This window comes from Tinamus guttatus, unplaced genomic scaffold (assembly GCF_059628265.1).
Source record: "Tinamus guttatus ecotype Peru unplaced genomic scaffold, ASM5962826v1 Tinamus_guttatus_pri_ptg000213l, whole genome shotgun sequence".
NCBI classification, from domain to species: Eukaryota; Metazoa; Chordata; class Aves; order Tinamiformes; family Tinamidae; genus Tinamus; species Tinamus guttatus.
In genome coordinates this window covers 10,290,658-10,362,746 of record NW_028288747.1, presented here as the reverse complement: position 1 = coordinate 10,362,746, position 72,089 = coordinate 10,290,658, and the positions used below count along the sequence as shown (strand labels likewise).

Below are 72,089 nucleotides of genomic sequence, written 5' to 3'. Positions count from 1 at the left end.
CCGCGAGGGTTTATGCCTATACCCAACCCTGGCCCTTGACGACTGCATTGTGGACACGTCTGCACAATCCCCTTGGCCTCTGAGGCCGTGATTGAGAAGGAGCGGGCTAACCTTTCGGCGTTCGTGTGGAACTGGTCACATGGCTATCAGGATTCCCAGGCAGCGGATGCATGCGCGTTGCTCCAGGGTGAGGACAACGGGCTTGGCGGCGTCGGTGCCCTTCAGCAGCGCACACAATTGTGCTATATCCTCATTGGTAATGCCCAACAGACAACGAACCCACTGCAGATCCCCCATCAGGGTCTGGACATCTGTAAGGTTTCTAAGTTCCGTATGCAGGGTGAGCTTTTGTGGAGAGATTAAGGTTTCCGTTATCGTCCAGCCTAGGTATTTCCAGGGAGAAGTCCTTTGCACCTTTTCCGGGACGATAACCAGGCTGCACTGGCTCAGAGTGTCAGCTAATATCTTTTCATCCTCCAAAGTGAACCCAGATTCGCGCGCTAGGAGGATGTCGTCCATGTAATGATAAATGATCGTATTAGGCCACAGGCGGCGCAGGGGTTGTAGGGCCGCAGCCACAAATATCTGGCACATGGTGGGACTATTCCGCATTTCCTGGGGTAGCACAACACACTCGAAGCGTTGGGCTGGCTCCTCATGGTTAATAGAAGGTAGCGGGAAGGCAAACCGACACATGTCCTCGGGATGTAGCAGAATAGTGTAAAAACAATCCTTCAAGTCGATAATCCACAGAGGCCATACTGTGGCAGCATGACAGGCGTCGTTATCCCTGGCTGCAATGCCCCCATGGGCTCCATTTGTTCATTTACCTTCCTTAAGTCATGCAACAAGCGGAACTTCCCGGACTTCTTGGGGATGACAAAAACAGGTGTGTTCCAGGGGCTAGTTGATGGCTTCAGGTGTCCAGCTTGCAGTTGTTCTTTTATCAGTTCATGAGCTTTCTGCAGCCGTTCAGCACTTAGCGACCACTGTTTGACCCAAATGGGCTCGATTGCTTTCCAAGTGATTCTTATTGGCTGCATAACAGAGGCCGCTGTGAAAAAACTGTGTCCGGGGTGGTTAAGATAATTCCCAGTTGGGTCAGGCATTCCCAACCGATGAGGGCATTCACATCGGGTGGCAGCTCAACTACCGTCACACTCGATGCGCTCTTGCCGTCAATCAGCAGAGTAACGTGATGGGTGCTTACTCGTGCGATCTTGACACCTCCTATTCCTCCAACTCCTCCAGTGCCTTGCTGCAGCGGCCAGTGCCGGGGCCAAATACGCTGAGACACCAGGGTGACATCTGCGCCCGTGTCGAGGAGGGCCTCTGTTGTCACCCGCTCGCCTTGATGTATTAAGGTCACCGTCAAGGTCGGCCTTTTCTGCATGTGCAAGGTCAGACAGGCCACTGGTCCCTTAGAGCCAAACCCCGCGTCGCCCCTGACCGGCGTCGAGGGTGTCAGTGGACATACCCAGGCAGCCAAATTTTCTAATGGCACTAACTGCGCAATCCTACTTCCTTTTGGAATGATTAGGGGTGGAAACAAGGTATAGAAGACCATCTCTATGGTTCCCGTGTAGTCTGAGTCAATAACAGCAGGGAGGATTATAATGCCTCTCAGTCCCGAGGAAGATCGGCCAAGCAACAAGGCTCCCATCCTCTGCCTGGAGGCGTGTAAAGGCCCGCGTGTCGTTGTGGGAATCCATACAGGATTCTGATCTATCAATGTCACATTTATTGCGGTTGCCAGGTTGATGCCCAGGCTGCCTCGGGTGGTGGGGCTTGGCCCGAGCCCAGGTTCACAGCTGGGGCAGGAGCTACTATTTTCCCCGCGCGGCTCCCCATCGCGCTCCGCTGGTCGTTTCCCGACCTCCGGCACGCTTTGCTAGAGTGCGACCCATTTTGACAAGTGTCGCACCACACCGGTCCCTGCTTGCACTGTCGTTTCGTATGCCCTGGCTTCCCACATCGGAAACATGCCATATTCTTAGACCTTGCGCCCTTCCCTAGTTGCCCTGACAGAAGGTGCAGGGCCACCGCTAGCACTTGCATTTGAGACTGAATAGAACGCTCGAGAGCGACCACTTGGGCTCGAGTAGCCTCCTGGACAGCCTCAGCCACAAGTGCAGATTGACTGCTTCTTTCCCAGTGCGTGACCTGTTCCAGCATGGTCTCAATGCTGGCATCCCGGGGAAGAGTAAGAATTATACCTTTACACCTAGTATTGGCATTTTCAAAGGCCAATATCTGCAACATTTGCTTTTGGAAGCCATCGGTCATATCTGCAGCTTGCTCTAGGGCCTGAATTAACCGATCAACAAATGACGTGAAGGGCTCATTGGGGCCCTGACGGACCGATGTGAAGGAAGGGGCCCTCTTCTCCGAAGGCAGCGACAGCAGGGCAGCCTTGGCCGTTTCCGCAGCTGCGCTGAGCAGCTGCACGTTGTAGGTGAGCTGGACTATCTGGTTAGAAAATGGGCCCTTGCCACAGATCATTTCCATACATGCTCCGTCCATGGGGTCCCCCTGGGCTCTAGGGATTTCACACACCCTCTGCGCTTGTCTTTCCCACTCCTTTTCCCACAGGATATACTGGGCAGGTGTTAATAACAATTTTGCGACTTGCATACAATCGGCAGGGGTTAAGAGATCTGAACTAAACACGAATTGCAATATCTGTCTTGCTGGCTCAGAATTTATCCCATACTGAGACACCGTATTGCGGAGCTGACGCATCATTTTCCAATCAAAGGGTTTCCAGCAAGCCTCGCTAGTACCATCCAGTTGAGGATGTACTGGGCAGGCAATTGCAGACACTGCTTCCCACTGTCCCTCCAATATAGCATCTCTGATAACTCCCCACCACCGGCTCCGTTTCCCTGTTGGCCTAACTACGATCCCTTCGCTGGAGGTGACAGTGACATTCCCTACTTCCTCACCCCCCAAGCCGAGCTCCTGCAGCTCGCGCATAGCCTTTTGCGACCTTCTGTCGGAGGGCCTTTTCGGCCTTGGCTCACTTCGGGCCGCGCGCACGGGTTCCCCGTCGGACCCCTCCGACCCGCTGTCACTCTCCTGGGCTTCCGGACGTGGGCCGCGCTGTGATGAGGGCGCTCTGCCTGGAGGAGGTCGGGAGGCTTCCTCCGGTGGGGCCGATGCCCCTTGAGAAAGGTCCTCCTCATTACCCACATCAAACCCCACTTCATTGGCTATATCTGCAGCTGTTTTCTTTATCTTTGCAGTGACCCCTTTTGGAGTCAGGCCAGAACCACTTGAGAAGACACGAGTGCCTTCATCCGGCGGCTCCGAACCCAGCCTTTCCATGGCCGCCAAGGTCATCTTCCTTTCCGCTTTCTTTTGCCACAAATTGTTCATGACCTCCCGGCAGGTGGCACCCAGCTCCTTAGCTGTTTTGCTACCACTTAATGTGGAGTCCCATAAGGAATCCCCGATCTTTCTCCACTCCGTTACGCTAAAGAAGGAGGCAGGATCTGTTAGATGGCCCTTCTCCTGAGCCCACTTTACCAACTCATGGAGTTCCTTAGGGCTGACGCTTCCTTCTGGCTTAGTGAGCATCTGTGCCAGCAGCTGCATTGCCAGCTCCCAATCCATGGTTAAGGCGGTCTTCGCGGGGGGGTAGTCCTTTCTAGTTGCTAGCCCCGGATAATGTGCTGATGCACCCCCTTATCCCAATGTGCCAATGCACTCACCGCCGGATGTCGATCCCCTGGTCTCCACTCACCACTCGGCGTGATGTTCTGAGATGGATCGTTCCCGCACTGTTGTGCCAGGTCCGACGAATACCCACACTGTTGTGCCAGGTCCGACGAGCACCCGCACCGTTGTGCCAGGTCCCTGTTCGGGCGACAGATGAAGGAGGTCGACCCAGATTACAATACAACGCTCAATGCGAGTTAAGAATCTTGCTCCGTTTATTAGCCGAAGTGCGCGTACATTTATACCTACAAGGACCTGAGGGATTTTCAGGTTCGTTATGATTGGTTGCTAGGAGGGTTGCTAGGTCCCGACCGCAGAGGCTCTTCTCAGCTCTGCAAAGTTGTTTACCCGAAGCGGTTAGCTCCTCATTCCCAACCGGCCAAGGACAACTCGCTAACACTCCCCTGTACATTATCAGCAAGGCGCGGGTGGTGCAGACTCTCAGCACAGCATTTCCCTACAGAGTAACTAAAAAACAAGAATCATGAGATTAAATGACTTTCTCAAAGACAATAGATCCGTTAAAATAGAGCAGTGACAGTAAAGATTTTAGGCAGCTACAAATAAATACAGAAAAGTGAACCAGTCACTCCTCTCACATGGCAAAGTCTGCATCATCAGGGTTCAGTTGTGCCCAGCAATTCCCATCACTGCCATACATCAGGCAGCCTTTTACATTTAAAACTTGTATAACTTACTGGTTTTTGTGTTTTTTTTTTTAATTATGCCAGGAGTAGTAACTTAGAGTTTATCAGTATTTTATTGTTCTTGAGGTTATTGCCACCTGTGTGCTCTGCGATATCTTGTTTCTGTTATGTCAATACATTGCAAACCAAACTGAGCAGGTTTTCAAGCTGTACTATAGCTTCTCATGCCCTTTATTTTTGGCTTTTGCCTACAGCAAAAGGTTGTGCTCAATATTATAAAGCTGAGGCAGGATTAGTTAAGAAGTTGCTGTAAAACAAGGATAGTTTGATACCTCTGCTCTTTCAACAACTCTTTAAAGCTTTTTTTTTTTTTTCCTTCATTGGTCTTTTTTTTTTCCAGATATATTCTTTTACTTTCATCAGAATTTAATATCAGTAAAAGCTCTTTCCAATAAGTGCAAACATGCTTATCTTTTATATGAAAGTCTACTGCCTCTCCAAACAGTCTTTTAAAATCAATTAATGAGTTTAAAGAGTCCCTTTACTTAAATAGTAATTAAAGAAGTCATTTTCCTTTGCATTAGCAGTCTTTGGAGGGACAGTTCTTGTAAGGAAATTGCTTAGTCTCTGCCAGATGATCAGTCTAAGTGAATACAGGTTTCCTCACCTCACATCATTTCTTATGCTGGACAACAGCTAGAGCAACCTATTGAGACTGTTAGATTATAGGTTTGCCACCTCACTCTTCAAAAACAGGTTGAAAGTGAAGTTTCTGGTGGTTTATCCTAACACAAATAGAATTTGCATCTAGGTATCTCAGAGAGACTTGACTCTAAAGGGTTTAGAGATGAGTTTCAATGCCTTAGGAGGAAAATGTCTTAGATGGAAATTCTGCCACCTTCCAATTGTGAGTCTTTCTTAAAATTTGTCTCAGGCAAATTAAATTACTTTCAAAAAGAAAGTCATTATCTCCTCAACTGAAGGATTTAAACTAATTGCCTAGACTATGGCAGAGTATAGAATCTATTAGGTAGCAGGAGATGTAAGAGGTTGGGTAGCATCTCAGTATGAGACACTGGTCAGACTTCACAAGCTCATTTTGGTAACCTACACTGAAAAAAAAAAAGAAAGAAAGAAAGAAAAGAGAAAAAGAAAAAGAAAGAAAAAAGACTTGCATTTGAGGCACAACTGATGTTGGGTAAATTTACTGAGGTGCTACCCAACCTTTTCTTAAGTCTCATGTTACCTAATGCATCTAATAATCTAATAGAAGCAGGAGAGGCAAACACTTGTTCTAATCTGCTTACTAAAGCTATAAAAAGTTATTCAGTTAGCTGAATCATCCAAACTGTATCTCTTTATCCCATTAATTCAACTATAGAAAAAGAAATTTTATATTCGCATAACCTGGCACAATGCAGAAACAGGACCCTCGGATCCTGGGCATTGATGCATTAATCCAGCACTGGAATAAACAAGAAGCATCAACAGATAAACTGACAATCAGAAAATTATGTCAACAGTTGCATAAATCCAGAGCTTTGAGTCTATATAACTACCCTGGATGAGATGCAGCCTCATGTAGAACATGTATGTACAGCAGTAAATACGATTTTTAAAGACACATGGTCACATGATGACATTTCAGCTGCACACAGAGGAAGTCCATAGTGAGTTTAATGTGAATTTACATATTCTTAGTGTTCCTTAAATAAATAAAAATAATTTTAAAGTTCTGAAGTTCAAAAGCTGAAATCTCTTCTTGGTTATTAGTGGATTATGCTGGCTCAGCATGAAGTAGTGTGCCATAGCAATACATACACTGTCATGAGCTTTTTTTCTTCATGGATACTCAAGCAATCACTTAGTAGGACTGAAGATCAGATTAAACAAACTAAATTAGTTAAATATTCATATATTTAGCTTCCATTCACCAGGAATAATTGCCAGTAAATTCAAATCTGTTCACATTCTGGATGATAAAGTAAAAATGTCCTTACTGGAAGTGTTTGACTACTCATCAACTCAAAAGGAAAATTAAGCTATTTGTGGAATGTTAATGCTTAGACTATTTGCAAAGAAAAGCACATATTAATCTTTTACATATTAAAATTTTTGCTGTTTTACAAAAAAGCGTAATTCTTAAAGAAAAAAAAAAGTGCCCAGTGAATGTGTAACAGCTTTGTGTGCAATACTGATTACAAAAGAGAAACAAGGTGATGCACTATATGACCACCCGCTAAGTGAAGAGAATAGGATGTTGAGTTTGAGTCAGCATTAGCTTTGTTTTTAAGAGTCAGCATTAGATAATGATCAAAAATCTTCTTACTTCCTCCTGCAGTCAAAGTACAGCATGTGAGGTGGCCTGGAGATATGTAATGAAATTACAAGGTTATAAATACTTCAGGTCCTGCCGTGAACAGGAAAAGGGCAGCCCAAATTGCTAAGTGCATCAGCGTGACTTTGATCACCCTATGGTCAATTCAAACTCAGTTAGAGGAATAAGAACAGATTGAAACCCAGAAAAAGCCCTCTTGCTGGGACCCCAACGCCTTCTCTTGAGACCTCCAAGCAGAAGACCCTTATTCTGATATTACAGGGTGCCAGGCTTCTCTACGAGCTGCCCCAGTGCTGCCTGGCTGCATCAGGGTGGCACTGAGCCCAGTCTAATATTTCCTACCATTCAGCATACTTATTAGCTTGTGGTTAGCTGTGCACTATCTGAAGCTACATAGCTTTGAGTTCGAGCTGGCTCATGTTCAGACAGAGCAAGTTCATTTCTACTTGTAAAACAAAGTATCAAAAGTCAATCTATTTCCTTCTTTCTACTCTGGCATCCATATACCTTTAATTTGTGCCTGCACGACAGCACAGTTTCTGTAAGACAACACTGGAGGGCACTGGCCCAGGAGAGGGAAGGTTTGAACCTCTTCAGACTGCTGAAAATACCTTATTTAGATGTCGTCCATCTTAATGGAGTAGTTGAACATAGATATGAAGAGTAACCTCTATGATATGGAAAGCAATCTCTTTTCCCAGAAACAGGCTGGTATCATTTCCTGACACATTCCCCAATCCTATCCTCTAGGGGTCCTTTAAAAAGTCCATATTCTAATTATTGTATGCAAACTCATGCCTACATGGGACTGTGTAGGTCGATGTGAGAGAAAGAGAATAAATGGGACTTTCGATGCTTTCTGCTGGGTGGAGCTGGAGCCCATTTGTCACATTTTGCTGACTATCATTCCACCCAGGATTTCAGGTACATATCAGCTCAGCTAATCAAGCAAAGAGGGATTTGGGGGCTGTACTGAAGGACAAAATGCTGCGGTGAGACTCAGGGTGTTCCTGACTCACTGTAAGGGTGTTCACAGTGCAGTACTAGGCCATATCTCCTCAAAAGCCACTCAGACAGCCAAAAGCACCACAACCACTGCCTCCAAGCCATCATCCTGCTCTGCTGATGCCCCCACAGTGTCCCCTCCTGCTCCAGTACCTCTGCCGGGTGCTGGAGCATCCTGCACCAATTTGCTGTTTTGGGTTCTGTGTGGGGAATTCAACCCCAGACGGTACAGATTGCCTCGAGAGGGGTTGGATTTTTTAGAAGCCTTAGCAAGCATCAAATTTATACCTGAAACCAAAGGAGTGACACAAGCAAAGTATTTTTGTGTTCTGTTTTTTTTCAGGGATGGTGAATTCCATCGCCAATTTCCATGATAGAGCAGCTTTACTTTGGGAAAACTGAAAGCAGAGCATCCAGGTTCTCCCAGTTTAACTTTTTAAGTTAAAGCAATAGGCCATGACAAGCGGTGAATTTCTTGAGTAGTTATTGCACACTGCAGGGGGCATTAAAAGTACAAGACAGAAAGCCAAATGGCTTTTTAAGCACTCAAGCATAGTGAAGCTCAACTGGAAATGAATTACCTGAAGTGCGTTATTGCTACTGTAACATGCAGTTCAAGCTTCTAAATAGAAAAGGACGAGCTATGTTCTAAATAACAAATAACCTTAAAGAAACATAAACTAGGAGGAAATCATAAAGACGGGTATTCTACAGAAGCCTTGTATATTTCAGACAATTCATCCATAATTCTAAGGATTTGAAACTTTGAAACAGAAAACTTTTGCTAGATAGACAGTGCTACACTGTCTGTATGTGCACTATGACTGTGATTTTACTGAGTACTGAAGAATGAGAAATGTTTCTACATGAGGTAGAAATATTCAAGAGCATTTAATTCTAGATAAATAAAATTGAAAACTATTTTGATGAAATTCTACTCATCATTGTACTTATGAAATTTTTAGTATTATTAATTATACTCTTTTTTTATACAAGATTTTGCAGTTTCATACATCCAAACCTGTCTGCCATTAAAATAAATAAAATTATAAGATAGCAAGAGAGTGAAGTTTCTAAAGTCTGCTGCAATACTCAAGGCTATTCTTTATCCAAGTGAGTTCTTAAAGAGGTCTTCCTGGGTTATGGGGTCAAACTAGGTGCTACAAAGCCTGATTTCTAGGCAAGTCAGTCCCTCTTGCATCTGGACCCAAGCAGGTACTGGGGTCCCTGTTGTGAAATTATCCAGCCTTCACCATGGTATGTTGCATCACTCACAGCTGCCCTGCTAGCGTTCCCAAACTCTTTTAATGTAGCTTAGAAACCCATGCCAGAAATACTTAAAGCCACTCATGTGAATTTCCTAAGCTGAGAGTTGAGGTTGAAACTGGCTCAACCACATCTGTGACACCAATGCACCAAATGGCTCGGTGACACGAGGTCTGTGGCAATTTCCCATGGAAAAGGACAACCAGCTTCTAAGAGAAATACTGCATGCACCAACGGCAGTCTCCTGCCCAGCTTATCAGTGCTTTGCAGGTAACTGGGCTGTTTTTTTAACTGAGCATTTCATGTGCAGAGCAGCTGATTTAACTGTGCAAAAACACACACTTGAAAGAGTCTTAGCATCTGCAGAGCAAGCTGATCCAAGAGAACCAGACACCATTCCTAAGAAGAGAATGTTTAAAACTGAAATTGAAACAATGTTTCAAGGTTTGACAGAAATATCAGATTTTTCCAAGGGCAGTCAAAATAAAGAGATCTTAAAACACAAAAGTCTCCACTCCTGCTTTTTAAATTCCTGTGTATAAAGTATGAGAGAAGATATTTTTTCTTTTAACAGCATAAAAGCTGTATTAAGGACAACAGATATTATTTGTTTGTTTTTCTCTTTTTTCCCCTTCCTGTTTTTCTACGGTTTCTTCAAAAGAAAAATAACCCACCATTTTCAAGCATGGATTTCGATGGAAAAAAAAAAAAAACTGCTTATGGTAACAGTCTTTATTGTCCCTTTTACTAGTTTAATTGTGCACTTGAAAATGTGACCCTTTTGCTGTCACGACACTTGAATGATGCCCCATTGCCATACTTTCAAAGTTGCACTCTTCTAGAATTGGGAAAAAAAAAGAAAAACACATATGCATATACATATCCACTGACTAACAAGATGTTTTAAAATCCAGGATAAAATGCTATCCAGCTTAAAAATTTAGTGATGACAGGGCTTTAGATGAGGTGTACTTCATCTTACTTCAATGTATGCACTGTGTGAGCTTTACTGTAGACCTCTGCCTCCCTGGTACCCAAAGAAGGTGAAAGCAGGAGGCTGCCTTAGATCGGTTCCCTTGCTCTGTCCTGTGCCAGAAGGACAAGGCAGGTCTAGTGCCATGATGCTGATTGTATCTGTATCTGTTTTTCGCCGCCCAGTTGCCCAGTCTGTCCAGGTCCCTCTGGATGGCAGCGCAGCCCTCTGGGGTATCGGCTACTCCTCCCAGTTTGGTATCATCAGCAAACTTGCTGAGGGAGCGTAACATCCATACACAAGCCTCATGTTGCCCCTTCCCTTCCAATTTACAATGGACAGAGGTAAAATCTAAGCCTTCAATAGTAAGAAATATTGGAGGTGTATTCTTACCAAGTGAGGAGCACGCTGCAACATCTTGATTAATCTCTTTATTCTATGTACCTGTCTGGAAATGCACATTGTGAAAGGTATGGTTAAGATTTTTGTCAAATCCCTTCAACTGCTAGGGATCTAATGAGGGATTTGAGTGAGCAGGAGCTATTCTGCTGCTAATATCCTTTTATAACTCAGTAATTGCACTGATTCCTCCCTGGCCAGAAAGTCTGGGAGCTCTCTTGTTCCTTTTGTTGAAAATTAATACAAAATGTATACAAAATGAATACAAAAACCTTTTATGAAGGTCTCTGTTTGGACAAAATAAAAGTAATGCCCAAGATACTAAGAAACAGAGGCTGTTACCTGCAAGGCCACCTAGGACCATCTAGGAATTTACTGATTGCAGAGTTTAAACAAATACATCTGAATAAATCCTCATTCCTCCTTAAATATGCATGAGAATAAAATACTTCTCACACATACATGTGCAAAGATGAACCAGACAAATTCAAGGATCAGCAGAGGTCATAAACCATCAAGCAGCTGAAAATGCATGATTTCATTTTGTTCTAATTTTTTTACGTTTACATTTTTACACTTACAATTTTTACATTTACATTTTATCAAAATCTAACTTATGCTATCTCTAGGTTAAGAGAAATAAAGGTCACTTGTATAAATTCTTACCACTCTCAGAAGGGCACTGAGATTTCTAGTTAATTATCAGTTTAAACCACCACTCCTCACCGCCCCCACACACAGGATCAGACTAGAACAAAAGAAATGAAACCTACTTTTTCTTCTATGCAGACTTTCCAGAAGGTCTTTTTTAATACTCTGAATTGAAAAAAAAAAATTGGAAGCAACTTCAATTTAATGATCGAAAGTTTCTTGAAAAACATGTATAGAGAAAAAGTGTTTTCATCTTTGAGTAATGGTACTCTTGACATGCAGTAACAACTCAAATAGAGGAGATGACAAATAAAAAAAGATTTCCAATTACCAAGTGGTGAATTTAAAGTTTCAGTATTCCCGATTGTTGCAACAGTCTGTAACCCTGTTGCAGAAGAAAGACTTCTTTTCCCGTTTTGCCTCCAAACTATTTTACATTAGGCTTTTTGGCTTCTCTTCAATAATTAGAGCATGACACATGAGAAAGGTGAGTACAGTTGACTGAACATATGCTCTGGAAGAAGTATTAAGAAATTAATCGGCTTTCCAGTTGACTACGCTATTCAGTCATTGCTTATAGCTACCAGCATCACCCTAGCAAGAGAGGCCACTATCAAGCTGACAGCAAACCCTGGGGATTATTCTTTTTCTCTGTCAGACAGTTTATTTTCTCAAAAATTATTGATTGATATTGCGGTAAAGTGCCTTGGAGTGCAAAGCATGGATCATTAAAAAAAGCCCAAACTTTGGATTCCAAATAGCTCTGCGTTCTTGGTGCTTTAGGTTTCATTTACCCCTCTTATTACTTCTACTTTGTAATGGAGAAGGTCTTGGTGGAGACACGAGTAATGCAAAATTCTGTTTGTGGGAGAACAAAATCATGCTTTCAAGAAACTTATCAAATGCATCACCTACAGTCTCAATTTCTTTGTACACTAATCATGATTAACTGTAAGTATTCCTTGAACAATTGAGAGGTGTCCCTTTCACCATATACATTAATAGCAAGGCATTTTGACTATTTTAGAAATCTTTGTTCATGTTTTACAGTTTCCTTGACTGGTGAAAGGATGTTCTTCAGCATCAGGAAAAGAGATGTCAAACATACTTACTTGAAAACAAGAAATATTTTTCATAAAGACATTTTTCACTACCTTTTTGACAATATTCATTTTATATTGAGCTATTTGAGAATGACAGGTAATTAAGAATATAACAACACACTAAAGTGACAGCGTTGGATGCTTAAATAAATGTTCGTGATCAGTGGGAACCAAACGTGTAAAGTCATTTTCAGTGCTGTTTGTAACGATGATGTAGATGAACTATCATGAAACAGTAGATTCAGAAACAGCTTAACTAATATACATTATTTCTACAAATAAAATGAACCTATTAATCAAGATGGCATTAGTCTATTTACAGGGAAACAGTTTTGTGAAGAAAGTCATCCCAGCAAACGCCATGGTTGAGGGACCCTGCACACACAAACTGCTGGGTCAGGGAGCCACGATCAGGTATTTCTTTTGAAATTTTCACAATATGTTTTAAAAAAAAGAAACCGATAAACATCTTGAAATCTTTTGCTGTGTTTTTTTTTCTTAGCCTTTGCAATATTTTGTTTCTCTGCAGCTAATTAACACCATGCTGGGAAGCGGTGCTCTGAGTTGCTCATGGGAAGGAGAGGGGCAGGAGGGCTCGCAGCGTGGCTGGGACACGAGCGTCTCTCATTTAGAGCCTTCGCACCACCCACGGAGAAGGAGGAATCTGACCAAGAAAACACACTGCAATTGCTGATTTATTGGCAGGCCACAGGCGTGATCACGGCTCCCGCAGTGTTTCTCTCCTACCTCCTGCAATACTTTGCACCATGAAGTTGGAAGCGAAATAATTAAACAACGCAATTAGGCGTTTATTTTAACTCTGTGGGCCGACGTGTTGGCTGTGGCTTTGCGAATGACGAGGGCTGCAGCTGCCGCGTTTAGCGCTGGGAGCAGCTCAGCTGCACCGTGTGTCATCACTTCCCATCCTGCTCGCCCGTTTTAATTAGGCTCTCTTGCAGGCAGCAAATCAGACTGATATTCTTCCTAAATGCTGCAAGTGCCCGGAGCAAACTGTGGATACTAAGGGAGAAACAAAGAGACAAACAAGATGTTTGTGCTCTCTATTATACCAGAGCTTTACCAACATAGTCGAAGCTATCAAAATAGCCACGCTCTGGAGTGAGAGGACTTACTACTATCGCAGCAGCGCTGCTGCAGAGTTATCAGGCATCCCACTGGGGTCTCTGTGATAACAGGCCTGGGTTGTTTTATGTGAGCCTCCTGGCCCACGCTCTCCTTCTACTTGCCCATCACCTACAGGTGGGATAGTTGCCCCCTGCGTGGCCTATTGTAACAGCGGGAGAGGAGCAGCGGGATGCAGGCATCTTTGCTCCATGCCTCCCACTAGTCAACTCAGTGTCGCCACTGCTCAAAATGAAAATCGCCAATTGTCTCCCTTTCCACCAAAAGCAAAGGACCAGACCAACTGCATTTAGCTATTATGAATCCAAGAAAACCATTTCTTCTTTAGGAGGCCATACAGGTTATCTTAGAGAAACAGCTTCTTTTGGTTTTATTCAGCCCTCTCCAAAAATATTTCTCCCCCCAAAACAAATTAAAAAACAGATATATCTCTTCCCTCCCTGAGCTCTTCATCTCCTCAAAGAGGTAGTCCTTTAAATTTGCAGGCTGTTACACATCACTTGTGCTCCTTTGGGTTGCCAGCAGGATCACCTGCCTGTGCAATATTGTGAAGGGCCCACACGGCCTGTGAGCTACACGTTCTCCTCTTTCCTGACCTGCATCTCCTTGCCCTCTCCCCAGCACCCTGCCAAAACCAGCAGTGAGACTGTGATCCCCCAATGGAGTGGATGAAAGAAACACTGAAAAAGAAACTGTGTGATAAAAAACAGGGCAAAATATACCTTAGAGGGACAGGAAAATATCAAGCGTGCCAGGACCTTGCACTGCATCTTGAAGTCCTTAGCATAAAATCTTAGTTTCCAGCAAGATCTGAGCAGCTGCAGATGAAACATCAGCATAGGAAAGAGGGAGAGGAAAGCCATAGTTACACAGTACCCCATGGAGAAGGGTCCATGAAGGTATACAATACTAGCACTAGAATACTTGGTAAAATTGCAATACTTATTTTTGTGTCGATGCTGATAAAGATTCAAATGGCATCCCACGTCACTAAAAGATATCTGAATGGAAGAAGTCCAATTATCAAATTAATAATTGCTCTAAGCCAGACTACATTAAATATTTATAAACATAATATCAAAGTATTTTAAGCATGCTAACAGCTACTTTGTTTCAGAAAAATACTTCTGACATGATACGTGCAGGCTGCTTTGTACATACAGAACTCTAATCTTCCTGTCTCTATAACTCATCTACGACATGAAATGCACCTTCCACTTATTCTCTGACTCTTGTAATGATGAAATAAAATAGATTTCCAAAGAAAAATCTTATGACTCAGCAGACCATTTTACATGAATAACTCAATGTCTCATACATTGTATGAGCTAGAGAGTTAGAAGTTAATTACAGTATAAACTGCATTTTTGAAGATGAATACACATGTGGCCCTGAGTGTGCACTAATCTGAAGACATCTTGGTCAGGTAAAACACAGTACAGTGATGGCTCTTCTCCCGGGGACATGGAGATAAGCTGCTGTACCAGGGTAGGAATGCACTGTGCTGGAGAAGAGAAAATAAGATGTAATAAGGCTAGGCAAAAGACTCAGTCTGTAAGATATCAACAACTGGGTTTGGCATCAATGGGAATGCTCAAGAGAATAGTATTGACTGCATGATAGTGGTCCTGGAAATACTAATATTCTAATACAATCTTAAAAGAGCACACAAGGTTAAGTTACCATAAATTATCTGACCTGGAACTGCACTGATCCACAATTGTGAAATTCACCATTTACAAAACCCATACAATCTCCTTAAGTGAAAGCAAAGTAAAAGATTATTCAAGTCTGGGGCCAAGCTGATGCAAAACTGGGGCAACAAAAAAAACATTTGAACAACTGCCTGTTGACACACTGAAAATGCATGTTTGCCAAACCAGGAAACTGCTAAGGATTATGCTTTTCCCTGAATAGCTGTCAGCTTCCAGCATATATCTGAGTCTACAAAAAGAGGTTTAAGAAAACATATTGAACTGCAAGCAAAAATAGTACCGAGTTCAGGCAGAGCTCAAACAGCTGCATTGCAGTAGATGTTTGCTCTGAACATCGTGACAGAAACCAGTGAGCATCCAGCGAAAGGTATCCAGTGTGTGCTTTTAAATGCAGTTTCAGGATGTTGTTAGTTCTTTTACTCCCACTGCCTGGGATGACAAAGCAATAAATACAATTGTCAGACAGAAAGGAAAAATGAAGAACTACTCTGAGGTGCTTCAACAAAGGAGCATAAGGATTCCCATCCTCAGCTTGCTTCTGACAATGCTATAAGGGGATGATAGGGCAAGGAGAAAGGGAAGGAGGAAAGAGCAGACTGATATGGGCACTAATACATAAAATGCCATCATCTTGTTCTTATTTACTGAGCAATAAAATCCTTGACTATTTAATTTCCTCCGAATGTCTCAGTTGGACTACTTGTAATTCTAATTATCCACTCACTTTCTCACCTCCAAGGTATATTTTAAATTATTCAGACATTCTTAGATTGCATGAAGGCACGCTTTGTACTTCCCAAATCCTTTTGGGGAATTGTATTCACTTAAAAATATCTGGAGACCTTCTCTACAATATTATGGATCCCAAGTTCCTGATCTTTCCTTTTCTTTTATTAAGGAAATACAAGAGCTTCTCACTTCAATTTCTCTTCAGCTCACTTTTCTTCACCCATTGTATCTCAGTTTTGTCTGGTAGTTGAACATCTTACTTATAGACACACTTTCGTTTTCACAAAATTTAAAAAGATTTGATATATGTTAATTCGATCCAAAAACATTTTTATTACCAGCTCTTTTATCATGTTTTCCGTTCTTACTATGCCATCTCTCTATTCAAATTTATGTGTGGTTGGGGATACAGTGAATTATAATTTTAGTAAACAGAGAGAAGCTGAAAAATCAATGAATCTATGCAAACAACTATCCCATAAATTCTACTGTCAGTGACTGTTAAAAGGATTTGACACGCAGCCCCAAATAGAGCCAACATAAACACAACCTTAAATAACAGCAGTCTTATATAAGAAAAGCAATCCTATATAAAGACATGCATTATTAGTTCTGCAGTTAAAAATATTTCAAATGTAGGATACCAGTGCACGTGAGTTTCTTTTCTTCTTCCTTTCCCCAGCATACAGGAGGACTCACGTGATAACAGGAGGTGATGAACAACCTAGACACCAAGTAGGTCACAGTTGCCCAGGTTTATTCTTCACCCTCAAACACTCATACCATTCATATTCATTTTTCACGGAAACACATAGCTTCAGTTAATCAACTGAAACTTGTGTTTCCTTGGGTTCATGTCTGCAGTGTGTCCCGGTCCCTCCTGACTGTCAGCATTGAAATGTCCTTTCAGAAACAAGTGCAGGTTGAAGGCCAGCAAAAAGGACAGGACCTTTAAACCACACCATTTGAAGAAAATGGAGGACATAAATTGGATAACTTGATACAAATCAAATTTTGAATCAAGTGACATACCGTTTCTGTCACATCACTACTCTGGCAAGCAACACATTCTCATTGAAGGTGGCAAGGTTGGGCAGCAGCACAGGTTATAACATTGATCCTAATCCATTCTACAAGCAATGTTTAGAGCAGTGTAGTTAAGAAAACCTCTTGTAGAAAAGTTTTGATGCTAAGAAGAAATGTATTAATATTTTGATCAGTTAATGAAAAAAAAAAAAACAAATCTAAACTCTTTATTTACACCTAAATAAACTGAATGGACAGACACAGAGTCTGAATGGAACTAAAAAAAAGACACGAACTGCCAGTGACCAAGTCACATTGCACATTCAAGACAGTAACAGGATAGCACAACAGAGAATCTCACAAGAAATCTTATTTTGTTGTGCATCTCCATCCAGTATCTATTTTACTCATCTGTCCTTTTGTATCAGAACTGGACAAAATAGGCCTTTTTTTCACAGAAATTCTGAAAACCTTGCTCTTGTGGACATGTAAACTTGGTCATATGGAGACTTATTTTTTTAGTCTGTGTCTTTGTCAAAACCAACTTTTTAACAAGGAATAAAAACAAACATTATCATTGAAAATAATAGTAATTTTGCTTTTGTTGACACCTTTCTTGGTCAAACCACAGTCCATGAAACACAGGCATCTGGGCCAGGAGGACTGCCTGGATACACCTGAAAGACTGTCAGGAGCACAGAAGCTCTCTAGAACAGAGGTGCTTCAGCCCCTTGTTCGAAGATTCATGGAGCTATCCCTGTCTCTCAGTCTGGCTGGAATAAATTGTGCTGTGTCTTAGGTGATTTATCTGCATGCTGCCGCTTGGACGCAATCACAGTGCAAAGCTCACGTGATGGCACTAGCAAGATCTTTTACATGGAATGTCTGAGGTAATAAACCACTTTATCTCAGATTGAGAGAGTGCTTTAAGATGATTGCTGAGACAAAAAAAAAATAAAAAAGGTTTTACACAGGACCAAGCTGCAGTAATACATGTAGTTTCAATTTGGGAAAGAAAAAATAATAATAATAATAAAGAATAGTATTAAGGGCACGCAACAATGTCTCTAGTTATTTTTGACCTTCAACTACCCTGTGGGGAATTCCTGTGCAAATGCTTTTTAGAAGTCTCCTTTTAACACACACAGTTTGCAGGACTCCTCCACACATTCACAGTTCAACTGTAAAAAGTGGCTTTGTAGCACCTGCATAGTGAATGGACAAAATTACAGCCCTTTAAGGAACACAAAGATTCCTCTCTACCCCACTAGAGTTTGGTAAACTTAGGTATATCTATAAACCTGCCCAGTACCATTTTCTGCTAACAAGGCCAGCTGGCACAGACCTGAATACCACCATTAAACAGGATGGCTTTCTGGTGAGAAGTGCCAGAGTATGTCCTGAGAAAGCTCCCATGGGAAAATTCCTAAACTCTCCGGAAAACACTTACCTAGCTGGTACAGCCCGAAACCACTCTAGCCACTAGTTTCAATGTTTAATTTTCTTGTACAGAGATAGCCAAAAGAACAAAAGGCACATTCAAATTAAGCAATGAGACTGAGAGAGCAATAAAGCTCTACCTTCGTGGCTAACACTGGATTGCAGAGTATAATTACTGCACTACGGCAGAGCAACATAAGCCCCTAAATTAATATGCAGGATGTTACTTCCACTTCAGGTATCTGAGGGAGATTTACTTAGCTTACTGAACTGTTTATGAATAAAGTTATTTGTGACAGAATGAACATGAACAAATTGTTCTTGCATTTATTTCTAATACAGAAATTTCCTCATAAATGTTATTTACTCTACAGATAATTTCAGTCCTGATTAACGAGAGCATCCTTGTTCAGGAGAGCACTTGAGCATGTCCTCAAGTCCTGTTGAAGTCAATTATTAGGTTAGTTAAGAGAATTAGTTATAGAGAGATCTGGGAAGAACAGTGGACATCAGAGGAGAGGGAGAATGGAGAAACAAAAACGGTACTTGGGACAGAGCCTACCTAAAAACAAAGGATTAGAGATTAAACTAGGTGGCTTTTGACCAATACATTTTGGCCATTGTAAGAGTCTGTAACTAACACAAATGAAATGGAAAATAATTCACATTTTTTCTGTGACTCCTGCAAAACAATTCATTCTCTATACAAGTTTCCCTAAAAATTTCTGTTAACAAACATACTAATTCCATAACACAAAGCTACTTTCAGCCTGAACTGACCACTTGTAAGCTCAACCATATAATTAAAGAGAGCAATGCAATATTTGTCAAGTAAAGAGGGGAAAAAGAAGGAATAAATAGTTACAGGGAAATGCAAGAGCAATGCATCAATAAGGGCACAACCAATAATCCTGGGAAAAATGCATGAGAAGGAATTAAGCACATAATTAAGTGATGATTTGGTTGATTTGCTCAATTTAGCGCACCGTGCTCCTTTGATAACAGAAATACTCACACTATATAACATAATTTATTCAATGAATTTGTCTCATGTGAACAAGGTAGCAGCAATCAAGCTGCATAAAACAAGTCCGCTTCACCCGAGGGAACACAGAGGCTCAAACCCTCACCTTCTGCTTGGAGTATCGTAGCCTATCCCTGTCACACATCATTTCTGCTTAGCTAATTGTACTATCAGATCACAGCATGAGCTGGGACCGACACCACATACCTGAGCTAAGGATTTAACTTGGAATACAGTGCAAGCCTTTACGCAGACAAATCTGAACATGCAATCAAGACTTTCATTCCAATATATCCTTGAGAGGGAAAGAAAAAATAATGCACACACACACACAAAAAAAAAGGAAAGAAAAAACAAAAAAAAAGAAAAAAAGACAGTGCCCCCCTTAAAGAACCATGGAAAATGAATAATTTTGTAGAACTTCTTTCATGTGAGCGTGACAGAGCCCTGGAACAGGCTGCTCAGAGAGGTTGTGGAGTCTCCTTCTCTGGAGATCTTCCAAACCCGCCTGGATGCCACCCTGTGCCACGTGCTCTAGGTGTCCCTGCTGGAACTAGGGTTGGACTAGATGATCTCTAGATGTCCCTTCCAACCTCAACCATCCTGTGATTCTGTGGTTATTCAAATAATGATAATATTATCTGAGAACATGATTGCTTCCTCCCATCCACTGCCTACACTCACTGTCTTAATTAACCTATCCTTCTTCCCTCCTCGCCTTCCCTAAAATATGGCTTTTCCAACAGAATCAGGGTGCAATAATACCTCCTTGGGTTTAGGTTCCAACTCTGCTATAGATTTCCTGTGTGAGATGTTGATTTCCCTGGACCTCCAGAGGGGAGGAACTTCAAGATCTTAAAGTGGGGATGGCCAGCACCACTTGTCCCCAGGCCAGGACTGGCTCGTCATCTTTGGTTTAAGGAGAGAGCTAGAGGTCTCCTCCTGAGGTCTCAGAAAGGGATTTAAAAGAGTGGGACACTATGGAGGGACTAATCTGAGGAAGCTCAACGGGAAATGTCAAGAAAAGGACACATGCTGAAAATCTTTCCTCAGCTTTCCTTTCTACTTCACCAAGGGTTACAGTGGGGCATCTGTTATTTGTTACCCCTGGACCAAAACCTTCTGGAGATTTGCCAATAAGCAATTCTTTCAGAAAACTGGGCGGCTATCGCATTTACAGCAGAGCTTCTACATTTTTGTTGCTGATTACATCAGTTTTCCTCTCCTATTGAGAGGGTTTATAGCCACTTCTTTTGCATTGTTCCAAGACAGCACTTCACTAACCACAAGAAGCCCTGAACATTTAAAAGGTACACACAAAACATGACTGAGTTTTGATGTCTAAATTTTAAAATGTCTAATAATTACACCTTTGCTCATAAATGACTTGGATAGAGAACGCATTAAATTTTTGTTCTCTCCAAGCCCTTTTCAGCAGTCAAGCAAATGCATTTGCATACATCTCAAAATCTGCAACACCAACCTCTTCTCTCCCCCTCAACACTTGTGATTGCAAGCTGATGGCCACTTACGCTCATGTGATTTTTTTTTTCATGGTCCAGAAAAGTCTAATTGCTCATATTTTAGAACGCAGCTCATTGACAACAACATGAAAATGACAAGAAAAAACACATCTTAGAAGAGCTGATTGAAAAAGCTCTGACAGACAGCAATCTACTGTCCCAAGTTTGATATCAGTGAAATCAAACAATAGCTAAATATATTCAAAAGTATTCAGATTGACGTCTTAATTAATCTGGTTAGGCAGTTTGAAATGATCTAGCAACCAGTCACAACTCTCTGAAATAGCTTATAATAGATCAGATAAAAGAACAACTTTTAGTAAACTGGGATCTAATAATGAAAGATTAAAGCATCTGTCTAGAGTGCAATCAATTAATTTTACTACAGGAAACATTGGATAAAAGTCTAGTGAACTTTTTAAAATTTCCCCCTTCAGAGAATATGTAAAATTCATAAAGAGCACTATGAATTTAGGTTTATAATTAAATAGTGAAAGCTGGCCTTAAAAAAAATCTGCATCCCTATGCTTCCAAGAACTTCTGCCAAGAATTAGTGTTTTAAGATATATAAAATCTTCTGCTGCATGGCCTCACAGCAACTCACATAAATTACTAAGAAATGGTAAAATCACCAAAGAACCTGACTGCTCTTGCAAGCTTGCAGCTCTGAGTATCTTCTGCGTTTCTGTAGTTAATTGCAACACCGCAGCAGAAAACCTAGCATTTCCTTCATCTTCCCCTTCACCAAATGCTTCCATTCAGAGCTAGATGGAGTCAAAAGCAGTTAACAGTTGAATATACCAGCCTTCAGACATTGCAGGAAGAGCTGCCGTATCAAAGCCCAAAATGTTGACAGGGTCCCAAGCTCCCAAATCACAGTTTGAGAAGCTTGCAGTGAGAGAAACAGAGCAGTACATATACAGTTTCCTTGTCGTAGTTATATTTCTGAGCAGCTATACTCTTTTCCTTGAATTCAGGGATAAAATTTACCATACTTGCTCTTCAAAGGTGGTATTTATTAATTTCATATCCGGAAGTCAAAGCTACTGAGAAGGGGCTTCAGAGCTAACTCCATCACCAGTGACTCTTAGGCAATAAAGCTGATTAAAAAGGGTGGCAGCCAAATGGAGGACATGGGAATAGACCATATAATATCTCCCACATGCCAGCCAAAAAAGCTGGTTGGGGTCCTGCTTCTGTCGTCCCAAATACCACCATCTTTTCAACTCACAGCTTTCAACATTTTAAGCAGAGTTTCCAAGGCACTGCTGTGCTTTGTAGCCCACAGAGAATCACTGAATCAAGTAATAAAGATGTGATGCTCTGTTCAGAGCAGCTAAACATTTAAAGAAATCACAAGCTCAACATCTTCCAGCCCAAACTGTATGTCAAATGTAATTGGTCTCCATAAGAAAAAAGAACCTTATTAAGGGGGTTAAAAATAAAATATAAAGGAATCAAAGTCCACTGCATGGGGAAAAAGAGGCTGCTGCACTGCGGGAGCAAAAATGGTTCATACAAGCCTAGACCCACTTAAAGAACCAGTCTGGTTTATTCTGACTTACTACCCTGAGGAAGTTTCCTTTACTTTGAGCGAAGTATCAGAACTACTCTAGCATTTCTCCAGAAAGCCAGTGTGCAGCTAACAAGTAGTTGTGTCTCTGAGGAAAATTAATCCTCCTGTCTCTGAATCTGTGCCCGTTAATATCACATACAACCCCCACAAAAGCTTGAACTTAGAAGTTACATCTTGATTTGAGTCCAGCACCCATACTGCAACAAGCCATAAACCTCATTATCAGCCCTTATCTTAGCAGTGTTCAAGGCTTAATCCAGCAATTTATGTAAGCACTCTAACACTCTACATATGAAGTTACCTGGTGCTAAGTCTTCTTGAGTGTGTAAGTTCCTCAAGTAAGGGGTCCAGAAACAGTGAAAAAAATATATATCCGAAATCCTCCCCAGATCGTAGTGACCTAACCATGCACTTTGCTCATTCAGGATCTTGACTGGGCTGCTGAAGCAGTATCTTCCTGTATGCCTCAAGGGACACCCTAGGGCTTCTCCTTTTTGAAAACGGCCTCCTAGTTACAGCGCTTCATGTCACCTGGGAACTTGCATCAATATGCACCTGTAAAATGGGAAGGATTCTCTGGATACCTTTAATGGCCAAGCACTCATCAGCCTCATAAAGAAAAGAGCATAAGCACCTCAGTGTGCAAGCCGTTTAAACAAAAATGAAGAAATTGAAGAAAAAAGAAAGGAAAGAGTATATACAATGCCATGGATGTGGTTTTGGCATGCTGTCAATACTGCATGTAACATTTCAAAGTGAGTGGCTCTTTATTCAGCTTCTTGACACCCAAAAATGTACTTCAATACATTGAAATAAATACCATCGAATAGGCTTGGATTGATTTCCCATCCCTTTGCCGTCCTGTCCCAACAGTTCCATGCCTTCCAGTTCACTAGTGAGACATCTTTCACAACATCCCTTGGGTCAACAAGCAATTCCAGTTCTAGAGTCTTCCACCAGCATTAAAGCCAGGTCAGCAATACGGAAAATTCTTCTATCCTCTGTGAAGACTACCACTTTCCAAGAAAATGATTCTTCAGACCTTTCATGCAACTATGCTATATAATTTCTCTCAAATCTTGCTGACTTTAGCTTTTAGATTTTAGCTTTTGTCTTCCAGGGACCCTCACCCAAAAGCACCAAGGTGCAACCAGTTTCTTATGATTATCACACGCATTGGGACTACCCTTCACTTTGTGCCTTGTTCTTCTCCTCCAACCTAACTCAGCTCTGTGTCTCACAAGGGGAAGTCATGTAACTACCCGATTGCCTGTGCCTATAGGGGCTGATGCAGCCTGACATGACACTTGGTACCATAAGCTACTAGAAGCACTTGGGTCATGTCCAGACTATTCCTAGGCCTATCTTTGTTTACATCCCCAAACGCCATCTGGCTGGCTTCCCCCTGATTTCTTGGACAACTTAACTCTGATTATCTCAGACCATCTGACAGGCTGTTCTCATTTTACCTTTCACACTTTACAGATAATTGTCTGCTGAGTGGATACACAGTGATATTCAGTATCTGAGAAGACCAGGACTTTTTACTCAAATAATGGCATCCTTACCTGTCTCTTCTTCAAGGCTATTCCTACAGCGCACCCCAGAACACATCCGTGAAACTCAAGCCCTGCAGAACAGAAAAAGGGAAAAGGGCAGCGAAGAACTACAGGCAAAGAAACGTAACCAACTTCTCCAGTCAGGTTTTAGATGGTGGTTATTCTCTTATGAGAAGTACTAAGTGCTATATATAAACATGGAACATTTTAACAGGAATTGAGAGTGCCGTTCCCAGCTCAATCCCAGATTTCCCTGAAGCTTCTAGTCAGACCACTAGGATAGCAAACCCAGGCTCAATTTGCTTTTTCAAATCAGACAGAAGATAAATCTAGAACAGAAGTCTCACTCTTAACTACCAAGTGTGGATCCTAGTGCTCACACTAGTCACACTAAAGCCCTTTGCATGAAGACATCCACAGCTATGAATAACAACCGTAGGAGGTGTTTTGCACTAGTCCAGAATGAAGCTCCTAATTGCTTTCAACCTACAGACAGAATTCCTCCCATACCAACATGTACCATGTATAAAACCTTACCCCAGCATCCACTGAAGTCAGTGGGAATCTTCCCTGGATGCTAAAGCAAGCAGTCCAATAGCATAATTTCCTGCAATATAAGCAGCATTTCTGGGACAAAAATTGGTACAGAGTGCAGTAAAATATACCATGTATGGTGCATCATGGCATATCCCATCATACAGAATTTTACGGTAGCAACACATATGAGCACCTTGTGCATCAAGCTTAAAAATTACCCCTAGAGAAGCCAGGAGAAAGGGATATAGAATTTTCCAAACTTACAAACCAATTAAGGTCGTCAAACACAGAAAGTTTGTTGATGGCAATATCTGTGCCTGATGCAATCACTAGCACAGTAACTAGCACATTTTGCAGCACCACAGGTCATTCTCACAGCTCTCCTCTTAGCCTGCAAAAAAGATTTGGTATTCCTGACCACAGTTAACAAAAGAATGAGGGTGCGCAACTCCCTGCCCCAAACAGGCCACTGCACACATCAGAATGATTTCTCCAAATCTCTCTGTCCCTCTACACACGTATATTGCTAGGTATTCGCCATCTTCATTCAAATGTAGTTACTGGAAGCATATGGCTGCCTTTAAAAGCAATGAAGATTTATCAGGCCCGAATACAGAATATCAGAAAAAGCATCTAGTCTATCTACTGCACTAGAGCAGCAGACACAGCTGGCGTCCAGGCAGGTAAGGAAAACAGAAATAATGTTATAGTATCTCATAGGAAGGAAGAGAATAAAGTGGGCACCACTAGTGTGTGCATTGCTTGTTGCTGCTCCTGGCAGAGAGGCAAAGTAATTTGTTTTGCTTTTAGCTGATTAATATAGTGATCAGCATCTTGACAATAATACATCAGTAGACTAATGTGCCATTTTAATAAATTATATAAGACATTTTCATCATATTGCTGCTGAGACCCATCCCTTTCTTTATCTGTTGAAGTGCAGCATTAGGTTGATTGAATCACTGAGCTAACATTAACATTCTAAAATAAACGTGCTAATATAAACTGCAGGAGGATCCACATCAAAGTTTACTACAGCTCTTCCTCTTCCCTGCTCCAGGCCACAATTAGAAAGACAAAGTGCTTAAGAACTCTCACAATTGTATTTTATTTGACATCAGCAATATACACTGCAGTATAATAGGAACAATTTTTGCACAATCTTTCTTGCAAGATGGATTTATTTTTCCAAATACATAGATGTTCATAATACAGGAAGGTAGTAACAGTTAAGCTGCACAATAGCAAAACAACTCGACAGCTACCAAACCACCTTTTAAGCTTTTTAGTATAATCAGGTGACCAGCCTGTGACACCAGTCACACCACCACATGAACACATGTGAAGCCAGTGACATGTGTTCAAATAATTTAGTTAACCTCTGATTCTTCCAATCTTCCAGCCTTATATTTTTTTGTTCCGTTCCAACAAAAATGTGCACAAAGAATCATGTAAAGGAATTCAACTCTGAGGCTTCCCTGCTTTGATTTCCTTCCAGTTTTCCCTCATGCATGAGTCAATACAACGGGATATACGTTAGAATTTGGCATGGCACAGAGACTCTTGCAACATGCATCTAGGACAGTCACATATTGCAGAATTAGTACATTTTTGAAAGAGAAGTTAGGGGATTTAGGTTTTTCTGGGAAGAGTGTTAACGAAGCATTTCTACGATGCTGTATTAGTGCATATTTTCTGCATGCTACAGCTTTTACAGAAAACAAAGATACAACTACTTCAAAATGCTTCATTTTTTTCCACTGGGAATATTTCTTACAATGGCCTAAGCTTAAATCTAAATGCTTTGGTTGCAATGGACAGGGCTTCACAGGAAAAGAAAAGCTCACAGCTCATTAAAATATCAGAAAGTATTAGCTTTCTCTTTTTATTTTTTTTTCACTTAAAAATGCCACACAGCTATAAACAGCTGCTGTACCTCAAGCAGAAATTCCTCTTTCCTTTTGGTTCCTAGCTTGGTACAGCCATTACACTTTGAATTAGCCACTGGCGCAGAAACAAGTATCTTATCTTTTTCCCACTCTCAGGCCAGAGAAGCAGACTGAGAGTGGAGGCTCCACATTAGCTATTAGGTGAATTTATTATAATAGCTCACAGCTATTATAGTGCCTTGGCAGTCTGTAGTATTAGAACTAGCAGGAAATGCGGTCACTGGTAGAATGCAAGACAAGAGCATAAAGGTGAGGAGCAATATAGGAACTACATGATAAAATCTATATAATAGTTGCCCGGGTTTATTTATTATGAGCAAACAAATGCTGTATTTTCAGCCAAGCTTTTAGTATGCTTTTGCTCTTCCATGTATTTGCTAGTGATGCAACATTTTTCAGGTATTTCAGGTTAAATGGTTCTTGCCCCAGTAGCTCACAGTATGTGCAGATCAATAACACCAGCATAAATCCTTCACCTCACTGCTTTACTTTTACAGGTACAAGCCCGGTAGACTGGCTACTGATATTGCTACAGTGAAAACTTTAAGGTGCCAAAGGGGTATCTGAGCTCCCGATCAGTATTTCACACAGCTTGTTAGCAGGGAGAGTGGCTCATTGTCAATTCGATAAAATTAAACCTGGATAATACAGTGGACAGAAGACCAAAGAAATCCAGAAAATCCTGTGTCCATGCTACAACTGACTTGCATCTCAAACTTGCAAAATGCTTTATGTCACTGCCTTTATTGAGAGCTAGACCTTTAAACGCACCCAGGTCCCTCACTGCTGTGACAGCTGGAAGACCCTGTGCCCGCCTGCATCCCGGTTTGTTCCATGCCAGGCTCTGCATGGGAGAAGCAGCCCCCACAGCCAAGGTCTGGAGGGATCCTGCATCCCCAGCAGCACCATGAGGGACCAGGCAGGTGGCACCAAAATGATGCACAAGTAGCCGGCTGTGCTGGAGCAGTACATTTTGAAGACAGGACATATTTGGGTTTTTGAGCAGCTAATGAGCAGCTCTTCAGCCTAATTCAACTCATGTCTTACCTCAGCAAAATGCTGAATAGTCCAAGGCTCAGCTGTTCTCTTCTAGAGCTGGGATACCTTCCCCTGCTGTCCTTTACCAGGACTAAATTTAGATGAATTTCACCACACTCCTAACTCAGCAAGGCAGGGAAACCAGGGGTACTGACTGTGCACGCTCCCAGTTGGATGGATGAGCTGAAGGTAGAAATTCAAAGCCTTGGTTGTGAATACCTTGCCTCCTGCACTCCCTCAGAATACACTGGAGAGAAAAACTTCTAAGTAGAAAAGCACAATGTTAACTAACTTATTAATAATAAGAACAACTGAGAGCATATAGGTCAGAGAGAGGACTTTTTGTTTATTCATACATTTTCTATTTTCCAATTCTGATATAGTTATGCATATTAATTCTAGATAGAAACTGAGAATAATCTTTCTAAATCTCTCTACAAAATTCACATTTCTCTTTACAATCTCAAAAGAAAAATATAAAAATTAATATATTTGTGGATCAGCCACTGACCCTCACAAGGCTGAGCATCTTTCCCATAATGACAGACAATAATCAGCTTTCAGTTCAAGACACAAAACAAACAAACATGGATATTCATGGTATCTCACCTTCTTGAGTGAAATGGATAAAAATGAAATCCACATTTTCAGCATAGAAAAAATACTTTGATAAACTACAGTATATTTTTAAAAACGTAATATGGTATAAGTATCATCCAAATGAGACACTATATTTGAAAATAAAAGCTATCTTTTTAATAAAAATCACCTTTGAGACTCTCCTGAAATTACTCTAGGAAGATTCTACCTTCCTAAAGTTTGCAATAAAACATGTGATTTCCATGTATGCAGGTGAGTTAATGAAACCAGGAAGAAAACGTCACCTTGTTCCCAGCCCCGCCCCTGCCAGAAACACACAACAGAATTGAGAAATAAGAGTCAAAGAAAAGGCCCTTTTTACTATGTTTAAGGTACAGGAGAAGTTGTAAGGAAAAATATTTTCACACCTACAAAAATTTGAGAGGCAATTCTGTACCTACATAAGGCCACGAATTGCTGGACACATTTTTACCACTGCAGGGCTAGGGACAGCAGATACACACACCAAGCAAAAGAACTAAGCATATTCTGTTTAATTAGCACACATATACTTGACCCTCCTAGCACAGCTCACACCAGAACGTCTAGCAGATGTGCAACGAGGAGACAAGGGAGCAGTGCACCTTGATCCACATGCCTGCTCTGAGACACCCTGTGTGGCCTCCGTGGGGAACAGCAGTGCTGGGCTGAACGAGGAGCTTTCTGCAGCTTCAGGATTCCAGGAACACACTTCCCATCCCGCCCCCAGGACTCTAACGGCCCTGAACCACCACGGTACAGTTGGATGCTCAGCGACATGGATGCATCCCAGCTGGCAGAAACCAAGCCAGCTCAAACCTAGTTCTCCAGTGACAGCACCAGAACCCTTAGTGCAGATTAAGGGTGTTGATCCTCCAGCAGGAATTGCAGAGGGTGTTGAATTACAGTCACAGCTACACACTGCCAGTGCCTAAGTTTGGCAGGAGCTTAGGGGGCCCTTTTTAAAGTGGCTTAGGGCAATATAAGAACTGCAGCGCCTCTGAAAAAGGAGGCCTCAGGCTCCATCTTTTCTGCCCCTACTTTCTGCCACCTCAGCAAGGTGACACCACTCATGCAGCCACAGGACAGTTTCAAAAGCCATCTTTTCCTTCCACAGGATCTGCTTTAAGCTCAGCACACTGACCACACTGTTTAAGAGCCAAAACTGAGCCACTTGCAGATTTCCATCTTCAAAAACATCTACTTTAAATGCAGCCACAGCTGCACAAGACATGGCACGGATCAGATTATCAGAAGCATTCAGCACTATAGAGTGCCTAGAAACTCCAACACAGGAATAAAGCCTTCAGATTTAGCAGGAAGGCATAATATTTCCAAAAAACATCCCTGTTACTGCAATGAATTTTTTAAATCCTTTTTTTTTCTATTTAACTGAGTTAAATCAGGCAGGAATCTCTGCATTCAGTCTCTTAAACAGAAACAAAGCTAAGCGATAAAAGTTCCAAAGTGCTTCATTACTTAAAATTAAATACATGGAGTCCCAGAAAGCTTAAAAATAACACTGTTTGTATCTTTGGTTAAGAAATGCTTTAAAATGGAGAAAAATAGTAATACTTAATAAAGCACATTTTCCCCCTCATCATTCTCTCTCTTAATTCTTCCTGGCTGGTATAAAAATATCATCTTTAAGGAAGAGAAATTTAATGGAACATAAATGTTTCTAAGAGTGCATTAGCAACTGATTTTCTTTATTACTTTCTCAACATATTTATAATAATAAAAAAAATATTTATTTCTAGGCTGTTTCCTGCCAGATGCTGTTCTAGTACCTCTAATAGAACATATCTTAAAATAACTCCTTGGAAGCAAGAAACTGATTTTTTTTCATACTCACTCGTGTTTTCTCCTCCTCTTCCTTTTCTGTCTCCAAATAACTTGACTGACTTCGGCTCTGTCATAAACTCTGGCCTGCTGGTGGTTTTTGTCCATTAATTGCTTTGCCATTAGCATAATGGGGAAAAAATGACTGCAGAGGACACCTGAGGTTTGAGAAAGCCTGTGTGTCCTAATGCCAGTGGAAGCAGGATAGAGTCCTGAGGCTGTTCACAGTAACTTTACTCCAGCCTTAAACAGCAATCCCAGCCTCCTCACCACCTCCTCTGTACCAACACGAACTGCACAGCGAGCCAGATCAGAGAAGTGATCCTAGCCCAGCCAAAAGAAAGAAGATAAACTGGCTCTTTAGCTAGACAAGTTATTCCAGGCAGCTCACCATAACCACACAAATACTTCCCCCCCGCACAAAGCAGACAGCAAGGAAGAGAGTGAGAGCATCTCATTCAGCAGCAGCACAGATCTCTCCCAGAATAATCATGTTCCTAAAAAGCCTTAAGTCTGTCTACATGATCTGCTGCAAACCGCTTCAAGGGAGCAGGATAGAAGGCTGCTCCAATCCAGAATCCCGCCAGTACAGCTATGCCTTGACTCTTGCTATTTCCAGTGAAATGCCACCATTTTGCACAAGTGGACTTGTTCGCACTTGTTCTCCTGTGCTGCTGGTATTGATCTGGAAAGGCAAGCCATGGCCTATGTAGCAAAATGATACTCTCACAAAATTCCACAAGCACTCTGTTTATCTGGCATGGCTCAAACCTCCACTGTTAGCCTGCTACCAGGGAACGTTGCCACAGGTGAATATAAAAAAGAAAGTTATATAAATATAGAATTATTTCTTTAAAGTATGTTATGATTCATTTAAGGATGTGGTAAACTCACAGAATGGGAGATTTGCAAGCTTGCAGCAGTAAAAAAAGACTATGATGTTACAGTGCAGTAATGAGGTTCAGTCAAACTATCTTATATTTTGAAAACACTTTAAAGAAATCCTAGTTCTCCATATTTGTGCATCTTCACTTACCATGCAGAAGAGCCACCAGCACAAGACGAGAACGCAAATAAAGCAGTACACAATATAATTTTGAAATGCATTGAGCTCAGAAGTCCAGGTGAGTGTTTCAGACAGTCCTCCAGTTAAGCTTTTTTTCCAATGATGAAAACACATTAATAAATAATAACAATTATTTATTAAATATTTCTTTATTCCATCATTTCATCTGTAGAATGCTATGGCAATTCACAGCATTTACTTCAACGTGAATATAACATTCACTAAAACACACAAGAAACGTTGACGTAGATCAACAACAGCAAGAAATAACCTAGATCTCTGTACTAGTTGAAGGTTAGTTTTTCGTACAATATTTTTAACTCAAGTTCTTTTTCTTGCAAAGAATGGAGATATCAAGATAATCACCTACCTCATACAGTGCTTCAAGGTACTCTTTCAAGAGTGCTTGCAAATGCTTCTTGAGCTTGCCTCCCTTGATATTCAGAGAATTCATTCTACCTGAATATTTTTATATACATGTGTATGTATGTATCCAGGCTGTGATCAAATTTAAAAAAAAAACTAAAATTATACTACTATCATATTTCATTCAATAATTGACGGGAGTTTGGATGCTTTTCTAATGCTCTGTTTACAAAAAGGAATCTCCTTGGCTTTACAAATATTTTAAAGAAGCCATATGTGTCTCAGTTGTTCTTGCATAAGGAAATGAAAATACAATTTTAATCAAAAATTGTTGTGAGCTGCATTGGATGCTAACTGCTCTGTTTTGAAGCCCTTTCCAGTGGAATGATATAAAAAGGATATGACAGTCCGAGAGATATCTTTACATGGACTGTGATGTATTATAATGCAAAACTAACCAATTCTGAAAAGAATACCTAACACTTTTTTAAAATTAATGTGAAAAAGTATGTTTTACTTTACACACGTTTTATTAATTTTACAGTAATTACTTTCTTCATTCCCTCGAGTTGGGAACACAGTACATAATAGTATTACTAAAGAGTTTTGTTTCTGTAATTTTTTTAAAAGAGTGCTCTATAGCTTGCATTGCTAATATATCTTTGAAACATGACAAGAAATTACTTTCAAATTCAGATTTATACAGAATGCAATAAAACTGCACACTACAGACATATTCTTCCAAAACATTACATTCCAATTCTGAGTAAAGACCTACAACTGAAGACCGTAAATATTAAATCTTACCATACTTTTCCAAAGTATGCCCTATGAGGAGAGGGAGCTGGGCCTGTTCAGCCTGGAGAAGAGAAGGCTGAGAGGGGATCTGATCAGTGTCTATAAGTACCTCAAGGGAGGCAGTGAGGAGGATGGTGCTGGCCTCTTTTCCCTGGTGGCCACTGACAGAACTAGAGGAAATGTGCAGAAACTGAAGCATCAAAAGTTCCACAGGAACTTAAGGAAAAATTTCTTAACAGTGAGGGTGACAGAGCACTGGAACAGGCTGCCCAGAGAGGTTGTGGAGTCTCCTTCTCCGGAGATCTTCAAAACCCACTTGGATGCAGCCCTGTGCCACGTGCTCTTGGTGACCCTGCGTGTGCAGGGAGGTTGGACTAGATGACCTCTAGAGGTCCCTTCCAACCTTAAGCATTCTGTGATTCTATGATAAGGGTGTGCTTTTCCTTGAGGGAGAAATAGTAGGCCTGATTTTCATTTCATCTAATTTGTCTAAAGTGCATGAGAATCAATAAAAAGAACAATCTTGATTTCAGCAGATTTCGGGTTAGGTCCTTAAAAGAGTATAAGCAGAAATAACTTACCTTGAAATCAAAAAGTAAAAGAAATTAACAGGTCATGAAAAAAAAATGTTTCAAAAAGAAAGATTATTATTGCAACTTAATTAGTTTCTTCTTGACTACATTTTTTTCTTGACTTTTTTTTTTTAATAGATACTTACCATGCTCAAAGGTCATTCACTAAGAAGTTTTGTTCGTGTAGTTCTGTGCCTTCAAATTTGTGCCACATGCCTTTCTGATTGTTATTCTATAAGCAATCAAAGATTTAACTTAATTTATTTTAAGAAGCACCACCTGACCTGAAACAAACTTATTGCCACATATTTCTGCAGGTCTGTAGCACTTTCAAAACTTTGATTTGAATCATCCTACTTAACCTTAGGATTAAGTAAATGCAAAAGTAAATTTTTGTCAGATGTTTTTACTATAATTTATAACTTAATTAGCTGTACAATAGTTATCAACTTTAGAGCAATCAAATCCTGTCGGGAATTCCCATGAAGACAAGGCAAAACTCAGCAGATTTTCTTTCTCCTAGATCTTTTGTGCCAATCAGAAGTTTGGGGCCCATCATCCAAAGCCTCCTTTGAATCCTCTTGGAACATACTGGGCTCTTTTAGGGACAGTAAGCTACAGCTGAAGCCACATGCCAGCTTCCCACACAGCCAAAACCTCCCAGAAAGCCTCCCATCCTGCAGCATTTATGAGAAAATCTCCCAAGTCACCAGTATCTGTCTCTTACACAACTTGTGTGGTCATTTCTCCCCTTCTGACCTTCGATAGCATAAGAGAGATGGTCATAGTAGGCTTTGGATAAATGGGAAACATGTACATTATATTGTCACACGTCTGCATTTTGCACACAGATATTGTGCTACATCATAAATTACGTTGTTTTAAAATGACATACCGGAGGAGAGCGGGAAAATGGAAGGAGATTGCTTTTTGGTATGTTCAGAATTCACTTTTCACTGGAAATGCTGGCTAAATCTTATTAAATAAAGTTACTTTCCCTAATTTTTGTGAAGACCATCCTGAATAATGAAGATGATGAGACACCAAAGGCTATGCTTGAACTCTCTTACTTGCTGTAAGCAGCAAGGTCAGTTTTTGAAAACAGAAAAATCTCTGATCACATTCCTTGTTAAATTATTTGCCCTTTCTGTCTATTATCGTATAGTCTACTTGCTTCATCTCAGGGTAATGTAGAAACAAAGATAACACAAGTTTACAAAATGTACTATTTTTTCCCTCTGGAAAAAGCATTCAGCAGAAGGAATCCAGAGCACCTCAGAAATGCATTAGTGATGTCCATACAATGGTAGCAAGCCCATTTTATAGGTGGAGAAACAGACTCCACTTTGGTTTGGCCAGCTCAGGTCACCACAGTTCTGGTGTCTTGGCTGGCCTCTTTGCTCAACTTAATTATCTTAGTAATTTCAGTGAAAACCAATAGGCTGATGAGAATTTAACCCTGCTCACAGTTGACTAGAAAATACAGGACAATTACTACAAAGCTAATCTTATTGGACTGAGTTTTTAACCAGTTTTCTCAAATGACTGCATTAGTGGTTGGGTTTGCAACACTGAAAACTGTAGTGTCTCCGAGGAAACAGCATTTTGTGGAAATTTGTCTGTATTTCCCAGTAAGGTTTTCTTTTATCCAGTTTCCTCTCCTGATTTCAAATGATGACTGTTTGGGATGATTGGTTAGTTTTGAATCATTATGGTATCATCAGAAAAAGATTTTTCAACATAACCAATAGAAAAACAAAATAAATAATTCCTTCAATGTTCATCTCACTCCAAATCCTCCCTAGTAATCTATCTGGTTACTGAGCTGACACCTGCAACATTCTCCCTTAGGATTCTAGTTACCTGTGTTGAATATCTGGACCACTATATTTGGCATATTCCTGTTACTGTTTGTGCTTCGAAATCACACAGTATTCAGAAGCTGTATTCAGAAGCTGTCAGGATTACTGAGGACACTGCAGGCTGTTTACTGTCCCTGATCACGCTACAAGGAGATTAAATATAATGAAAAGCCACTGTTAACAATAACCTCCTATTTACATTACCCTTACATACTTTGGAAAGTTAGTTAAGGTAGTTTAGTTAAGGTATTCTTCATATAATGTAACACAAAAAAGTGGCACAGTACAATAAATTAGTCCTAGAGTCATAATGAGATTTTTTTATATCTCATTTTGAATGCAAGCATGCAAATGCTGGAAGGAATTTCAGAAATACAATGACAGATTAAAAACACATATTCCATATATGCCATTTAAAAATTTCTTCCAAAATGGAAGCATAGAAATAAGTATTTGTAAATTTATTATTTTTGCAACCATTTTTCCTCCTTATAAGCCTTTAAAAAGAAATAGGAACTACAAACGAATTCAGGCAGTGCATTCAGATCAATCTTGGTCAAATAGTTTCAATCAGTGTTGATCTTCCTGAACAATGCACTGAGAAAGCTGATTATACAAGCAGTATAGGGGGATGGGAGGAAAGGAAGAGACTGCTGTTTCTAGTGAATCGCTCAAAGCTCTGCCCAAGAGAAAACATCCTTGTTTTTCATCAGAAAGTAAAGATGAATTTCAGTAACTTCTGGAGGAAACTCTAGGTTCTCAACACACAGAAAGCCATAAATATGGCTACAGCTACAACTCCTAGAGACACATCCAAAGATGCAAACTGATGCAGATAAACAACTTGTACTGGTGCTGCATTTGCACTGCTATGCTAGGGAAGAGATCATCATTTCCTAAGGAGTGTGGCAATTTCGGGCTTCTGCTAAGTGTAAAAGGCAAAGACTAAAGGACCATACATTGCATCCTGACAGTGCATATGAAGCCAAAAAAAAATCCTATACATTCTATCATATGAAATTTAATGATACACAAGGAAATGGTAGTCTTGAATCCTTACTATATGCTTCATTCAATGTTTCTTGCAGATTCCCATGTCTGTTAACTTGGATGGTTAGACTCTCAGCTGTGAAATTTCTACAGGGCGTGGATAGGCACAAAGATGCACAGAGAATGCAACTCTATATTCAACATCCCTTTTACAGCAGTTCTTATCCCAACACAGTCCACAGCAGTCCTATGCACTTCCCCAACTACCCCAGCTGCTTGCGGTCTCCACCCGTCTCTCAATAACTTGACTGTTACTTAAGCCCAGAGCCAAACAACATTCACATGTATCTGTCCCCAGCACAAATCTCTGACTGCTACCCATATGTGAGTCTCATAGGCCAATATATTCAAACTACAGATTTTTCCACCTAAAGAAAGTTCAGGTGCTCCCAGACCCTTTAGAGGCACAGCCAGATCACAGCTAAGAATGTGGCCTTCGGTTTTTCCTTATCTCTTGCAGAAATACCAGCCATTTGCTAGCCAGATGGATCTGCGCAAACATTTTTAGATTTATTGCCAGCATATCTTCCACTCACTCTGGTGAATAGACCAAGATTTCTGGCAGGTTTAAATTGTTCTCTTTTTAAATAAAGACAGGTAATTGCTTGCTTGCATATTGCAATTTGAGCCATTTAGAAAAGGCCCTATCTATGCAATAGTTTAAGCAATGGACTATAAATCTGCCTTGTGTTACCCCTCTGCTCTCTCTAGAGACATTCTTATTTGTGCCATATGACTCTTCCACAGAAAGAGTATCTTCCCTTCCTTCATTCAAAGATGTGCCATAATAATATTGCTCAAAGGGCAGAGAAAATTATTCTACTTAGTTTTGAGCCACCTGTAAAACTGCTTGCAAAATTTAGCATGATTCAAACATTATGTAAAAGAGGAGGGAAAAAAGTAGGAGTTCGAAAGAGATTGTGACTAAAAAAATGAAGGAAAAAAAAAACCCAAACCATACAAAAATGAAAGAACAAAAAATTCCAGTAAAAGGCTGAATACTGTAGGCCTGATCTATCATAAGAGATGTACCTTAAGAGTAAATCCACTCAAGCTGCTCAGGAAGGTCAAAGAAGAATCAAATTTAGGATTTTACTACAGAAAAAAAACTTCGGTTTCAAAAGTGGCATCAGATTTCAGGTTTTGCAAGGTTCAGTCCTTATTTTGGAGCGAGAATTTCCTAGGCTGCAATGAAAAAAATAACGGTTAGTAAAAATATATGGAGCTCTACAACTCCTTTGCATAACTTTTCTGGAGTCACATTCTCCCAGGCTGGAGTCTATTCTCCTTTTCCACCGCTCATTCCACCCCCCATCCTGCCCATTTCAATCTAGCAGGGAAAGTCCTTTCCCAGCAAGTACTGCCAAAGCACCCAGGACATGGGCCTTGCATCCGAGGATGCAACACGGTGTCCAGGCAGCAGTGCTGGTGCCTCGGCGATTTGTTAACAGCCATCGTGCGTACTCCTGGCAGGCAAGATGTGCTCCACTGCACAGCTCTGCACCTCTGCCTTTGATTTGTCTCCTCTTCATGCTCCTCTCAAAGGCAAGTTCTGCGTAGCCGGAGTAGCCTCTCGGAAGAGAGCGATGGTTCACTGCTAGTTGAAGGGAGGAAGACAATTCCGTCAGCCATTACTCTGGTAAGAGTTAACTAATTATCCCCAATAACTCCAGCCTTTACAACGGGAAAGTAGCACACAGCTTTTATAAATATGAATTATTGACCTCTTTAAACAGTTTCAAAAGAAGAAACTCTGCATCAAATGTGAGTATAATTTAGAAACTACTACATAGCAGCAAAACTACATTAGACTTTCTGATTTTTCCATGGTGTCCTTGGATAGATACACCACCCAGTAGACCATGTTAAACGCTCCAAACGTAACAGGAAATAGGATGCGTGCATATTTGTCTATCTTACTGGTGCCAGAGTGGGAGGCAGGGGGAGCAGGGGGGGTCATAGCAGATGGCTTTGCAGATGCTCCTAACGTATTAGGTGTGGTGGTCTGGATCTGTTCCAGTCTGGATCCAAGCAAGCGCTGAATGGAGGGGGATCCAGCTGTGGCATGCTGGGATACAAATCCCGTTAAAGTCGGGGTGGAAGGAGGAGCTGGAGGGGTAGCTCTCGCAGAAGACAGTGTCTCTGATGCAGTGATACGGGTGAAGGGGTTTGGGCTCGATGCAGGAAGGGAGTGGGCTGTAGTGTCAGAAGACCCCTGAGTTACAGAGGGAGGCTGGACGGAGCTGTGTCTTGTATCGATTCGGCTCCCACCATCAGCTTCGGACTGCACTGTGGCATTCGTTCTTTTCCTCACGTTTGAGTTGGCATCTGTACTCTGCAAAGTGATATAAAAGACAATACTATAAACGCTTAAGCAGAAGCAATGGAAATCTTACAGCCGAGGGCTATCAGAGTAATACTCTAAAGCATCAACAGTAGTTTGATCCTGGAGCTCAGAGATATCAAGTGCTCATGACAGCAGATATAACAAATTGGTAAACAAGAATTCCTATTACCTTTGGCTATAATACCAAGGTGAACCATCTGAATGAATCACACCATGCAATGTGTTATCTATATAAGCTTATTACCATGAGACTAAGGATTCTTGAGTGAGTTTTTTAAAGCCAATCTCTCTGCTGACTTTTCTCCTTCTCTGATGATATAAAAGTAGCCTAGAATAACTTACCAGCCACAATTGCTTACTTCTGCTTTATATCTCTGTCAAAGTAACTATAGTATATACAGTATATAACTACAGCAACTCTGTTTTGTACAGTAGATGCTATTAAAATGCAAATAGTTGCCAAACCAAGTTACCACATTGTTGTTCTTTCAAAAATAGAGAAAATCCTTTTCCATATCAACCACAGGCAACAAATTCACCAGCTGCAATTGAAGCAATGAATAAATCACACTTTCATCAACTACTTCTTTCCATTAATTAACTCAGAAGTGGTGAATTCTCCATCCCCATGGATGTCTTCAGGCAAGTCTGGATGCCTTTCTGAAAGATTTACTTAAGCCAAATACAGCCTTATTAGGCTGGATGAGGAATTGAAGTACAGATAAGCATGTACAGATGGGAAATCAAAGCAGATTTTAATATTTTACTGACGTCTAGGAGTGGGAGTCAGGCTCTGCCTTTCTATGCATCTAAGCAGAACACTAAACGTATACTGGGACTCCTCCTAGAAGGGTGCCAGAAGAACCTTTGGGTCTTGAATCTTCAGCCCTAAGCCTTTTAGATATAACCTGTGAACATATTTTGAGTTAAGTCCCATTCCTTTTCAAGAGACATGGATTTAAAGGCACACAGTGTACCTAGGTTAAAGAGCAGCCCTGCAAGTCTAAATGTAGGCAGGACCAAACAAGCCCTTATTATGCATCAAAATTAACATGGTTTGCACCTATCTGATGATGCGATTTCCAAGCACTGCCCTGCACCACCTGTAGCTGCGGCCCTGCTTCTTTGCCCTCTAAAAACCCTGGTGAAGTTCACAACACAAGGAAGAGAGCAAGAGGGAAAAAAGCGGGCAGCAGCTTCTCCTCCCACCCTCAGCCAAGAGGAGCTCTCTCCAGCCAAGTACCACCACACTCCACCGTCCGTCTACACTCCAGGGGTCCTAAACGGAGAATAACTCAGGTGTTATCCAAGCTGTTAGTGCTTTGAATGCTGAGGAGCAAATGACTGAAATTCCTGCATAAACACCAAAGGAAACTCATATTTTCTGAAAGAAACTTTACCTGGAGAAATCTGAATTGCTTTTCAGGGAATGCAGCAGTACTCACCTGTGTGCAGTTTAGATATTTTCACATTAGAATTGCCAGTGACCCAGGTAAGGTAAAGGAATAGTAAAGCACTTTCAAGATAGATAAAACAATAACATACAATCACTATAGGAGTGCATTTGCTAGAGGCTTAGCAATATCTGACTGAATACAAGATCTCACTAAAAGGTCTGCAAAGCTTCAATGGTTGTCACACACTGAAGTTCACTACCCAAAATATGAGCTCCATGCTACTACAAGGGTTGGCACGGAAGTCTTTCAGCATGACACTACTCTTAGCTCTGGCACAGTATGAAACCAAGCAGAGAGGTGCTGCTGTCACTACTCCAGCCCACACATTTGGGCAGGGCTCATGAAGCAGACCTGCACCGGAACCGATGGCTTAGATGGTGCTGCTGGAGAAGATTCTGCCAACAGAAAGACCACATCTTCAGTCACAAGTATGTGCAGCCATAAAACAGAGGTCCCAAGAGAACAGAGTGCAATTCGGAGGCATAGTTCAACTCTCATGCCCACCTGGACTGCCAACTGCTTTCAACGACCAGCTCAGAGTCCTTCCCTATTGTGCACCATCAACAACACTCACTGATAAGAGTGACAGGGCTCAGTCAGGTTCCCCACCACATCCTAGTCATTTCTATTTCTTTCCTGGGTTCTTCCTTACATCACTACATATCCATAACACTCAACTATCTTCTACCCACTGCAGCCGTCCTCAAAGCAACCAAATAAGAGCTGCAACTCTTTAGTACATGGATCAAGGACTCTTATAGTGTTCTATTTTGGAGTTATCTATGTCGTTTCAAAGGGTCAGAATGTCTAAGTGCTTAAAAATCTACCAAGTTTGTCTTCTTAATTTTTTTTTTTTTTGCATTGACACATAAAATCCCAACATTTTGGGAACCTAAGTTTAGAGAGAAACCCAGTTTCCAAAGTACTATAAAGTATACATAGAGCTCACATATATAATTTAAGGTGTCCCGAAGCAGCATTGCATAACAAGCATGCACAAAAAAAAAAAAAAAGAAAAAAAAAAAAGAAAAAAAAAGCGTATTCCTTGTTAACTCCTTAGAAATCACCTTCCAAGTGCTCAATCATGGAAATTAAAAAATGTATTTCTAGCTGGTTCTACAGACAACAGTGTGATACCAGTGAGAACTGCTTTTCCTTAATTATTCTGTCAGGAGAATTCAACCTCCAAAGGTTAACTAGCAGAAACACCGTGGATGACTGTTGTAAAATCCTGTGTGAACTGAGTGCATGATTTCTGCCCATGCATAGTCAAAGTTGTCAAGGGCTCTTATGATAACCTTGGAATATATATACATATAGTGTTATAACTATAGCACACCTTCAGTGGAGAAAGCTTTAGGACTGTCTGGGATATGTTAATGCCAAAAAAATAATTCCTATCTGATTTTAACAGCTGAGATGGGTGACAGTCAAGCAGCTAAATTTCAACATGCATAGGATTTCAAATATATACCACTGACATTTTGACTGAGACACAGACCACCAAAAGGCACAAAAGACCAGAGTCAGACAGGTGCACTAATAAAACCAAGGAACTGGCGAACCATAGGGAAATGAGCATTCCTGACTTTGCCCAAAGACGGGGATCTTCACCCTTTCCTTGTTTCCTAATATTTCATTAGTCCATATAAAGTAAGAAAGCAAACCCAGTACAGAGGTTTAGAGAGCTCCAGCATATGCTTTAGTGTATTTTGACAATGGGAGGACAGGGGATAGGGCAGAAGGTTCTAATTCTGTCCATCAGAGAAGGGACCTCATCTGTTCACACTTGCCCATCTCTTCCAGAGTATAAGACACATCTCCACTTCCCTACCTGAGGAAACAGTTTGGTTGCACATAGCAATTCCTGCAGCTCAGACTCAGACATCAGAAGCACAGAGAGAGGCAAATTAAAGGCCTTTTCCATGGTATTCCATCTGCCTGGGATTTCAGCCTCACTTTCTTAGAGACCTGGTTCACTTCACAGCTCATTAAAACCCATTAAAAAGACACTAGATTCAGAATAATCTAAAACATCTATTCTGTGGACAACAGCTGTGTTCCCTGTTGTTTTGAGAGTAAAATAATGGCTTTCCAAATTAAATTTATTTGAAGATGGAAATTGTTGTATCACAATCAATAAAAGAGCATGCAGTATGCAAACAACTGTATTAAAAAGCATAGAGATCTTGCTTTAATTTTAAGCATTACAAGTTACTTTGTAGAGGTGGGGGAGAGTTAAGAAATAGGCAACCTTAACTGAAATGGGGAAAGATACACTCAGTATCTTCTTTCTACATGAAGATTTCTGAGGTAAGATATCCTTTTTCTAATCCAGAACAGAAAGTCCATTTTATTTGAGTTGAAGAAAGAATAAGTAAGCAAACCTGCTTGAAGATGCATGTAAAATGTGTTAATTAATGCTGTGTCCTTAGTGCAATCACATGCAGTTGACCATGGATAATATAATGAAGGATGTTGTTACCATACTTTAAAATAAGTCTATTTATTGTTAATATTACAGCAGGTTGCTGTAGCGAGTTGCAAACTTGGCTTCTGTGATAGCATGTGTAGACCAAAAAGCTCCAACAACCAATTTATCTACCTTGAAATCAAGTCACAGATAATTTGCTTTTCCATTTAAAGATACATTTCATGGATATTGATGTTTATTACCCCACTAAAATGACGCACAGATATGAGTTAATCTAAATCCTTCAATATTTAACAAGGCTCGCATGCTACAAAAAACTGCTCAACTTAGCATGGAAATTCTGAAACTATCTCTAAGTCTACATAAGCTTTGACCTGAGCCAGAACATAAGGTACAGGATTGTTTTGTATGTATTACCAGTTTTTATCAAGCAAGGCAACTTTTCACTTCAGTGAAGTCAGAGTGCAAATTTAGCATGGACTGAAGTTGTTTGCAGCAGCTGAGCTAAGACTCCTCAGAATGGGATCATCAGCACAGTGATATGCAGTATTGAACTGAGAAACTTAGTCATCTTGTTACAGAACAGAGAGAGCTGGTAACAACCACAGGACATATTTTCTGTGATAAGGCCAACCTAGAATATGTAAAAACAAACAAGAGCAAATAAAAGTCCTGGGGAGAATGCGGGAATGATAAAAGTGATTACCAGGGCATTGTGTGACACTACCCTTATGACTGTGCCTATGAACATAAATACTGAAAATATTGCAAGCTGTGAGGAATTCTTTTGCTGGTACAGCACTATACAGCATTACCTCTTCCTTTGTACAACTTGAACATCCTGCTATAGCCTGTTAGTGCTCTGCATAGCAGTTTTAAATCGTTCCCTTGAATTTAGAATTGCTTCACAGGTTGAATGATGGATACATCCTGCTGGGATTTGAATCCAAAATAAGCAGCTCCTATTAGCTGAGCCAACAGAGAATCTGTGGCACTCAGCACCTAAATCCTCTTTATAGACCTCTGGTCACCAGGGTACACAGTCATCCCCATATGCTGATAACCAGGTACCCATTAAAAGTAGGGCCATGTATTTGCAGTATAATACAGAGCTATTCTCCTAGTCAGCCTCAGCACTAGTTGAAGAACAGTTCAGCAAGACTGATGTTGGATATATGAACAGTTCAGAAGCTCTGCATCCCCCTCATCCTAGTACAGACATTAAGAGCAACATTAGGGGAGGTCCCAGGGCTGCTTGGGCACCATCTGTTAGCTGCAACAGAGTATAATGAACTGCAGGCCAATGCATTCTCAAGAACCTTAGTAGACGATACAGAATTTCACTGAAGTGAGTATCTATCTCTCTGGCACCAAGGCAGTACCATATTCAAAGCATTATCTTTTATCAGGGATAAGAATTTACAAGCCACAATGTCACCATCTGGGACCAAGTGAGCACCCACTGTCTAAGCAGCAGCTAATGCTTCAGCATCCAGCAAGCAGCTGTCAAGGCTGCTTAGAAACACCCCGGGTAGGAGCAGAGCCTAAAGTACTTCTCTTTGCATTAGTCAGTCAGCCAACTCTACCCATCACTCTTAGCTCTGAGCCCTCCTCTGAAGCTAAAGACTCTTGTCCGCCTCTATAACACCCAGCAACTAGAAAGGAAACCCAGGTTTGGAGATAAGACACCTATTTTCAAATCTGCCCTGACTATACTAGGGATGTGAACACAAATTTCCCCCATCTCAAGAGTCTCTCTTACCTACCAGGCTATCGGGTATTCGTTGGCAAGCAGCTGAGTCTCTGTTATGAATGTTGCATCCTCTGCACTTCTACTTGATCCTTTTATTTCAGTGAGTGCCCAGACTCCCAGGTGAGTTTTGTGGGAGGCTGCAGCTAGCACTCATGCTGGTCATTCAGATAAAATGCAGTAGGCTTTTATCCCACTTAAAGCAAACAGTTTGGAAGCAACAAGTCAGTTCTGTACACATCCACCCAGGGAAATTCAGTAATTAAGCTCCCTGTGGGCCTGATCAGCATTTTAGACACTTAAACTCTCCACATAAAAAACCTGAAAAGGATACCACAACAGAAACAGTATTAAAGTTACACAGAATTTCAGTTTATTACAACAATCAAGTATATAATGCAGAGGTGTCATTATAATTAAAAAGGGGTAAACAAACCTTTTTATAATTCAGCATCATTTTTGCAGACTAAGATAAGAACCTTCCATGACAGTATCACTAAGACTTCAAGAAGATACAGCTAAATTAATATACAGGAAACCCGGTGACATGCTATACAATGCAACCCAGTGAAAAGCATAGGTTTCCAAAATTGGGAGAACTCAGACAAAAACTCATAGAAAAACTGGAAGGCTTAAAACAACAAAGCCTGGCATTACAAACTGTTTAGCTGTAGCATGAAAACTGTTTGTGTGGTAATTTAGTAATATTTTCCTATTAAATGCTATCATGGTGCTTTTTATTCTTTCTATTCATTCCTGAGAAAACAGACTGTGTTTTTCTGGGAGGACATTACACAGCCTGCCAAATCCACACACAGTTTGACATTTACCAGGGAAGTAGCACGCTATCATCAGTGTAAATAATGCAGCTGGTCCCAATTCCCACTGAGTCACCATATTGCCATGTCACTAGCAAAGGCACAAACTTGGAGGAGGAATCCAACATGTTTTACTATTAGGTTATAAAGCTAGTCAATCAAAAAATTATTTTTCTTTATAGAGTTCTGGAATATGATCAAACAAAAATTCCATGGGACACAAAATACAGCAAGCCTCAACTGAAAGTTTCAGCAGTGCAGGAACAATGAAGACTATTTGGCAGAAAGAGTGATGGGGAGAAAAGTCAAAGCAACCAGGGCATCCAAACTGCTCATACTGTTATCTGAATCTTGTGATGAGAGAAAGGAGCGCTAAAGGCATTATATCATATCCTCTGAAGTTATACACTGCTAAAACTGTATCATATGGAAAACATATTAATTTGAAATTGCTATAGAGACATAAATAAGAAAATTAGGAGCATTTTTCAAACAATGACGCATTCACCTATTTCAAATAATCTTAGCCATCTGTTCAGTACTTAAGTGCAAAATATATGTATGTATATTTGTGTGCACATATATATATATTATATACAGCACATACATACCAGCATGTATGTAGCTTCATGTTTGGTTCAAATCTTTTCTTTATATTGTGTCAAAAATATAAGCACTGAAAATGGAACAAAGGAAAAAATTCTCTCAGGACAAGTTGCTTATTAACCAGGCACAGAGAGGCTCTGTACAGAAAGCAGAGCTGGTTAGGGAACAAAAGAGCTTCATTATTTCCTGCATCTTTCAATTTTTCAGTGACTTTAAATTTGCACTATTAGTTTGCTAAAATGCCTTAAACACTCCTGTATCTCAGATTTTTCCAAGCTTTTCAGTGTTCATTTCTTTGGACTCCTATTTTCACAGAGTAAAAATTGACTCAACTAGGAATTTCACACACACAGCTGTGAAACTGCATGGCAAATTTGATGTCATTGGGCTTACCAGTATTGAAAACTCTTTTTAGACAGAGAGGAAGCAAAAAGGAAATTTAAATATAACTAAGGAAAAAAAATAAAAGAGAAAATATGGAGAGATCGAGCTCAAAGGCCACATTTTATAATAAACACCATAGGAATTTCTATCTTAGAGTAAAACACCTGCAACAATCTGCATTTTTTCCCATTAAAAGGGATGCTGAACATTCTAAAAATCTTACTCTAACTTGGTGCTTCTGAACTGCTAAAATGTATTTTTTAGATATTTAATGCTTACTCATACCAAAGAAAAAGGGGAAAGAAGTTGCAATTAGATCAATACAAGAAGCCTGCAACTGCTGTTACCATGAAAATAACTTGTTCATTTACTTTTTTTAATTCCAAAGATAAATCCATAAGGAGTAGGTTTTTCAACATATCAGGACACTGAGAACAAAAGGCACTTAAATGTATTTTTAAATTAAAAGCATTTGGCGTTTTCTGGAGCAGCCATTTGTAAGACTGCCATTACTGAGCTCTTCTTTGGTCTCCAAAACAAAAGTTTTCTCCTAATAGTGTTTAAATCAACATGATATCTCCCAGTAAATATTGTAAACACTGTGTCTGGTCTTTGAACATCAGATGAATAATAGCAGAGAACATCCTCATATTACTTGCAGCTGTGGTAGTTCAAAGGCAAAGTGAGCAATTACTACATTTCCTAGTAAGGTTTGGGTTCCTGCACTCCAGCAGGGTTTCTTGTTCAGTTATAAATCAGGTGTTAGAGGTAACCTCCTGCTTTTTGTGCATATTAGAAGAGACATTTCCACATTCAGTAAGAAAAACTTATTACAGAACTTTGAAGCCTTGCACTGTCTTGTTACACTTGACATCCAGCCATTGCTATCCTCATTACAGCTGAATTCTGCAATTCAGTGGAGTTTTCATCACAGTTTAGCTAGATCAGAATCCAGCTCCAAATTTAACATCAGGCTGTGTGCTTTCAATAATTACTCCGCGCACTTAGTAGAAGACAAATGTTTCTACTTCCGGTGTAAATTTATTCCACAATTCAACCATATTAAAGGTTGAAAAATACCAAGCTCTTGGAAAGAGACCAGAGATTTTAATGGAACACTGTAATTCTTGCTATTTAGAATGACATGCTAATGTGAAATATTAAGAAAAACATTTAAAATTGTGTGTCCCACATTTACACCCCAGTCCCTGCATTGTTTGAGGACATAGTTAGCTTTATACATTGTGAGCACTCCCAGGTACCAGACAGGACTATCCCAATCCAAATCTACCAAACCAACTAAACAAATAAGTCTTACTTCTCCCTCTACAAAAAAACAAAACAAAACCACCACCACCAAGAAAAACACTGTGTATCTCAATATCACAACTAAAACCATTTTAACAACTATTTTGAATCTACTCTATCCTCAGTTATCCAGACATTCAAGTGCACACTGAATCACTGCAGCATTATCCCATGTATTCATCCTCCCCTGCCTTTCAAAAAGCATTTGGTATATTTGGTATAACATGTGCCACTCATTTATGAGCTGCACCTAGCTTCTTCCTACTTAAACACACTGCTAGCACATTATGACTGCAAATTATTGACAGCAAAGTTGACTAATGAAACCAAAGTGGCATGAAATTGTTAACTTGTCACAGAAATTATTCACACGGCACAGCAGCCTCCCTTCTTATAGTCCTGCCCTCCACTTGCATGAGCTCCACAAACTTCTTGGGTCTGGAATCCTTCATTTGGTTCCTAGCAGGATCAGAGATTTAAATGTCACCTAAAGATATACCAGAAAAAAAAATCCATAATATCTCAAGCAGTGAAGAAGTAAACCAAGGGAAAAACAATTAAAAACTGAAATGCTGTTCCTTGTGTATGCGAGTCACATTGAAGAGACAGATCAGCTTCAAGAGTTAAAAATCTACCTGTGATTGAAGAAATTATTCCATTCCAAAGGTTTGTCTGAGTCTGATGTATTTTTCAAATTTTGCACTCATGTTAATGGTATTTAGGAACGTATTTTTAAAGCGTATTTTTCAGTTTTACTCTTCAAGTCAAAAATTGGGTAGATCTTAAAAAAAAGATTTCAAAGGAATACAGTAAAAAGGAAAAAGTGCAGAAGCATATAAATAGACTCAGGGGCCCAACAGCAAAGCATAAACCATTCATTTCTGCCTCACACCTACTTGGAAAAAAAATTGCTGGTTTTACTAAAGAAAGGAGTGTACAACACTTAGTGACAGGTTTGTTCTTTCTAACCTGTAAGCACTTTAACTTGCTCTCAAAACATGCGAATCATAGGAGACCATGGTGTGAGCCATCTGTCTTCTTTGAAGAGATTTTGAGAGAATTTGATAGACTTCTAATCTACAGATCCTAGAAATGTGTTTAGATAGACTTCTGGGAGAAGTGTAGAGTCTTGCAAGGTAGGATGCCACAATATTTGTCAGATTTTTATTGCCCATAAGCCAAAGAAAAGGAGCTATAATTAAATACGTGTCAGGTGTCACTCACTGAACATCTGTGAAATTACTTTAGTCTTAATAAACTGTTTGAGTATGCATAGTAAAATTAAATAGCAAACACAAACCCAAACTCAGAGACAAGAAAGAATGATATTCCATAATACATCTAATGCCAGAAACCTCCTATTCAGATGATTGCAGGAATTGGTGGGGTCACTGGACTCCTTGATTTCAGCGGACTGCTCTGCAGCCCCCATTGTGGAAATACATCGGTCTGTGCCAGAAGGCTATAGGCAACAAAAGGAAAAGTTGAAACGGGGAGAACAAAAAGAGGTTCAACAGCACGGCTAAAACTTCCTCAGGTTATAGGGGAGCACCCACTGCATCTGCAGGCACTAACAAAGCAGTTCACTCCCTCTCCTCCCCTTAACTTAGTAAATTAGCTTCATAGTGGGACACCATTTGAATTAACAATGATCAGATTGCCTAATTAACCTCCAAAATATATTTAATGCTTACTGTAATTGATATATTGGATCAGTCGAATTACTGCATGGCTCCAAAGTACTAAAAAATAATTGCACAAGAAAATTACTCAGCAAACATACAGTCTATGTTTGCTACAGTAAAGCTCTACTGGTTGTGGTAGAGAAATACATAATAAAAATGAATATATCTCAGTTCATTTGATCATAATAATATGATTCATCTTTGTAAAGTAATCCAAAACAAAAGCACATATATGAACAAAAAAAAAAAACCCAGAACCCTCTAATTTGTCCTAATAATATGCAGAATGATTCAATATAGAAAACCCATTTTAATTCCATGATCAAAAATTATCAAACATGCATATCAAAAAGGGACTTCCAACTGTGTGTAGTGAACTTCCTTACTGAACTCTACTGTTAATAAACTTAATTTCTAGCATGAACAGATAGATAGTAAAAACACATGTTCTACATGGAACCCAATTTTATAATCAAGCACGCTCTCTCCAAAAAACTTTTCTTTAATGACCTCACTGAAGTTTCTTGAAAATGTCAAACATACATGTAGTTATCCTGTAAATAAGGTATGATCAACAGCCAACCTCCATTTAAAAGTAGACTAGTGGCTTGCTGTTTTCTGTAACAGCCTCAGCTATTCTTTGAAGGCAGACAACAGCATAAGGGAAAAATCTCCCTTCTGCTCCAGAATAGTAGCAGATACCAAACAGGTGCAAATGTTGGGACATACACCAGAAAGAATTGTAAGATTTCAGTATTTAGGCACATTCTTTCCTAATCTATACTCTAACTCAGCATATTCACATTTCTTCCTCATCTAAATGAAAAATTTGGGGCACTAGCAAGGCCACCAAATGAGGCAAAGACTGAAGGAAGTGCCAAGTTTAAAATAAAACTTTTCTTTGAGCTCTGACAATTGCATTGGTAACACTAGAATTTCTAGCACAATAGTGGCAATGTAGGACAGACTTCTGTACACTAAGTGGGATCAAAGACTATTGTTTAAAATGAATATTATTTATGTTAAGAACACGACTGTACACTAAGGCCAGGCTATTGTCCTGTATTCTTTGCAGACCGAAAACTCATGGTGAAGTTGATATTATATTACATCAGCAATGACTACACAGTATAAAATCAAATAAATAAATCAATAAATAAAATCATTCATAGCAAGGTATAACACTACTCTAGATTACCCTGTTAGGATTGGAATCACAACAATTTTAGGGAGAAGGATTTGTATTACATTTGCAGCTTGGAAGGCAAAGCCCAAAAGCCTCTTGACCTGTTCTGTGCAGTGGGACACAAAGACAGAAGCCACCCTTCAGTCATTAACAGGATATCAGTATGAGCAGGCTCACCCTATACCTCTGCCCCAGAACAGACTCAAGTCTTAGTACATTATGGATGTAGGAAAAGCCATAAAAATAAAAGTTTAAGATAATATCAACATTATCACTGGCTTACATGCTCATAATACTAATATGCAGACAAAATAGATTGTTCCCTTAAGCACTTTCAGGTCAAAATCCTGTAGGCATGCTAAGACAGGTATCGCAAGGATATTAATTTAGCAGCAGAACAGAACTGTTTACATTTCAATTTATTTAGCTTTGTTTAAATTTGGGTGTTTTTTTTTTAAAGTAAGTTCTTCTCCAAGATTTTTATGTAAATGAGTAAGCAGAACACAAGACTGGCTTATAGCAATTCTGACCATTCATCAAAACAGTTAACCCTCCATCATTACCCCCCAGTAAGACTACCATCTCTTTTTCGTGTTATAATCAGGTCTCATAAATAAATCTCATAAATAAAAAGGATTTAATTGTTATTAAGTTGTAATTTACTTGCCTATGAACCCAAGTAAAACCTGACAATATCCAAAAGCACTAAAAACTCTCCCCAGGAATGCCTGAGATGCTGTATTAAACTGCATGCTTATGCTGTACAATCAAGAAGATTAGCACAAACCAACAGCACTAATATCTCTACGTACAAATAGAACAGCATGCTACTACAAGCATACTTTTCTTGCTCCAGTCTCTTACTAGCAGAAAACAAAGTGACATAGGTAATGTGTTCCAGGAGCATATCTACCTTTCTAAGTAAGAGAACAACACAGCCAGGAGACTGAAAACGGCAATGATATATGATAGGAGAGTAAAGAAGGGGAGGAAAAATGGAAGTGGGTGGACAGCATTTGAGGAGTGATAGCAAATGGAAAGGGTGGGAAGACAAAAAGAGCAGATGAGAAGGGAAGGAGACAAATGAGAAGTGAAAAGACACAGAAGACAAAATTACCACGAGTTAGTCTAAAACTGTGGTTCTTAAATCACAGCTCAGTCAAAGAAAATTAGACAGTCAGCCTGACAGAAAGCGTAAATTACAATGCTGGTGTCAACCTTTTCCTTTTTGACTGGTGTTGCCAAGCCAGTCGGCCACAAAAGGGGAATTACTGGTCTGCCATAAGGTTAACCTAGTACAAGTGTCGTAAGAGCTTTGTTAGCTTGGTGTATGATGAATAGAAGGAACACAGCAGCTAGTAGGGATATGGGAATAAGACAAGTGAGGAAAGAAAGTCACTGGTGAATTCAACTATAAGAGAGGTGATGACCTTATTAACTTGCCCACACACTAAGAAAGCTACAGCACAGTCACGTTTAACCCAAAGGACTATTAAAGCTGAAAATTATTCCACTAAACAAACCTTTATCAGAGGCTGAGGTGAACTCCTGCACAAAGAGAAGTTATGTGAAAATGGTTATTTATGGCAGACACCAACATTTCATCCTGCACTCTTCAGAAAAACATAACTGATGATTAAGAAATAAACTCTAGGTAGGCAATACACACAATGAAAGGAGAACCTTGATAACTAGGGAGAGGCTCCATGGTACAAGTGCAATGCTTTAGCATATTTTAATTTGTTACAAGATACAAACAATGTAGATTACAATTAGTAGTATCAGCGTCTGTATTAGCAGTCCAACTCAAATCAATACATAAGGGAAAAGAACAGTTCCCTAAAGACAGCCATCATAACTGGCCTTCACCAAAACTCAGCTAGACAGAGAAGAGCACAGAGACTGCATGTACTGATGCATGCAAGCTCCTCCTGCCCTCTGAGCTAACCCAATCAGCCAATACTCCAAGAATTAAATATGATTTTACAGGATTTTTTTCCAAGGAAAATGGGGTTGTATTAATCTTTTGTTATGCCGACTTACATCATGTTCAGGAGGAGAAATCTGGCCTCTAAGGGCTTACATATACAACACATCGGGTCCAAATTCTGAAGAGTAATGGATGTACTTTCCTCCACTCTCCCCCCTACAGAGAGAACTGCTCAATTCTCATGTGTCTCTGTCTGAGAGAACCTAAATTAAGATCTGCTGTTTTATTTTACACTTCTGAGCAAGAGATAAAGCCTGTTGGGTTGGACCAGGATGGGCAAAATGAGTTGAAACTAATGTCAATAATTTTGTTCACTGTCTGAACTACTACTGTTGGAGAGAGTGCCAGAATAATATGGATATGGAGATCAGGGAGAGGCTGGGAAGAAGTTCAAGTCTATTTTACTGAGAAACATTGCCAAAAAGAAGCATAATATTTGTATAAGCTGAAAACATACCATGAGTGTCTCTTCTGTACTTTTTTCTCTCTGTACTGGAGCAGCCGGAAATTCAATGAGGGATTTTACTGTCTTCCTTTTGGCTCTTTCCATTTGAATATTAGTAAAATAGTTGACAGCAGCAAACTCGATGAGAGCAGAGAAGACAAAGGCAAAGCAAACCGCTATGAACCAGTCCATGGCAGTAGCATAGGATACTTTTGGCAAAGAATGTCTTGCACTGATGCTCAGTGTAGTCATTGTCAACACTGTGGTTATGCCTTCAAAGAAACAAAACAAAAGCACTGCTGAAACCAGGTAGAATAAAAATACAAGTAGTCTCAAACAAAGAATCTTAAATCACTTGGGAACAGTGCATCTGTGACTGCAAAACCTACTAGTACCAACAAAAAGAAAAAAAAAGTACAGTTGCATTTCAAAATATTACTAAAAAGTCACTTTACTGAGTGTATCACTTGCCACTTCAATGATGAATGGGAAAATAACTCCATATTCTATTAAAAAATAAATACTAGGGTTTTTCACTTTTAACTTAGCATAGCCAGTAACAGCTATACTGTCCCTATATTACAAAATACTGCATTATGTAATTTTACTGGCCAGCGTACAGATCTTGCTCTCTGGTATTGCTTCCTCTATTTGCTTTTTATGACAGTTTTAATATCTTCAAAGATCCTCCACTCAAATATCCAACGTCCATTAAAAGAAAATCTGCCATTTCTATGTTGTGTAACAGTCATATCTAACAGCTCATTTTTTCATTCGATAAAGAGGATGGGGTAGGTCTTTCTCTGCTGCTTGTGAATAATACACTAGATTTAAGCCATGGCAACCACCATGTATCCCTGAGCAGTGATGCACATAGAACAGCTACCACTTTTTAAAGGAAACATAGAAAGCCATGACCATCAGATCATCTACGGTTCATAACAAGTAAATGCAGAAGCCTTCATTTCATACCTTCTTCATGTCATTTTAGTTATGATTTTTACAATAAACTATTGTTTTCTAAACGTTTGCTTTAAATACCTCAGATTAAGTTCCAAAAACTGTGTTCTGCAGATGAAAACAAAAACATTTCCCTCTAATAGTTTTAGAATACTACCAATTACTCAGTGATGGTTCCTCTGATCCCACTCATAATCCAGGTGACACTATATCATGGCAAATTATTTTTACACTAAGGAAAACTAGAATATTATGTTGACAACTCTGCTAATTTCGCAAAACATCACTTTATGTTTTAAACCTTTCCTCTACTATTGGAGCAATGAAATTCAATTAATATTTCATCTTCTGAAATAACAGCTTTATTAAGAGTGCATACATGAACACTGTATGACCACTTCACAGTAATACTTCAAATGCAAATACATACATGCTGTATAAAAACAAGGTCTGAGCTTTCCTCTTTGTAATTCAAAATATTCCAAGAGTAGTTAAAACATCAAGAGTCACATATATCTTTCAAATATAAAACACCTAGTATTTAGAAAATACTGCTTAAGTCTTACCATGATAACCTGATGGAAAAATGACCAAAAATGACTGTGTCTTTACCATTTTTTGAAAACTGTAACCTTTTTAGTTTAAGAGGGAATGCATATACTGTAAAATATATGAAAAAAGTAATATATTTTCCAAGAGAATCTTCACTTTCCCTGTTCTGCAGATGGGTGTATCCAATCCAGGTAATCTCACACAAAAGGGTTTCACCCAGACACTGCTGTACAAAGAAAAGGACACAGTGAAGCCATCTTCTAGGCTCTTCTCTTGGCGGGGAAAAAAAAAAAAAAAAATCTGCAGTAGCCCTGTTGACAAAAGCACACACAGAAAATCTCAAAGCAGGATAAGCCTCTATTTCATCAAGAAGGTGTGGGAAAGCACACTAATATCAAAATGTTTAGTTCTAAGAAAAATTCAATGGAAAGCTTATTTTTATGGAAGTGACCCATCTTGGTTAGCCTCATCGTTTTTGACTTCATTGTCCACCCAAACAACTAAGCTGTTTTAAAAATAACAATAAAAAGGACAAATGGTTAATAAGCACATGAATAAATGACTTGAATGACCAACCATTCTTCAAATAAAAGCAGAGGGGGCAGGTCCCTACAATATTTCATGGTTTACTGACACAGTCATTACCAGCTTTCCCCCACATAAATTTTTTTTTTTTTTTTTTTTTTAAAGGAGACATGCAGTTGCTACTGCAATCGCCCTTGGATATGCGCATAGCAATCTGCAATTAAGTTCAGCTAAAAATATTTTATATGCACATGAACTATAATTATCCAAAGCTAAACACTTGCAAGATTTTGATCAGATATGCGCATAGCTATATATAAATACATTTAAAATATTTTACTATAAAAAAGAAAAAATTAAACCCCTATGAAACAGAAAATTACTTCCGCCTTTTGTCTGAGAACCATCAGGCCCCAACCATCAGATTCAGGTGTCCAGAGCTGACTGCAGAAATCGTGACTTGATCTTATAAAAGTTGTTCTACTGTTATGCTTAAGCATTCTAGCACCACAGCACAAAATCATTATAAAAATGCAATTCACTACTCTTTGTGTAACTCCATCTGCATAAAAAGTTCTAGTGAGCTTACAAGGATATTAGGCATATTACATCTATTACTATTACATCTATTGCTCTCTATGTTGTGCATTTTGACTACTGAATTTTGTCTGTAAATATAGATTCTACTTTTCTAGTTCATGGATTTAATAGGGCTTTTCAGAAAGGAGTATTCAACGTTAATGCCAGGACGTGTTAGGTGATTCATTTGTTTGCCTAATGTAGTGTTTGAGTCGAGGGCAAGTGAAATTCCTACTAGGTGTGTGTGTAGTGAGGGGATCCTTAACCCTCCTACTTTGTGATGCTAGACCGTGTTTAGACTTTATTTACATGTATGTATGGGCTGTCATGTAGGAACATTAATTTCTATAATTCTTGCCAACATATATCTTTAGTAGCCTTAGTAGAAGGCTTTCCTCTTGATTAGCCTTATTTTAGAGTACAGTACCTTGTAAAGTCAGGACATCTGCTTTATAAAGATTGACTTTAACCATGTTTTTATCTTACTCCTTTTCTAGGAACCATATTTCCATTTAAGTTCTTATTTTTTGTCTTCCAGAGAAGTATTTTTATGTTTATTTTCATTGTTTGCTGCAGCATCTCATTTCCAACTGTTCTTTGATGAGTTCAATTTTAATATCTTGCGATCATTTCCCTAATGGCTTTTCAATTCATTTTCATAATTGCAATGGGAGGAAGGAGAGAAGATCACTAAACATGAAATTACAGCAACAGGATCTAAGCCTTGCTGGTAGGAAGCTTTCACTAATGACACTTACCTAGTGAGAAATCTCATCTCATATCTCATCCATACCAAATCAAACTGTTTTAATGGGGTTTTAGAGGGCATGCTTCAAGTAATCACAACACTGTTTACTGGAAACTACCCTGGATGCAACCAAAGGATTTGATTGGATTGCACAAGGCCAGGTTTTTTTGAATCCATTCTCCAGTCCAGAAACCCAGAAAGATGTACAACTTTTTGCCCCAGGCTACCATGCTACGCTTCGGGTTTACGATTCCAAGTTTCTCTTTCCATGCCAAGGCTTCAAATAATATATTCTTTATATAATATAAACACACATGCACGCACACACACTCTCACAACAAGTGTTCCTCTCAATTTACCTTAATCCCTGACTTCTGCACCACTACAGAGGAAGTATGGACTTTGTGCACTAAAAAGGACTACTCTACTGAAAATTGTTAAAAGATGAAGTACAATAAGAGGAAAAATTAAAATGTAATAATTACCAAACACAGTTCTAGCTGGAACAGATTCCTTATTTATCCAAAACGAAACTTGAGAAAGGATCACGGTCATAATGCATGGAATATATGTTTGGATCATAAAATAACCCATTTTTCGTCTGAGATGGAAGTAAACTGTCATTACAACATATTCACCTAAAAAAAAAGAAAAGGAAAATATTATTTCTGTCCCTGCATACAATTTTTGTTTAGCAGAATAACTATGGTTCAGACAGTCAACTAGGATTGTTTAAGATGTTATCCATACCGCTTAACACAAGCACAGGAAAATAAAGTTCTTTTGGAGAAATAAATTTGTAAACAAAAAAAATCCACAAAGTAGTAGATACTTACAGTGTTATTCTGAAGTTCTAATTGAAAATACAACATGACTAATATCGGATTACTTTTAAAGTGTAAGTCTGATGTAAAAATCCTTTTAGCATGTCATAAAGAGTCCCAAGACACAAGCTACCTACCCACCATAATACCCAGAACATTGTAATACCTGCATGCAAACTAAAACAGTTATAACAATGATGCACATTAAATGATATGGAAGCATTACAGCTTTCAACTAGGGTTACACATCAGTACCACAGTGATAATGAGATATAAATAAATGCAATAATCACTAACAACAATTAATAATCTTTTATGTTTATATAAACATTATCATTCATAATAAGAAACTTTCTGCAATTTTAACATATATTGAATAAATTGCCCAAACAAAAGCGCTACAGAAAGGGTATTTGGAATATAGTGGAAAAAAAAAGTCTAACACATAAGAATCGATAGGCTGACAGGTCAGTTTCCAAGATATTGCAAAACACTGTTTAATCCTTGAGAAATATATCCATAGAGCAGTGTCAAATATATTAGCTTTATCTCTTTAATTTTGACAATTTCACAACACCCAAACTTGCTGACGTTGATAAAATGATTCCAAATTTGAAAATATTTTGGGAGCATGACTGTTTATCACCAAACTGCTCATCAGTGAGATTTTACTCATTCAGCATGCCTGTTGTTGCCATTTGCCTTATTTCTTATAGCACAAAAATCAGCAGAAGTATCTATTGTGACTAATGCATTTGTGCCTATCCTTATCTGACTAGAGAGCTTTTTATGGTTTTAATAACCTATTCTGCATGCTGTATTTCTATCCTGAGCTGTTTGCACCACCAAACAAAGCAAGTCTTTTGCACATAATGCGGATACAGTGCTGAGAAATGACTTCCTCACCCAAGCATCCTCTTGACTCTTCAAACTGCATTTTAAGCAGTGCTTAGAAATATTCATTTTGTCCCTTGGAGTAGTGATCTCATCCTAGCTTTCTGAAAGGCCTTTGCAATCTACTGCAGTGAACCTGCAAATGCAAATCTGAAGGACAGAAATCTGATTACAATTTATGTCCTCAGTCCTTAGTATATACCCTATGAGATTCACTAGAATACAGTACAAGAGAGAGAGAAAAAAAAAAAAAGCAATATTACAAGCTTAGATTTACTTCAAGTTGATTTTTACTGATGAGATTCCTACCTGTAATAGATTTAATAGTTTCAGAGGATACAGTATGTCCAAGTAGGTCATACTGAACTAAACTAGAAGACTCTTCAGGAACTTCCACTGACTTCTCAGGTCCTTTTGTCCACGTGTAAATCATTTCACTCTTTGGATATGCATCTAAAACAATATAGTATCAGTTTGCTTAAATGGGAAACAACTTCCCACACCCAACTCCAGGCCAAACATGCCAAAATGAATGGCAAGACTTACACTAGCATCTTTAAAAGACACGATTCATGTTTAAGTAACCCCAGAAAAACATCCACAGATAAACAGTAACTAAGGTTATGCATGGTATCATATACAAAGTCAGTTTACAACTGAATGTGAAGTCTAGGCATGAGATTTTAGGATCAGCCCTTGTTAGGCATGTAAAGTTCACCTTTAAATAATTTCAGGTACAAAATTTCTAAAATCTTATCATTAAAGATATACTGATACAGGGGAAAAATCTATCATTATAGATAATAATGATTGTATCTAAACATCTTTTTTAAAAATATATTTGCAAGAAATCAGATTCACAAATAAAAAATTCACAATAACCCAAAACTAAGCAGGCCCCAGGAAATATTCCAACATTTAATACAAAAGACATAACTTAGGCCAACCGTTCAATCTCTACACAGCCCAAACTCCTGTTAAAACTGAATTCAAAAATCACAGCCTTGCATCTGAATTCACTACATCTTATTTCAAGTTCCATTGAGAATATCACAAATTGGTGTCAAGCATAATTTCTGCTGGTTGGTAACTGAAGAAATCAGCTATATACTAGGGAAGCTTCAATGGTGGGGACTTCTGCACAGGCAGATGTAGTACCTGGGCACTTCTGGCAACACCTGGCCTCCAGCCTCACTGTATCCAGGAAGAAAAGTCTTACAAGGACACTGACTCTAAAATTTCCCTTCTTCTTCACTACGCAGCTGTATAAGCTAAATTTATACAAAGCAAAAGTGAGTAGCTCCATCCCATTCCACACTTCTTTAGGACTGTGGGGTAAGGAAAGCAGATTAATGTCCAGCCACTGACTGCACCTGAGCGTAACAGAGAGGAAGCCAGTGAGTGAGGAGGCTGAGAGCAGTGACAGGACATCGCTGCCGGAGCGCTCCAGCAATCACCAGGTGGTCTCAGCCATCACTACTGCGGATCCAAATCAGGGAATCTAACTACTTCCCTCTGCTGTGTGGCATATGTTCCTCCAAAAACATCCCTGCTAGCAAAATTTTGGAGATTATTCAAAAAAAAAAAAAAAAAAAAAAACTTGCATTTGACTTCAAACCAGAAAAGGAAAATTGCCTGCACTAAGTTTCCTCTCACCTAGTCTCACCACTCTAAAAATTACTTACTTAACAATAGCTGTACAGACTCCTTCCCACAGCCAAGGGAGTACACAAAGACAACCTAAGATCAATTCTTTACAGCCTACAAATCTCTCTTAGGATGTTAATCTCCCTACACTGTCTGGACAGAAAGCCAAATAACTACAGCTTCCCTAGGTGCCTCATTTTTGTTGGTTATTTTAAGGTCAGATAGACCCTGCTCTCTATCTTCTTCAATTAATCTCTGACTTTACCAAGTATTCAATTCACGCCTAAGAACTGGGAAGGAAAACAAGTATTTCAAGCAATAGTGTTGCCAGTCATTTTTTCTAACTAGGTTTAATTTTCCAGACTCTAAATAAAATATCCAAAAAACTTAACAGGAGTTTTGTCTGCATAAGGATTGTGGATCAAGATTAATATTCACAAAATCTCATAATTGTTCAACATCTATTTCTATTATTTAAAGCTGTAGTTTAGTTACAAGAAATTTCATAATTGCAACTTACAACTCCCAAATTTGAGAGGACAAGCATGACCGTCCATGGGAAAATCCACTAATCTCATGGGACACTCTGCACTTATTGTAAGCCTATAATGGAACAAATTGAATAGTCTCTGGTTGCCATTTTGTCTAGGCAGTATAACTTTTGCATACAGTAATTGTAAGAAGCTGAACAAGCAAGTTAGATACCTCATTGTGTACAGGATGGTGCCATTTCTCATTATTCTGAAGAGTTTATTTGGGGCTGTCATATTGTGTGCAACAGACTTTTTCCCATTCCTGAAGAAAGTGTCAGGTGTCCACACTTTTGAAACCATCAAGTTGTTAAGCCTCAAAATTTCAATAGGACCATCATATTTTAGTCTTTTGTCTACCCATGTCTGACGAAAGAAGACATCCATTGTATACTCCTGCATTAAATTGCCAAAAAAAAAAAAAAAGTTTACATTTGCATGTGTGTTTCATGTAAAAAGAAATCCCTCAGGAGCAAAGAAATGGTAAAGAATATGTTAAGTCCACTACACAAACATATTTCCACAAATTACAGTGAATTGCAAACTTTCTAATAGCTCTATTTTCCACATTAGTCGCATATTTTTTAATATATATTTTTCATCTTGAAAGACTAAAGCATTTCACAAAAACTGTATCATATGACAAAGAAATGATTTAATGCTTTTCTTGTTACCTTTTTAAACATAATTGCAATTTTGTTGCAAGACAATCAATGCTTTCTGACTTTATTTCGGAATCTTCTACATAGTATTAGCATTGAAACTTTACTTGTATGACCATGTCTATTCACATTGGAAAGGATGTATCTCTACAAGTGTAAGGCATCCTAAAATTATATTTGTCTTCTCTTCCATGACTGCAACGTTCAGTGTGGTTTATAATTAATCCACATAAGTGTCTCTCTTCTACTGTCAATTCTAGATGACGATTTAGCAGTAGCTGTTTCTGTTGCTAGCTTCTACAGGACAGATTTTGCAATGTAAGATTTCAGCTTATTTCATTATATTGGGTGCCAAAGTAAACAATTTCTAAAAACATACCCTAATCTTCCCCTGCATCAGGAATACCTCACATCCTGTTCTTTCAGCAAGTTTTATGAATGCAGCAATATTTGGATTATATTGGATCACATTAACTGAAAACTAACTGCCTGATAATGTTGAAAACAGGAGCATCTGTGGCAAATTCTCCTTCTTCCAGTTCCTTACCTACTTTACATTTCCTGTTCTTATTCCCATCTTCTCCAACATGGCACCATGTCAAATGTTTCAGAGTAGCCATTGAGATCACAAGAACCTTCATCTTGTATTTGCAGGACATGCATTAATAGATATGCTTGGGATCAGGTTCTCACACCACTGCTCACCCTGAACGGCCTCACACGGTACCTGACAACCTCTGAAGAGGTGAGACGTGATTCAACAGCAGACTTGTGTGAGAACCTAACCCTTGAAAAAAATTGCTATCCTACACCTTTCTGCAAGAACAGAAACAAATCAGGTGCAAGAGGGTGCGGGATGACACTGCATAGAAAGCCAGTTATTCCTCTGAAATTGCCTTTCCTTTAAGCAAGTTAAGGACAAATATATTTAATGTACATATGGCTGCTTTGCTTCTGTGCAGCTTTTGAATTATTTTCTAAAAAAAAAAAAAAAAAAGAGAAACTATCATAGGCCTATATTATAGAAGATGATGAGAGTTATGATAGATTGGACCTCAAACGAATGTAAGTGCCTTTCAGGCACAAATAGCCATACGTGCAAATGTAACATTTGCCTTCTGTGACTATTTCTTGCATGCCATTTTGACATTTGATTCCTGCAGACAGTTATGAAAACTCCTATTGCTCAAACATTTGCTGAAAGTGATGCTAAAAGTGGCATAAAGATTGGCACAAATAATTCATCTGAAATGAAAATGTCAACAAGTATTTGTGAAATGATGTCATTATTATTCATCTGAGAATAATACAAACTTCAGAACGGAAAGGCAGTTTCAACGACCTGACTTGTTTTCCCCGCAGTGCACCTACATACTCCCTATAGGGCCTGATTCTGCCTCAATACCAAGAAAATCTGTTTTAAATTCTTACAATAATCAAAAGCCAGTGCAAGCATGACCAGAATCAAGCTTGATGTATCTAATCATAACATTTAAAAATGAGCTGCTGCTAATCTCGCATTCTTTCCCTGACTGACAGAACAGTGCAAAGCCACACAAATTAAGCATCCACTCCACACTGCAGTTAAGTTTCTCTGCACCAGGAAACAGCATTGGAATTCCAGAAATACATACCATTTCTACATCAGAAACAGGTCCAAAACTGGTGACATATATATCTGTTTTGACTTCAGTAACGGGACCTAGTGTATGAAAAGGAAGTGAGCAAGAAAGTTTGAGTTTTGAAGATCAACAATTCTCATAAACGATCCTGGCATGTGAACAGTTATCGCTCTGAGGGCTCTGTGGATGAGCAAGAACAAAACGCAAATACCGGTCATTTCAGATAAGTCTCTAACAGTGAACACTGCTCAACTATTTTTGCTGCATAAGTAAATCAAAAGCAGTATTTCCCAAGCAAATCCCCATTCAGAAACTCATGTTGACTCAATGAATAAGGAAACAGTTGCCAAAAATTAAAAGGCTTACAGAAAACACTATGTTAATTAACAACAAGCACCTAATTGAGGAAAACTGCATTCCCCAGGGTATTTATTACTAACATTCACAGTTCTAATTGGCAATAACTGGACTACTTACATTAGTATGCCATGCACCTGGCAATTTAGCATTGCAGGATCAAGACCTATATCCATAGCTCCAAGAAGTACTCAACTGTTTCAACTCTAGCAATCAAAACAAGAGTTAGACATGTAAGCACTTCTGAAGTCTGAACCTAGGTGCAGGTGCTACTGCCCTGCTGCTGAAATACATGCCCCAAGAAAAACACAGAATTGAACAGAGGTCTCAACACTTTTTCATACTTGGGTACAGATTAGCGACTATCAGGAAAAAAAGAGAACAGTTTCATCTTAAGGTATTGTTTCTTATTACAGGACAAAATACACCTTGAAATGGAAATTCATGCTGTAGTACTTTACTTGGAGCTTGAGTTCCCTTGACCCAAGACCATATGCATTAATTTCACCAGAAACTAGATCCACTGTCAGAGTAACAGGTTATTCTTATTTCTACCCATTACTATGATGATTTTGTGATCACAGTGTTAAATACCTAATGGTTTAATTTAGACAATAAACTCATAGCATCTAATTTCTCAAGCCGATATTGTTTGGTAAAATCATTAGAACACTTTCAATTTACGTTTGACAAGTTCACAACTCTAGTTTCTAAACTCTTACAACTCAAACTCCTGAAAAGGAGAAATGGTCTGTCTGTTAATTCGGGCTTTATCACAGTACTTGCAATCCAAAATGAAAGGAGGAAACACTTCAGACAGTTTCAAAAGCAGAAGAACGTGTGCCTTTTGGAAAGAAAAAAAAATCACTGTGTCCACAGATGTCACTTGGAATCAAATTTTAGAAAGATAAAAAGAATTAAGCCACTGGAAATGGGGACCTTTTTTCTTGCATCTAGATCAAGCATCATACTGCACATGAAAAGTAAAATGCAAGCATGTAAAATTATTTCTAGCACTTTGCAAATTATGTATACGGAAGATCAGCTAAGATGTTTTCAGCTAAATGTAAAAAAACATACTCTTTACTGGAAGTTAACAGTTTGACAGAAGGGCATTTTTTGAGACAAAAATCTAATGAAAATTCACCCTAGAACAGTTGGTAGCTCAGCAGTCCCTAGAAACTTGGATACTTTAAAATGTCTGTCTTGATGAGATTTAAAGAGGGGAAAAAAAAAAAAAAAAAGAAAAAGCTCCCAAGTTCCAGCTAGCACCCTTTCATGCCATAACGTTGCATTTGCAATGAGTTACTCTCTACATATCGCAGATGGAAGCTGCTCCCATGTCTACGAATAATTAATTGTTCACTAGGACAGAGGAATTTACATTGTAGCCAAGTCACTCATTTCACTGAAGATGGATTTGGATTAAATTTCCTGAATGAGATATGATTATATTTGAAGAACAAAAAAAGCTCCAAGAGATTTAAAAAACCCATACTAGAGCTGTCAAGATACTGGAAGTGAAAACATCCACCTGCAGTCAGAGAAAATAGGGGAGAAAAGCTCAACTGCACTTGCATGTAGAAATACAAAAGATCCAACCATACCTGATCTCCACTAATCATCAGACTATCATTTAACTGCAGTAAACTATTTTTAACTAACTAATATATATATATATATATTTCACTGGATGAACTTGAAGTGTTTCAGAAACCATGTTTCATAGAAATGAGACATATTTCCACACAGCTCTCCTGGGAGAAAACGCAGGCATTCCTCTTTGCTACTCTGTATGAGAATACTCATTATTGGGGGGATATATGAAGCATAATTAATTTTTTTTTAGTTCTAAGAAACTTCAATTAAGTATCCTCCAAAAATTATATCCTCCAAATATTACTATGATATCCTTAAAAAAAAATCTCTAATTGCTTTCCTCTCTGGTATCTTTCTTCCTTTATTTAGCTCACAGAACACTGTGATTTTATAGTTGCATGAAAATCAGCAAACAGACAGCTTTTTTCCCCATGGGCATGAGCTGTTTTTCTCAGCCATTGATTTTTTTTTTGTTCTATTAAACAGTTACATCTTCCTGGGCAGTAAGTTTTCAGAGTCCTTTTCCAGGTTTATTCTTGGAAGTTTCTTGGAAAGAAGGGGGGAACTAAGACTCAAACTAATATAAAATCTCAAAATCTGCAAACCTGATTTAATGCGATTAGAAATCCCATATCAGCAGCAGAGGATTAAAATTATGCTGAAGTTCATTATTCTAGTAACTGCTACCCTGTACTCAAATATTTATTTATTAACTTTTTTATTAATTTTTCTCCATGAGAAAAATAAGGAGGAAGTGGGAACTCTCAGACAGTAACAAAACCACAACCTAATTTTGAAAACAAAGCGTCAGAACACGTTAAATCATGTTTGAAACCATTAGACAACATTGGATGAGTGAGAATCTAAAAACGTTTCAGGTTTGTGAAGTTTCAGGAAACTGAGAACAGCCAAAGAGCCAGGCATCGTAACTGAGCTCGTCCATTCCGTTATCCTAGACCTGCAAGTGTCTTTTTTGTGCCTAAAACTTTCAAAGGTTAAAATGTTTGGTAAGAATGAAGACAGTAGCAAGGGGCACAGAAAGCCGGTATCTCCCTAGCATTTCTCCCTCAGCTGCAGATCTGCTTTTCTACCTGTATTGTCCATTCACAGCTGTTAGGTCAAAATTTGGCTTTTTGAGTCCATTCCAGTACTTAATCCCAATGCAGGAGCACCTACAGGGACCTCAAAACCTCTCTTATTCCTAACAAAAATGTAACTCCGGTTGGTAGCAACAGCAAGGGTATAGCTTGTGAGTCAGGCTTCTTTATTATTATTAATCATAGGGATGCCTGTCAACGAGGAGTAGGTCTGTAGTCACCTAACCTACTTTTGCTGGTGATTTAAGCAGCCCTCCAGAATGAACATGTTGCACCACTTAATCAACCCTGGCGATGCAATCAGAAGATCCTATTAGAATCCTTAACATTCTATTACTGGCAATAAAAAGCAGCGAGTTGTAAGAAAGCCAATTAACTGTAAATATGACCAGTTGAGCTTATCTTTCCGTAGACATTCAGAAAGCATCTATCAAGCATAAATGTCCAGAAACACTAAAGAACTATTTATAACATAGTGGCGTGTATTTTTATGTCAATGAAATAGGAGGAGAGTCCTACACACTGCAGCAGGAACAGTTAAGTCTGAATCACTGCTTGCAAGATAATATACTTTAGAGAAGATCAGGCAGGATTAAAAGCAACCCCTGCAAAATCCAGAATAGTTGTTACATGTGGGCTGAAGAAGCGATGCCAGGCTCTAACCCCGTGAAGAGGAACATAAGACAGCTCTCCCATGCATTTTATGCCAACATATGGGTTGAAGTGCAGCACAGCTCTCAGTGAAAGACTTTGGGCTCCATTATCCCCTCGTCTCCATAGGCAACTGTCACTGCAGAGATCTCCACTGTATGTAAACAGTCACAGAAATCTTGCATGGGTTTTTTGCATATTGTAAATTTTGCCTTCAAGAGACACCCAGCCAATAAGGAACATTAATAAACAAGTGTGCATGGAGATTTCAACACACAAGGTACAGCTTTATTTACAGGGTATATTTACTATTTTAATATACCTGCATATGAAAGATCTGGTGCTTTTTATTTCCAAATTCTCGCTGGCTTAACAGGATGCTTTTTTTAAGTTAAAAGATATCAGTCAAATGAAGCATGTTCTCCTTTGTTTTGTTCTGTCAGGACTCCTGCTACTGTCTTCTGCTAGGAAACCAACTAGGTAGGGAATTTTTATAAGATTAATGAGAAATTCAAACATACGGTATACATTTCTCTGGGAAAAAAAAAATGCAAAGGTATACAGTAACTTTTGTCTCTGCACACATTAACCCATCGACGTGCCTGAACCCTGACACAGGAAAAAGATACCTCCAGAAATGAGGAGGTTACACCTTTTCTTTGCCTGTTTAGCAGACAGTCTCTGCTGAGACAGCCAACAGGCTTCCTAACGGTGCCAATTTTCATGATGTGGACACCTGTCTACTAAGAACTGGACTAAGAATACCTGCTATTTTATACAGGTCACTGACCAAGAGACAGATGGCAATGACTTCAAGCATGACTAACTGGAGCCAAAGTCAAGCCAGTCAACGACAGGTAAATAACACCATATCCTGTCAACAAGCCCTTGAGTCATCTGCTCTCCCCAGCTCAGGACTGGGCAATCGCCTGAAAAAAATGATCAGCCACACTTCGAGGTGTTCTAGTCCATCTTAATCTAAAAACCAATCACAAAAATCAATGAAAAGAAGCAATGGGACCCTGGAAGGTATGTATGAACTCTTAAATAAGAACACATAATTACATAGGCACTTTACAGTCCTCTGAAAAACTAGAAAATTACAACTTTGATATTCAAATTTATCCTGCCTTTATTCTTTTCTTAGTTTTTGGATGCTGATTCTCCAAGCTACATCACTTCTTAAGTACTTCCTGTTCACACGATGAGCTGAAAGACCACCATGCATTGTTTCAAAGAAGCCACTTCTCCTGCACTAACAGGAAGTGAAAGTCTGGAGAAATTATGCTCATAGACTGAGCATTTCTCTGTTCCTTCTGTCTTGCCATGTTCTCCAACCCTGCTTAGGGGAGCTGATGGCCAAGGTGCTCAAACCCTATCCAGTTTTCAGCTGCACTTTCTCACTATGGGGTTGTGAGAAAGAAGTGATGAAGAGGACAACCCCCACCCCAACAGTGCCTTAAAAGCAAGACACCCAAGAGCCATCTTTTCTACAAGAGCCACTTTTGCAACACGGACTGCACGAGGTGGAACAACCTTTTGACAGCTTCAGGTATTTCCAAATCAAATAACGTCTGTTTAATAAATATCGAACCCTTCTCATTTGTCAAATTCAGCTTAGATTATGAAGCACGAGTGGATAATAACTGACCAAGAACCAAAACCTGCCCAAAATAGACAACACTGTCAAGCACACTGCACAGCTCCACTACCTTCCCGGGACTACACGGTATAAACACCAAGAAATTTGCACCTAGTCCCACAAGTGGGGAAAAAAGGACTTCACTCCATGCCCTCCTATCCTGACTGGGCTGACCCTGCAGGCATTTAAGAACACGATAAGAGAAATATGTCCTTTTCTTCAAGTAAAGGGATGCAGCTCTTAAACCTCCTACGTTTGGAGATGTTGAAACAAAAATAATGCTATATTTGACTCACAGCACAGGACTACTTCTGAAGCATATCCAAATCCATTAACTTCTTCAAGTAATTCAGGGACTGCACCACTCATCCATCATATAGAAGGTCAGGTTCATTTTTGCCCCTTTTGGAGGCATATAAACCCTTTTGTACACCTTGAAATACACCCTTACCCCTGAGCTTTGGCTCTTGGAGGATGGAGGCACATTGCAACCCATTCTCTTGAGGCTCTTCCCTTTGCGAGAAAAAAGGAAACATTCATTGCTGCCTTTAACCTATATGGTTTGAAAACCCTCAGCAAGGGAAAGGAAACCCACATTTTTCCTCAGGCCCTCAACAATCAGCTACAGAGGAAAGGGAAAGAGCAGTTTGTGAGCCAGTGCACCTGGCAACTTTTAAACAGAAAGCCAAGGACTTATCAGCAATTCACTAGCCACTGCTGAGACTTGTGGTTCACGCAGGCAGGTTTCATGCCCAACATATTACCCACTAGTCTTGGGGAGAAGGCAAATCACACAACACCTTCTGTCTGAGTTCAACTGGCAAGATGTTAAGGATAGGATGTTGTTGGGTACTCTTAACCTAGCAGGAAGAAAAGAAACATCACCGGAATCAGTAAAAAGACAATGATACTGTCTCTAATTTCTGTCACCTAATTTCTTCTTTCTTCAATAAGTGCATGATTAAGTATGATTAGGTAGCAAATCATGAAAGTTTTAAAGATATCTTCAAAGAAAAAAAAATGTTATAAAGCAAGTGCAAGTTTGAATCTGACCTCACGTGCCCTTATCAAGGCCAAGAGTTCCTCATGGGTCTGAAATCATGCAAGAGTTTAAATGGCAAATCAAATTCAGGCCTTTTACTTCAAGTGAACGATATTCCTTTCAAAAAATCATACATAGTTCTACAAATATTTTTAAGCTAATCACCAGTGAAAGAAAAACAAGGTAATTCTGAAAGAGAAGGCAGGTTTTGCAACTTTCCATACTGGCCCTTGGTGACATACACATGAAAAATGTAAAAATCAGGTGAAAACTGAACCCATGTTCTAACTAGAAAAGTTTTTGATTTAGAGTTTTACGACAGAATCGAAATAGCACAACAATAACACTCTTGCATTTTAACAGTGGATAATGCTTTTATTTACTCACACTACAAGTAACACCTACTAATGCCCTATTCTTGTTATCTAGTAGATTATAGAGTAGTTTTGTTATGTTAACCTTGCATTATAAACTGCCTTCCGAAATTCAAGATAATGGTAAAATGGGAAATACAGCTTAGGCAATGCACTTGACTTAGTTATGACCACACTATTTTCAAACCTCACAGAGGATTACTTTATTCATTAGTACCTAAATACTTTCCCACTATTGAAATTCTAACTGATTACCTTCAAAATTGTTCTGCCTTTAAATTTTTCCTGACACCACATCAAAACCTTTTTTTTTTTTCTTGCATGAAATTGCCCTTTCTGATTTGTTTAACTGAACTTCCATCTGAAATGTCTTTGCTCATCTGTTGCTATTTTTAAGGGTTTAGACTGTTTTCCCCAAAGTTGGTGGAGTTTCACCTTCTAAAACTAGCTCTGTAAATGTAAGAGGCCTTTAGGCAACATTTTTAACAAACACCCAATGCTCAGGAACTAATGACAACTCTCTGGTTTTGTATCTGCTTCATAATGTGAGCTTGTAATGCACAGAGTCAACCAAACGACATGGGAAACTTCGTATTTCTATTTATCCTCAACATATGCTATACTTCTGCATGAGCAGTACCAGGGCAAGTTTCTGCATGTCCACTTAATATATAGAGACCTTGAGAGGCCATTTCCACATTTGTAAGAAATTTGAGAGAAATTGCCCGGGGGCCATTTAGCTTCTCCTCCGTCACTACCAACAGTTGGGCTAGTTAAGGATGGCCCGAAGAACACGGATCCAGTCTTAGGAAATCTCCAAAATCCACCACTTCCCATTATGCTCTGCAGGCAAAAAATCTTCATGAATTGTTATTTGTGGCAACACTGGAATATGCCAGGAAAATTCAGAATCTGGCTAGCTCCCCAAGTCTGATTTTAAACATCACTTGCACCAGAATTAGAAATATTTTCACTGATATGAGGTTTAAAATTCACATCCGTCATATCTCCATGAAGCCTTTTGTTCTTAAAATAAAACGTATGTTTCATTTTGATCCACGTGAAATCTAAATGGTGAATCAGCTTCCATAAAAAATAAAATTAAATAGTCTGCTGTTCATCAAAAGTGATGTAGTTTTAACATAACCAAAACACTATACTTTCCATCTCTAAATATTCCCATCCTCTGTATTTTTTCCTAATATGCTATATATTAGCAAGTGACCCAATTTTAAGATGCAAGTCCCAATTGGCAAAAGGATTTATCAGCAAAAAAAGAAAACAGAGCATAGGGAAAACTTGATCTGGATAATATACATTTCCACATATATGGTCCACAGTTACTGCTCTGAGTTATGTCAAAAAGACATGCTTGACTAATTGCCAAGGTGTTTTTTTTTTTTTTTTTTGCTTTGCCTTATTTTGCTAAAAACTCTTCCCATCAAGCGAGGTGAAGGTACTTTGACCTTAAGGAGGTACAGGCTGTAAGGTAACTTTAGCTGAAGGTAACTGTGGCTGTTATTTTTTAAAATAAGGCATTTTATCATGTATTACTTAGAAGTTCAAAACTCAAAAGTGATGGTTTATAAAGGTCAACTATGGGAAGAAATAAGCAATATAATATCCAGTCTGTCAAATATTCACCTAGAAGGGCTTTTCTGGGCTCAAATTTGAGCTTTTTCCTCCTTTGCATCATTTACTTTAATATAGCAATGTGAAAGTTCAAGGAGCTACAATATATTTTTTTTCTTTACAGCATTTTGTTGAAAGCCTGTTAACATTCACTGGGGAAAAAAAAGCAAGCCTACTCTTGGAAAATATCCTTCAAAAGACACTGTTAAAATAAAAACCAACATAAACTATATGTCATACTACAGATTTAGTACATCTTTAATTTTGGAAATCTGATAATGCTCATAAAGCATCTTTGCTAGATGACTAATTAGTTGGCATTCAACCTAAAATGATGCCAAACATAGCACATCCCTTGCACGCATGCAGAAGTATCTGTAACCTCTCTGCAGAGCTCAACTGCAAAAGGCCACCTGTTCTAATGATTCCTCTGGGTACTCTGGTGAGTTTAGCCTCCTTCACAGTTATTAGCAAAGCTAAGTTATAGAAGGTCTCATTTATAGAGTAAACATACACCAAATAATAAAATGTGATCAATGATGCCAGGTGTTTCTCTTCAATTATTAAGATCACGCACGAGAGCACTGCATAAGGCACATATGTGTTGGCATGCACATCAGTGCAGATGTAGCACGTGTATGAAAAAGGTACTTTCAGGGGAGGAAGAAAGTATTTTGCAGCATAAACCTACGCGAGGATCTCATTCCGTCCTGGATAGGAAGCAGCCAATGAAACGTTATTACCTTCACAAACCACGAGAGAGGAGGCATCTTAACGCTATTTTTAATTTGAAATCTGTATTTTTAATACTTTCATTTAATACTTAATAAGAGTTTTTGATTCCGAGTTCCTACACAGTAACACCGAAATCGGCGAGTAAATCCAAGCCCGGCTGCTTGCACAGCAACAGAGAGGTGCCTCTCAGCAACGCAGCGCACGAGAGGGGCACAGAACCCGGCTATGGGCACGCGGATGACGCCAAATGCAGCCTCCTCCGCTTCCAATTCCTCCACAGCAACCAAGCCCACTGCTTCCAAACCACGGCCAAACCGCGGCCAACTCGGGTGAAGGATCGGGCGCGCTGGGGCACCAGGTCCCAGCTCTCCCCGTGACTCCCGGGGGCAGAAAGCACCAAGGACCGCGCTCCTGAGGCGGACCGAGAGCCCGAGCTCCCGGTGCGCGGCCCCTGGAGGACTGAGGGCGCCCGGACGCCCCGGCGGCTCCCGCGCCCTTCCCGGGCTCCGCGCGGAGCCTCCCCGGCCGGGGCAGCCTCCCCGCCGCCTCCTCGGGCCGGGCCGGGCCGGGCCGGGCCGGGCGCGCAGCAGCGGGCCCCGCGCGCACCGAGCGTACCCCCGAATCCCGGGCGCAGCCGGTTGTCATAGCCGTCCAGGAGACTGTTCAGGATGCTCGTGAAATTCTCCGGCCATAATTTCTCCTCTTTCTTGCTCTGCCCTGGCGGCCCGCTGAGACTGCAAGGCAAAGAGGCAGGGCAGGGGTGAGCCGAGCCGAGCCGAGCCGGGCCGGGCAGAGCGCGGCGCGGCCCCAGCCCCGGGCACTCACTCACCACGTCGCCAGGCAGAGGCAGTGCAGGAGGGCGATGGAGAGACCCGAGGCCATGGCGCTGGCTGGCTCCTTGGCAGAACCCATCTTTGCATGCCATACTTCACGCCGGGCCACGCGAAACGCCTCGTCCGCCGGGGAAAGAGCCCCACGGCGTGGGGGCGGCAGCGCTGCAGCCCGCGGCGCCGGCAGCCCCCGGCGGCCCCTACATCCCGCGGCGCCCCCTCGCCGAGCGCCCGGCGGCGGCGGGAGGCGCCACTTCGCCCGCGCCGTTAACTCTCTCGGGGGCAACAGGCGCCCGGCGCCGCCCGCCCACGCGCCGCTCCGCCCCGGGAGGGGCCCGGGCGCCGCACGCGGCCGCCGGCTCCGCCCCGCGCTGCCCGCCCGGGCGGCAGCTCCGCGCCAGGGCCCGGCGGGCGGCGCAGGGGGGGGAAAGGGACCGTTAGTGCCGCCCGCGGCGGCGGTTGGGAGGAGGGAGCCGGGGCGGGAGCTCCGTGGGGAGTGGGAGGGTATGAGGGGCGGGTGGTGCCCGCGTGGGGCGGGTGTGTGAGCAGAGGGGTATGAGGGGCAGGTGGTGCCTGCGTGGGGCGGGTGTGTGAGCAGGGGGTATGAGAGGCAGGTGGTGCCCGTGTGGGGCAGGTGTGTGA

General features: G+C 40.0%; 1 protein-coding gene across 2 annotated transcripts; it reads right to left on the bottom strand.

Annotated features, from left to right (window-relative positions):
- Positions 1 to 37,113: 37,113 nt before the first annotated feature.
- GABRA4 (gamma-aminobutyric acid type A receptor subunit alpha4) lies at positions 37,114 to 71,580 on the bottom strand. Of its 2 annotated transcripts, none has more exons than XM_088524730.1 (9): positions 71,447 to 71,580; positions 71,233 to 71,351; positions 61,501 to 61,568; positions 59,380 to 59,600; positions 59,195 to 59,277; positions 57,337 to 57,480; positions 55,795 to 55,947; positions 51,958 to 52,217; positions 37,114 to 37,870 (listed from the first exon to the last, which is right to left on the bottom strand). In XM_088524730.1, exons 1-9 carry the CDS (start codon positions 71,527 to 71,529, stop codon positions 37,337 to 37,339), a joined length of 1,665 nt encoding a protein of 554 aa, XP_088380856.1. In that variant the 5' UTR covers positions 71,530 to 71,580; the 3' UTR covers positions 37,114 to 37,336. The 2 variants fall into 2 exon arrangements, with proteins under 2 accessions (XP_088380856.1, XP_088380857.1); XM_088524731.1 differs by having other exon boundaries at positions 71,450 to 71,580.
- Between the last annotated feature and the right edge of the window lie 509 nt (positions 71,581 to 72,089).

Excerpts from the sequence above, each read along its gene's own strand:
- GABRA4 (XM_088524730.1), bottom strand. The coding sequence starts at position 71,529 with ATGGGTTCTGCCAAGGAGCCAGCCAGCGCCATGGCCTCGGGTCTCTCC. Across the intron at positions 61,569-71,232 it reads GCTGCGCCCGGGATTCGGGG|GTCCCGTTACTGAAGTCAAA; the intron begins GTACGCTCGGTG and ends TTCATACACTAG. Across the intron at positions 59,278-59,379 it reads ACCATCCTGTACACAATGAG|GCTTACAATAAGTGCAGAGT; the intron begins GTATCTAACTTG and ends GTTCCATTATAG.